This window comes from Acipenser ruthenus, chromosome 28, assembly GCF_902713425.1.
Source record: "Acipenser ruthenus chromosome 28, fAciRut3.2 maternal haplotype, whole genome shotgun sequence".
Classification (NCBI taxonomy): Eukaryota; Metazoa; Chordata; class Actinopteri; order Acipenseriformes; family Acipenseridae; genus Acipenser; species Acipenser ruthenus.
The window spans coordinates 1480861-1551703 of NC_081216.1; the positions used below are offsets into that span (position 1 = coordinate 1480861).

At 39.1% G+C, this 70843-nt stretch overlaps 6 protein-coding genes across 9 annotated transcripts in view; all 6 read left to right on the forward strand.

The window, feature by feature from the left end:
* The first annotated feature begins 8527 nt into the window (after nt 1–8527).
* On the forward strand, nt 8528–15002 carry LOC117435072 (keratin, type I cytoskeletal 19-like). The gene is made up of 8 exons (XM_034057988.2): nt 8528–9018; nt 11152–11234; nt 11401–11557; nt 12412–12573; nt 13253–13378; nt 13953–14170; nt 14489–14505; nt 14748–15002. Exons 1-8 carry the CDS (start codon nt 8590–8592, stop codon nt 14855–14857), a joined length of 1302 nt encoding a protein of 433 aa, XP_033913879.1. The 5' UTR covers nt 8528–8589; the 3' UTR covers nt 14858–15002.
* A 1405-nt stretch (nt 15003–16407) lies between these two features.
* LOC117434466 (keratin, type I cytoskeletal 13-like) lies at nt 16408–23454 on the forward strand. The gene is made up of 9 exons (XM_034906797.2): nt 16408–16548; nt 17960–18179; nt 18929–19011; nt 19582–19738; nt 20459–20626; nt 21258–21383; nt 21935–22155; nt 22664–22707; nt 22835–23454. Exons 2-9 carry the CDS (start codon nt 17964–17966, stop codon nt 22963–22965), a joined length of 1146 nt encoding a protein of 381 aa, XP_034762688.2. The 5' UTR covers nt 16408–16548; nt 17960–17963; the 3' UTR covers nt 22966–23454.
* Nucleotides 23455–31631: 8177 nt separating this feature from the next.
* LOC117434503 (keratin, type I cytoskeletal 19-like) lies at nt 31632–38966 on the forward strand. 2 transcript variants are annotated; one of them, XM_034057072.3, is made up of 8 exons: nt 31632–32392; nt 33682–33764; nt 34398–34554; nt 35131–35295; nt 36031–36156; nt 37135–37355; nt 37761–37864; nt 38132–38966. In XM_034057072.3, exons 1-8 carry the CDS (start codon nt 31952–31954, stop codon nt 38332–38334), a joined length of 1500 nt encoding a protein of 499 aa, XP_033912963.3. In that variant the 5' UTR covers nt 31632–31951; the 3' UTR covers nt 38335–38966. The 2 variants fall into 2 exon arrangements, with proteins under 2 accessions (XP_033912963.3, XP_033912962.3); XM_034057071.3 differs by having other exon boundaries at nt 31633–32392; nt 37758–37864.
* Nucleotides 38967–40953: 1987 nt separating this feature from the next.
* On the forward strand, nt 40954–45648 carry LOC117435030 (keratin, type I cytoskeletal 13-like). The gene is made up of 8 exons (XM_034057890.3): nt 40954–41496; nt 42107–42189; nt 42702–42858; nt 43080–43241; nt 43863–43988; nt 44323–44543; nt 44650–44717; nt 45326–45648. Exons 1-8 carry the CDS (start codon nt 41032–41034, stop codon nt 45409–45411), a joined length of 1368 nt encoding a protein of 455 aa, XP_033913781.3. The 5' UTR covers nt 40954–41031; the 3' UTR covers nt 45412–45648.
* A 1782-nt stretch (nt 45649–47430) lies between these two features.
* On the forward strand, nt 47431–64290 carry krt222 (keratin 222). Of its 3 annotated transcripts, XM_059003212.1 has the most exons (12): nt 47460–47554; nt 50026–50115; nt 50505–50639; nt 51549–51789; nt 53029–53111; nt 54002–54158; nt 55370–55558; nt 56895–57020; nt 57640–57860; nt 60410–60711; nt 61232–61334; nt 62987–64290. In XM_059003212.1, exons 4-12 carry the CDS (start codon nt 51562–51564, stop codon nt 63198–63200), a joined length of 1623 nt encoding a protein of 540 aa, XP_058859195.1. In that variant the 5' UTR covers nt 47460–47554; nt 50026–50115; nt 50505–50639; nt 51549–51561; the 3' UTR covers nt 63201–64290. The 3 variants fall into 3 exon arrangements, with proteins under 3 accessions (XP_033913780.3, XP_058859195.1, XP_033913779.3); XM_034057889.3 differs by lacking the exon at nt 50026–50115 and having other exon boundaries at nt 47431–47554; XM_034057888.3 differs by lacking the exons at nt 47460–47554; nt 50026–50115 and adding an exon at nt 48409–48862.
* Nucleotides 64291–69139: 4849 nt separating this feature from the next.
* Nucleotides 69140–70843, forward strand: part of smarce1 (SWI/SNF related, matrix associated, actin dependent regulator of chromatin, subfamily e, member 1) — a 13363-nt gene continuing 11659 nt past the window's right edge. The window contains exons 1-2 of the mRNA XM_034057098.3: nt 69140–69342; nt 70276–70330. Of these exons, the coding sequence (XP_033912989.1) occupies nt 70324–70330 (7 nt within the window). The 5' untranslated portion in view covers nt 69140–69342; nt 70276–70323. The remainder of the gene's footprint in view (nt 69343–70275; nt 70331–70843) is intronic.

The following is a 70843-nucleotide window of genomic DNA, read 5'->3' on the forward strand; positions in this document are numbered from 1 at the left end:
TGTTGGGTAATCATTTAGAATGTCTAATATAAGCAAGGTACTCTAAAACAATAATGCAGGTTCTCATACTGTCTACCCTTGTGTGTTTCAGAGCAGTGTCTAGTCTGTGTTATTAATACACTTGTCAGCACCTGTTACTTTAAGTATTTGTTCTGCATCGGCTGAAAACCAGAGAACTGTTCCCATTACAAAGATGCCAAATAATGCCGAGCAATGTGTATTACTCTTAATTATGGGTTATTTTGTCAGGAACAGAATGGTCCATCAGCCTGTGCCTTTCCTTGCACGATCCCGAATAGGGATACCAAAGTGAAGATGTTGCAACTTTAAACAATTAAAATAAGTATATAGCAACACAACCCTCATCTAAAACTTGCACATAGGGCGTATCTGCATTGCACGCCCAATGTTTAACTTTGAAATGATGATTGTATTATAGTTAACTTGTTTTAACAGCGACAGTGTGCCCCGGGGTGCAGTGTAAATAACCGGGCTGGATTTGTAGTTTTTAAACAAAGCGTGTTGTTTTATTATCCTCACGCTGCGGTCGGGAAACAACCGCTAACAAACCAAAACAAACAAATCTAGCTGTCAGTTAGAGTACTGACTAAATCTCCTGTGTTTCTATCGCTGCCCTCGTTATAAGATAGAGGATTTATTGGCCTATTTAATTTTTCTATTGCCCTCGACACATAGCGGGTTTGTATTGGTCACCGACACCCGCGATGAATCGAGTGAGCGGTGTTCTATAACAGAATCTTGAAACTTGTAATATCACATTTTCCCCAGAAGAGGGCAGCACGTACCAGAGCAATGGCAACTTCAAAGTGAATTTACAGCAGAGACTATGCCTCAGAGAAAGTGGCCCCGAGGTTAGTTATTTGCAGAGTTAATGATCAAAGCAACATAAAGCTGCAGCCTGAAATGTATACTTCAATCAATCAATCAATTTTTAATTTATATAGCGCCTTTCATGGCGGACCACCATCACGAAGCGCTTAATGACAGAATAGCATTTACCATTGATGACAGAATACCAAAGCAAAGTACAGCTGTTGTCAAAAGTTCTGCATCACATCGAATTTTTGGATTGAGACACCATTTCAAACTATATGAGCACAATTTAGACATGTTATCCAACCACCATGTAATCAAAGAAACTACAAAATGATATCGCAAAAGTCTACAGGAAGCCATACTAGTAGTACTGTGGTATTTCACGTTAGATTTCGAAATGTCATATTTAAGTTAAGTATATGGAAAAGAATGATGCAATTCAATATGTTAACGTAACATTATGCAGCAGGTTTCATTCGACTTTATGAAGCAAAATGTGTTCATTCTATAGGGGGATGCAAAACGTTTGGCCAGAGCTGTATATGGAAGGACTGGTAAAGCAGAGGTATATACTGGTAATGTACTAAGAGGTATGGCATGCCTGGTATACTGTATGTAAATACTATATTAAAATAAAAAATGGCAATTTAGAGAGTGTTATTACAGTTTCAGACTCTGTACCGGCTTGTTACATCTTTTTGGTATAGGAGACAGGATGCAAACCAGATGCAGAAACGACTCGTACGGTATTCAGGCACATGTTTTAAGACTAATATCCAAAATGATTGTCACTGAAATATATAAGGTACAAACAACATTCTATAAGGACTGTGTTCTCAATTAAAACATGCTTGTCATTGAATTTTGATGTAAAACTACAGTGTAGGCTACTACTTAATCAGAAATAATTAGTACACTGAAGAAGACTCTAGTTAAAACGTTTGTCTACTTATAAATATAGTTTTACCTTAGAGTTCAAAGTTACGGGATGTATTGAATTTCTACGTTTATTTTTAGTATGACAGGATAGGCCAATATCGTTTTACAGCTTTGCTGTTTTCTGTGTATGAGGTGTTTTTTTATCTGTGTGGTTAACTCCCTTTGTTGGACCTTAGCAGCATTTTGTTTACATAGCAGGACAGTTATCACCACAAACAGGACCACAACCACACCCAAAACAGGAGATAGGCTGGTTGAAATACCAGTTAAGCCAGATACCAGCTTTGCTTAGCACACAATAGACCTCCAGCAGTGTCATTTATTTACTGAATCATCACAAGGCTATGCACCATCAAAATTTTAATGACTTCAGAGGTTTGCTGCGGCCCTTTTAGTTTTTATAAATTTTGCCCGACTGCTGTCTAAAGCTGGCGTTGGCCTTCTTATTTGTCCGTGGTAACGGATTTGTGAATTAACAAGTAATAAGCATTTTAGATTCTCTTTCTCCTGTTTGTGGTCTCAAAGTATCGCGTTTAACTCGTTTTTGCAATAACGACTTCAGAATGCAACGACAGGAATGACAACGGAAACACACAGGGCTCAAAGTTCTTTATCTGATCTCTCCAATCTTAGTAATGCCACACTAGTTTTTTTTTGTTTGTTTGCGCTTATCTGCATGTTGGGTTGGGTTCACATTTGATCTACAGAATACTGTATTTATAACTGACATTATTACAGTAATTACTTCCCCAGTTTTGTTGTAAGTATAAAATTATAGCAGTGTGCTCAGCAAGTTGACAGCACAGTCATTTATTATACCAAACGAAAATGAAGAAACGTATGGATTAGTGGTTTAACAGTTCTGTTTAATAATTCATATTCTGTTTGACTTCCTGGACCAATGTTCAATATTTTAATAATGATTGTGTTATTATGTACTTCAGAGTTGCTACAGCTTCACTCTGGAAATCTGATAATACTTACTGTAGAATATGATCATATGTACTGTAGTACCCTGTGGTGTATTGTAGTAAACACTATAGTGTTATATACAGTACTACACTAATACTATAATACTCTGTACAAAAGTATGATTGTATAATAGTTTTTGTAGTCTATACTAAAATATAGCCGTACAGTGTATACTATTGTAAAGTATTACATTAGGTACAGTTGTGGTTACTATTATACAACCTTGCAATATACAGCTATGGCCAAACACATTTTGCTACATAAAGTCGATTGAAACCTGCTGAATACTGTTACGGTAACATATTTGTGGTTTTTCCATATGCTTAACGAGAAAAAACTGACAACAAATTGAAAAAATTTGACGTTTCGAAATCTAACATGAAATACTACTGTACTACGATTATGGTTTCCGGTAGACCTTTTTGCGATATCATTTTGTAGTTTCTTTGATTACATGATGTTAAATAAAAGATCTAAATCATGTTCATATAGTTTTAATAATGTCTCACTCCTAAAATTGTAGGTGATGCTAAACTTTTGGCCACAGCTGTACGTCTCTTTTGACAGTTTAACAAGCTCAGGTGTGACACAATGTTATACTCTTGCTCATTTCCAGGTGTCCCCACAATTAGGACTCTCTTAATTGGCTAAATAATTGGCATTCCTTCCTCTTTAAAGATGAAAGCTACACTTCAGGCATGACCCTTCAAACAAGGCTAACACAAAGAATGAAAAAGGCTTAACGGTTAAGTATGATAGTAAATCGAGGCTGTCATTAAAATGCCAGTCCCAGGCACTGTGAAATGACTACACTTTGAACCCTAACAAGCAGCTAATAAAAATGCAATTTCATGTAACTTCCCATTGCTTGCGTTTTGAAATCCAAACAAAGGCAATTAGCTAGACCTGACCTACAGCAGCTGAAGTGCAACATGTTTACAGGTTGCCATGGTTTTCTAAAAAATAAACACAGAGTTAGTCAGCAACTAAAAGCCCTATATGTTAAACACGGCAAGCATTGGGGTTGTTTTTTTTTAACAAGCAACAATATTTTCACAAGCATTATTAAAATATGGAATTTTTTGTATTCATTATTCTTAAAGCTGAAGGAACACAAAGCCAATAACTAACAGCGGCTTGAAACCTGGTTCTGGGAGACCTAGTTTGAGGTTCCTGTATCGAACTCCAAGTCTCCCCTGGTGTGCCGTGCAAACCTAGTCTCCCGAAACCAAGTTCCAAGCCACAGTGTGGATTCGTGTTCCCTCAGCTTAAAAGCAAAGCTATGAAGTATTTGCTTCAAATACCTTCTAATTATCCACACGTTTCACTAAGACGATGCTATACCAAGAATGTGCTTACTGACTTTTATGAGACAGATACTGTGTATGGACCTTCTGTCTTGAGAAATCACATATCCTCCTCAAGACTCACCTCTTCAGACAGCACCTGTAGAACTCCTCTTTTTTTCCCTCTGGACACTATCACTCTTCCTTAAATGCGCTTTACTTGCTCTTATCTGCTCCCTATTTTACTGCATTTAATCCTGTACTTTAGAGTACTGTAATCTGTCAAGTGTTATTTAATCTGTAGTATTTTGTATTCAATTATATCCTGATGTAACTATCACTGACACTGTTATCTGCTCCGTTATTGAATCGTATTTTGTCATACTTGTACTTGCTAGAACCAAAGTCATTGTATTTATCTTGCTCTTAATTGTATTATTTGTACTGTGATTCTTGAAATGTATTTTTGTTTACGACTGTAAGTCGCCCTGGATAAGGGGGTCTGCTAAGAAAGAAATAATAATAATAATAATAATAATAATAATAATAATAATAATAATAACAAGAAATGGAGTGATGGAAACACCCAAATGATTGGCTTATGCAATATTTCATATCTGTGGCCCCACTGTTCCTGATCATTGATAAAAGTTGTCCATATGAGTCAATGTTGTTCATACTCAGCTTATTATTATTAACTATTTGTATTGAATGTTCGATAGTGGTCCAGTTTTGCTTGTTATTTTAAAACCTTAATAAAACTCTAATTTTGCTTATATTTGGCAAAATATAGTATCTGATCATTTCATTTAAGTGCAAGTCACTGTGCAATTTTCAGCCTTTCAAACATAAACAGCAACATCAGTCGACCCGGTTGTTTCTACCATACTGTCGGAAGAAGGCAGAAGCAGAAACGTTGTGGCTAATTATTCAAATCGGGAGTTTTCAGTTTATCAGTGACCTCTTCATTGTATAATTCATTTTAAACAGTATGCTCGCAAACTATATCTGTGGCTTCGCAATAGGGCACAACCGTCTATTCCATTAGTGGGGGCTTGGTGGTCCAGTGGTTAAAGAAAGGGGCTTGTAACCAGGAGGTTCCGGGTTCAATCCCAGCTCAGCCACTGACTCACTGGTGTGTGACTTGAGCAAATTATATAACCTCCTTGTGCTCCGTCCTTCGGATGAGACATAAAACAAACAAGGTCCTGTTGTAAGTGACTCTGCGGTAGCAGCAGCATTTGTTGATGATGCATAGTTCAACCCCTAGTCTCTGTTAAGTTACTTTGGATAAAAACGTCTGCTAAATGATAAGTGAAAGTTCCCTATGCAGGTGATGTATTTTTTAATGCAAATAATAGGACCTTTGATTTCTCTAAAACTCTGTACTGTGTTATGGACACATTGCCAGCTGTTGACAGCCACTACCCTCCTTGCACATAATTGCTACTTTTTTCCTTTATACAGTATATAGTGCATGGTGGCAGGTGCAAGAGCAGGCTTTGAAATGGGGAACAATGCACACGTTATATTTAGGCACAAAGGCAGTTGACTTGCGAGACAGAAGAAAGGAGAGAGCGCAGGCCAGTTCTTTACCAGCTTGTTTGAAAAGTCACTCTCCATGCTTCAGCTACCACTCTTTAAACAGGCATTAAAAGAAAAGTCCACATCACTCATCTCCCATTGGATAAGAGCAGACACCACTCCCTGTGTTTGTGTGCTTAACGCTAAAACGAACCAGCTTCTCTCTCTCTCTGTCATTTCCAAAGGGTTACAACTTCCCTATTTAGCATATCCACTGACAGTTTATAAACATCAAACTGATATCATATGCAGCCCTTATTAGTCAGTCAATTCATTCTTGCTGTTGTTTCTTCTTCTTCCTAGCTTTCATAATACATTTGTGGATTTTTTTCCCCCATTAGATACACAGAGGGGATCATTTTGCATTTACTTTGCCAGTCAAATGATGTGCAAATTTGTGCCGGCTGTAGCAGCAATATAGGTATCAAATATTTGGTAGACTTACGGGAACTTCTCCCTACCTGTTACCACCTTAACAGAGTGCTCACAAGTAACCCGTTGTTTTGTTGGTGATATTTTAGCAATAAAGACTTTCGCTTATGCCCAATTCTCAAAGCTAAGCAAGGCACCATCAACAGACTTTATAATCACCCCTTAGAAAAGTTTACCACTGTATTTGTACATGTTATTTGACCATGGTTCTACTGTGCATTGACCATACTTTACCCTGGTTTGCCATGTTTATTAATATGCTTTACCATACCGTGTTGTTCTTTACAATGCTGACCCATGCTTTAGCATTCTTTTGCTATGCTTTTGCTTTTAGTTTGGGAAACGTTTATAAGGGAAGTGTTTGGCATTCACTTAATTCACAATCACATTTTCAACAGTTTATGATCATGCAAAAAGTTAGGAAGATAGACAAGGTGTTTGACACAATAATCTGACATCATCTGAGAGGGCGTTTTTTTTTTTTAAGCTTTGGTTAACTACGCCTTTAAAACAATCCAGGGCCACTAGACAAATACATATTGACTTATAGTACAGTGCTCCAGCCCTGCCTGTTTTCTGTAACTCTGTAACTAGATTTTTCCTGGTGCAAGGCTGTAAATGCATCTTGTTTTGTTATTAGCAATTTCTGTTTATATATATATATATATATATATATATATATATATATATATATAATTATTTCAAAGACAATGCTACATAATGGCCAGCATACTTTGTTTTTTTTAGTTTAACTTTTAAAACCCCTTGTCCAAAGGTGTATCTATGTATTACATAGATGTTCTCCAGTGATCTTTGGAATCACGCATGATTTTTTTATTGTGTTGTTTGTACATTGTAATTGCGTTTATATATATATATATATATATATATATATATATATATATATATATATATATATATATATATATATATATATATATATATTTATATATAGTCTTTTTTCATTGTTTTCCAGGCCTCCCTTGTAAACGAGACATCTGCCTCAATGGGTAAATCTAAAATAAAAAAGGTAGCTGTTGTGTGCCTGCTTCAGTAGGGCAGGAAGGATTTGCAAGCAATGGGAAGGCATATTGTATTAACTGCTTATTAAGTTAAAAGTGTAGTCATTTCACAGTGCCTGGAATTTTAATGACAGCCTCGATTTACTATCATACTTAACCGTTAAGCCTTTTTCATTCTTTGTGTTAGCCTTGTTTGAAGAGTCATGCCTGAAGTGTAGCTTTCAGCTTTAAAGAGGAAGGAATGCTAATTATTTAGCCAATTAAGAGAGTCCTAATTGTGGGGACACCTGGAAATGAGCAAGATCATAACATTGTGTCACACCTGAGCTTGTTAAACTGTCAAAAGAGACGTACAGCTGTGGCCAAAAGTTTAGCATCACCTACAATTTTGTGAGTGAGACATTATTAAAACTATATGAACATGATTTAGATCTTTTATTTAACATCATGTAATCAAAGAAACTACAAAATGATATCGCAAAAAGATATCTACTGGAAGCCCTATTAGCAGTACAGTATTTTGTTAGATTTCTGAATTTTTCAATTTTTTGTCAGTTTTGGAAAACTACAAAGTGGTTTGTAATTCAAGGCTGTGTGGTCCAGTGGTTAAAGAACATGGCTTGTAACCAGGCGGTCCCTGGTTCAAATCCCACCTCAGCCACTGACTCATTGTGTGACCTTGAGCAAGTTACTTAACCTCCTTGTGCTCCGTCTTTTGGGTGAGACGTAGTTGTAAATGACTAAGCAGCTGATGCATAGTTCACACACCCTAGTCTCTGTAAGTCGCCTTGGATAAAGGCGTCTGCTAAATAAACAAATAATAAAATAATAATATGTTAACGTAACATTATTCAGCAGGTTTCATTCGACTTTATGAGGCAAGATTAGATAGAATTCTCTATGGTGATGCAAAACTTTTGGCCATAACTGTATGTTAGTACTGCCTTGCAAGCATTTTAAATAATAGTTGCAGTTTATACAATGCTAATGTTTTGTAATATTGAGGATGTTCTAAGAATTTTTTCGGGATCCCTCACAGATATGTATTAAACAGTCATCAAATTTGCTCTAAACATTGGCATGTGTGCTTTTAAATATTTTTTAGCACTTTTTGAGATGTGCACTAGAAAATACTTTTGAGCAAAACTGTCAATAACCATCAATTTGTGAAGTTTCTAAGCAAACATGTCCAAGTTTACATTATTTATACAGTAATTATTTTTGCAACGCCTGCACTGTTATGGTTACACATGCCTAGCTATCCTTGTATCACCTATCAGGCTGACGAGAAGTCTGATAAGAGACACAGAGCTTTTTGCAATGAGGTTATACAACCCCACCCATACATCACCTGCTTTGAAACCCAGACCTCCCAATAGGAAATAAGCTGACCTGGACCAATCGCAAACAGTGGGCTGCAGGGGATACACCCACTAGGACTTATATATCAGGGCTATTGCCACGACACATGTACTAGCTCTCTCGGACAGAACCTGCCAAGCAAGTGAAAAGGCACGATGTCAAAATATTCCACTCGCAGTTTCAGCAACAGCTCCTCAGATGGTCTGCTCAGCATGCCTTCTGCAACTCTGATGAGCTCATCCCGACTCTATTCTAGCACAGCCCCCCGTAGAGCCATGAGCATCTACGGGGGTGCTGGGGGGCAAGGCACCCGCATCTCCAGTGCCAGCTACTCCATGCCCCTTTCCAGCGCAGGCGGAGGAGACGGCTTTTCCTTCAGCAGTGACAGCTCCTTGGCCTCTAACGGCAAGCAGACCATGATAAACCTCAACGACCGTTTGGCCATCTACCTGGAGAAGGTGCGCACCCTGGAGGCCTCCAATGCCACCCTGGAGAAGCAGATCCGTGAGTGGTATGAGAAGAAAGGGCCAGCTGTCCGTGACTACAGTGGCTACGAGAACACCATTGCTGGACTGCGCGCACAGGTAAAAGGAGAAGAGATGGAGCTCTTAAAGCAGGCTTTCAGAGGGTTGTACAGGTGTTTTACCTATTAAATAGTTCATTAAAGACTGGAGTAAACACTTTGAAAATACATTATGTGCTTTAAACTTTTAATATAGTTTTTATATAATATTACAATTTAGTAAAAATGTGTTGAAAAATGTAAAAGTTGCTTATGGTACTGCCTGTGACACGGGAGAAAAACACACATACTTTGAATAAAGCTATCTTGAGGGTAGTTAAACAAAGGAGAACGTGAACAAGGTCTGTCTTCTGATGAGCGCTAAACAATAGAATGAGTGGAAAAGCAATAAACCATGGAATGTAGCAAACAGACTGTAGCTCACACTTTGCATAGATATTCAAAGCTCTCTTTGCATACGCCATGAAAAACATGTTAGTTAACTCTGAGTGTTATTGTCTACTACTACACATTCGTGTTTAAAAAGAATATAAAAACAATAGACAGTGCATTCGTTTTTTGATAGATGTACAGTAGTGTGCTCATTTATTAGAGCACCCCATTGCTTCTGTAGTTTTGATTTGTTGTGCATATGAAATCAATCCATTGGAACTGAAAATCCTGGAAAATTAGTGATTGTCAAATTTAATTTATGACTTACGTGCAATTAAAAACAGTAAGAAGAAAGGAACACATAGCCACACATGGTAAAATGCAGGAGACTTTTTTTAGAAGTTGTTTAAGATGCCTAATTAAAGCACAAAGCAACCTAACATTTTCACACAAGGCCCTATTGTTTTACTGATTAATATATTTGCAGACGACTGTATGGATCCCAACTGAAATCTTTAGAGAACTATAGAGGAAATACTATTTAGAAAACACAGCATCTGGAAGACCATGCTCTTCAAAAAGTTGCCTGAAGGAAAGCTTGCTGTCATAGAAATGCGTGCTGTAATTTGAGATCCTGTGCCGAAACCTGTTATGAAAGTCAATGGCAATAGATATGCAGAGGTATTCCAGTAACCTTGCTTTACAGTACCAGCAGCATTCATTGGAGTGTGAAATTAGTTTTGTTAAGCCACGAACTGGGGCTTGAGAGATTTGAATATCCTCATTCCCATCTAACGGGTTGTCAGGTGCAGGCTAACTCCACCCCTGCAGGATATAGGGTGCGGCTTTCTGTTTGCATAGAGAGGCACGCAGATCCGCTATAGGGCTGGGAAGCATTAGCAAACAACAAGTAATAAGCTAGGCTTTGAAAACCACAGATTGCCTTTCTCACTGTTTTGCTGATTTGTCAAGTACATTGCTACAGATTCCAGGGTCCAGTTTCACAAAGTATATATATATACTGTTATATATATATATATATATATGAGTTGAGTGGGGGACGGAGGGGGGTGATGCTGGGACGCCAGAATCACCGTCGAGTCCTCTTGAGGTGTCGTGGGCTAGTCGACGAAACACTGAGGATGGAAGGTGCCCACTTGAAAACCCCAGAGATGTACCCTACTTAGCTCAATCCAGACGGTTGTCATGCTGATGCGCTGGGGAGGCCGCACTTTGGTTGATCCCCGGAGCCAGCATCGCAGCCGTTGTGTGTGCTGATGCGCCAGGGAGGCAAAATAAGCTGATCCCTGGAGCCAGCATTACACTTCAGCCATTAACACCAGACAGAAGGATATCTACATCATCATATGGAAGGAAACGTAAATGGATGGAGACACATATGGATCACATTAGTTTACTGTAAAGCTACGTCTTAGTTGGTGCTTATCTTGGCGAGAGCCAAGTTTAAATCAGCATGAAGTTTTAACATCTACTCTCGTGTAATGGAAATCATTCTAGATAGCTAGATAGATAGATAGTACAGAGAATTCACAAACAGCAAACAGCTCTCTATCCAAGGAGAATCAGGATCCAACAGGATACTCATCAATCACCTAGAAATACTTCATGAAGAAGAAAAGTCATTGTTAAACAAAATTTTTTTAATAATTAGCTACAATGTTTCAGCTCCTGCCTTCTTCAGATAGCTTGGTAGAAATAGCTAGATAATTGGGGATGTGGAGGTACATATATATATGCACAAAAGACCTGTCCTTTTTTAGGGGAAATGTGCCGCAATAATTTTGCTTTATTTGTCTGACAGATCAGCGCAACTTCCCACGAAAATGCCAAGATCCTCCTACAGATTGACAACGCCAAACTGGCTGCCGACGACTTCAGAATGAAGTGAGTTGTGCCACTGATTCCAGCATTTGTCTCCTTAACTAACCCATTCAGACAGCCAGGTGACTCTCAACTGACCGTCAGGGAACCAAGACCTAAGAGATAAAGGCTAGTGAATATGGTAGCAGCCGGTACACAGTCCAACTCCTTCTCTCTGCGTTGGGTGCAGGTACGAGGCTGAGCTGGCAATGAGGCAGTCCGTCGAGGCTGACATCGCCGGACTGAGGAGGGTCCTGGATGAGCTAAGTCTGGCCAGATCCTCCCTGGAGACGGAGATCGAGGGGCTGAAGGAGGAGCTGGTCTATCTCAAGAAGAACCACGAGGAGGTGGGTACCTGCCACAAGTCGGGTTGTTGTAATCCCTACAGGACGAATAAAAGGTTGAATAAAGCATTGCAAAAGCAATGGCATATTTTAAATGAGAGAAGACCCTGCAGAAATGCAGTGCAGAACTACCAGTTTGCACAGAAGCATATTATAAGTTGAGACAATGGTTGGGGTCAGTGATGGTTAAATACTGTGAGCGCACTTGAGAAGAGAACTCGGTGCTGAGCACAGCTCTAAGGTGTGCTGTTATCAACAGAGAGAGCTTTCTCTCCTCAAGACAAGGAATTGAAAAACTGGGGTACATCTGACCTTGTGTTGGTATGTTCTGTGTCTCGAGCAACATTGCAACTCACACCAAGACATTGATAGTGTTTAGATATTGTCAGGTAAACAGAGTTCACAGCGTTCAGCTGCACACAGACACACACGTTTAGGTAAGATACATAAGACAGGCACTTGAGAGTGCGAGTGAGACAAGCTACCTGAATCCTCTCCCGACGACAGACCATCTCCGTACCTGAGCTGTCTCCCAGAACATTAGCTAACTGCTCATTATCCGAGTTCTGTTTATAACTAGGTGCCACATTTGTTGTGTCTAATGATAAATGTTTCAGCTATATGTGTGTAACTTTTGAATACTAGAATCAGTAAATGGAAACTTACTAACATAGCGATGGGTGTCGTGCACACTCATTTGCGGAGATCAAATTAGTTTCCTTACATCTGTTACAGTACAGTTCTGGGATCTTAGGAAATGGGACTGCATTGGTTGTTAGCATATCTCAAGAGTCAGTTTGCTAACTATTCCCTTCATCACCTGAATCAATCCCTCCTTTTTTTAAAATCCTCTGTAGGACCTCCATGCTCTGCGTGCTCAGATGGGTGGGGATGTCAATGTGGAGGTGGACTCTGCCCCTGGGGTCGATCTGGCCAAGGTCATAGCTGAGATCCGATCCCAGTACGAGGGCATCGCCGACAAGAACCGCCTGGACATGGAGGCGTGGTACAAGAACAAGGTGAGGAAAATGGAACAGAGTGGCAGGCGTCTTTTTATTTTGATTGGTTATCATGTAAATACAGTAGTGTGCATATGTATTCAAACACCCCATTGCTTCTGTAGTTTGGATTTGATGTGCATATAAAATCAAACCACTGCAACTGAAAATCATGGGGAAAGCGTCAAAATAGACCAAAAATTAGTGACTGTCTAATGTAATTGATGACTTTAATAGGCCACGCATGGAAGTGATTTAAAAATGACTTTTTAGAAGTTGTTTAAGATGCCTAATTAAAGCACAAAAGCACAAAGTGGTTAAACATTTTTCACACGCGTGCCTATTGTTTCTCTGATTACGGCCCGAAAAAAGAAATTCTCACACCCAGAGGTTTACATGCAGGTACAGTAGGTATATAAAGGATATAAATGACAAATCTTGACGTGTTTGAATACATCTGCTCTCAGGTTCACCTGTAAAACAGGCTAGTATTGTAAACTTCTGTTGTCAGTTTAACATGGAAATACCCACAAGAATGGTCCTTTTTTTGTTTTTCACCAACAGTCCTTTTTATGGGAAAAATACAGAATAAAGGAAAATGTAATTATTTGGAGGAATTAACCAGCCTTCCACAGTTCTCCTTTCTGTAAGCGATGAATTGCTTGCTCAACCCTGTGCAATTTGATCTCTGTTTCTCCAGTTTGATGCCCTCAACCAGCAAGTCTCCTCCAGCACAGAAGCCCTGCAGTCCAGCAAGACTGAGGTCTCCGAGCTGAAACGCACCATCCAGAGCCTGCAGATCGAGCTGCAGTCCCTCCTCAGCTTGGTAAGATTGAACGTGCGTGGCAGAGATTGGCGCCACCCAGTGGTCAACTGGTTTAACTGCAGGGGCACCGAGTTTGACTGGAACAAACACAGCTGGTTTGACAGACCATGGTTAATATTATTCTTGGTGTTTTCTCAAGTTAAGGCGGTCCAAATTTAGCACTAACCGGGGACTGTGAAACTAGCCATAGTTATTTGAAAGTGTTCTTCTCACAGTCGACATTTTCATGACACAATCCAAACTCTAAATCCAATGTGACCTAATACGGGATGATGGAGCCCCCTAGTGCGTATTAAATGCAACTACAGATAACTGTTTTACTACAAAAAGTCGACAGATTTTTTAAAATGTTTTATTTGATTTAAACTTTCAAATTAAATGTTACCTAAACATAGAATGAAGACTGTATAGAGATGGGAGATACGACAAGCGTCCCTTGAAGTATTGGCCGAGAAAACAACGTAAAGGCGAAAAACATTGGGAAAGATTTCTAGTCGAAACATTTCAATTGCATTATTTATAAAATATTTAACATGAAATTGGTAAGCTAAATGTATAACGAATTCCTCGACAGAAACAAGCGCTGGAAGGAACGCTGAGTGAGACAGAACAACGCTACGGAGCTGAACTTCAGCAGCTACAGTCCATCATCTTCAGGCTGGAAAATGAACTGAACCAGGTGAGAGAGGACATGAGGCGGCAGAGCGAAGACTACAAGGCCCTGCTGGATATCAAGACCCGTCTGGAGATGGAGATCGCGGAGTACAGGCGCCTGCTGGACGGGGAAGAACGGTACGCTTCGATAACTAAGTAACGGAGCCGCTTTAGACTAGCATCGGTTTCAGTGAAACAACCCACCGAATGTCATGTTCAGTTCCGCTCTCTCCCAGCAGCGCAGACAGAGCGCTTCGGTTTCATCGATGATACAGAAAAATGGAACGTGCGTCACTTTAGATGCCTCAATATAAGCCCCTATGTGCCAGTGAAAAAGGGTTAAGTGTCATTGCTACTGCTAACAACAGCGCAGCACGTCACTTATTTTCTAATTTGTGAAATGCAGAAAACGACTTGGTAATTAACTGTTTGTTTGTTCTCTTTGCTTCCCCACAGGGCCCCCGTTCCAAAAGGTAAGTGTCCATCTTCTTATTTTAGACATACCACAGTATTATGTATAATACCCTACTGGAAGTCGGTTTAATATAATCCTCACTTTCTGATAGCAAAAATACTATTTTGGAGATCAATAATTCTATTATATATATATATATATATATATATATATATATATATATATATATATATATATATATATATATATATATATATATATATATATATATATTTATTTATTTATTTATTTTTTTTACAGCACCTGTAGTGACCAGTACCACCACCAGAAAAGTGAAGACCATTGTGGAAGAGGTGGTTGACGGGAAGGTTGTGTCCACCCACGTGGAGGAAGTTGAACAGAAGATCTAGACCAAGGCATTTTTGCCCTTGCAGACCCTAAGCTAAGATGTCACACAAAAAAAAAAAAAAAGTCTCAAAAATGTCTCAAAGTGAAGTAAAATTAAATAAAGTAAAATTAAATAAAGTAATAACTGGCTTTGGAAAACAAAAAACCAACGTGTTTTTATTTATTTATTTATTTATTTATTTAAATGGAGTGTAAGAATTGCTTTGTTCCCTGGCTCCCTCTAGTGGCGATGCAAAAGACTGCATGTGCATACTTTTGTTTCAATAACATATTCTCATTTGTTGATACAGACACGCACAAGTCAATGTTTTGTCCTCTCATCCCAACCCTTGTTTATATGAACTGTCACCAAGTCTACAGCATGACTGATTTACTTTGTCTATATCCACATGCTTAACCCAGCACATACATTAATTAACTAGACATATATTAATTAACTAGTCAATTAACGAGTCATTAAAAGCGACTTACAAAGACTAGGGGGTGAACTACGCATCAACAACTGATGCTGCAGAGTCACTTCCAATAGGACCTCGTTTGTTTTACGTCTCATCCGAAGGACGGAGCACAAGGAGGACCAGTGACTTGCTCAGGGTCACATTAGAACCGGGGACCTACTGCTATCAAGATTTTTTCTTTAAGCACTGGACTAGCAAAACCAAATACACCGATAGGTGGCATACTGCCAATGCCAATGTGCAAAACAAAGTTTCCGATATTATGCAACGACACATAGGCAAGAACTCACCATTAAGGGAATATGTCCCAAATAAATACATTGGAAATAGAATGCCTTGTAAAGACTATTCGGAAACCTGATTACAATTAAATACAACTGAGCACCAAAAAAAAGAGACATCAGATCGAATACGTTTTATTACGCAATTACAGAATAGAATATGAGTCGTACGCAGCCGTATATTAATATGAGCTGTCCTGAAGTTAGCAGTTAATGATAGTAAACGTCCAGTCAAAACAGAACATTATTCGAGTCGAGATATCATTTTCTTTGATAAATAGTGAATACAGCCAAGGACTAATATCCTTCAATAACGATTCTAATACAGTACAGAATATAGCGCTACTTCCGTGTAAATTACACAAAATAACACAAAGGTTAGTGTCGTTATTAATTAGAATAGCCGATAGAAAACACTTGTAAACCTATTCCTGGGTTCGAATCCAGCCCTGGGTACTGTCTGTGTGGAGTTTGCATGTTCTCCCCGTGTTCGCATTGTGGGTTTTCTCCGTGTACTCCAGTTTCCTCCCACAGTCCAAAGACATGCTGTCCAGGTTGATTGGTCACTCTAAATTGCCCTCTGTGTGAGTGAGTGTGTGTGGTGCCCTGCGATGGGACTGGCGTCCCGTCCAGGGTGTAGTCTCTCCTTGCGCCCTGTGTATGCCGGGTTAGGCTCCGGCTCACCGCGACCCTGTAAAGGAGTAAGCGGTTATGGATGGATGGATAAAATAATATGTAAAAGCTTTCTAGGGACCGCGAATTAAGTCTGCCTGTCTGGTCGAAAATGTTTCTTTAAGTACAGGTGCTTAAGGGGCGGAGATTAAGATGCGGTACATTCCTACAGCGACCCGTCAGTCAAAATCACTACAGAACGCCTGTGGTCGTCATAGCAACCACGGCTTGGGCAACAGACTCACCTTTGCTAAACAAAATCCAAACCAACGTGAAGGCCAGGTAAGTAAAACAAACACGCTTAAATAAACACACAGCTATATTCGATACAGCTGTTTACACTGCGATCGATTTGTAGTGAAGAGTAATTATTAAAATGAAGCATGGAAGCCAAACAGCAATGAACAATCTTGAGAGCACCGTGTTTGTTGCAAAAGTCTGCCAGTCGTGTATTGTTGTTCCTTTAAGAATGTGATCACTGGTACAGTCACTTAAAACCTATTCATTCATGCCTAATGTGTTTGGAATAACTTTGGCAGTTAATGTTCAGTCTCTTGTCTGCTTGTTTTTGGCACTTGTAACAGTGTTCTTTCTCTCTTGCAAACAAATTGCCCCCCCCCAACACTTTTGGCATGCTAGATGTCTAGGAAATAATGACATGTCGATGACAGATGGGATTTCCTGTTGATGAACAAGCAGGTTGCAAGCGGTAGAGAATTGCCTCTCTCTCCCTATTCCTCTCATTGCGTTTCCCATACCTGCCAAAGTTGGAGCCTGAGTTGGGTTTAGAATCACGAATCCCACTGGAAGTGCCAGGCTAAATGGCGATCTGATGCGCAGGGCAATCAGTGCTTGAAATGATTCAAAGCTGTGTTATTGCCACATATATCTCTAGACGGAACATACAAATCTATGATTAGCGATGGATAACCGCACAGTGTGATCAATAGTACCTGGGATATTGGGAGTCCTCTTTCAGGTCAGGATGGAGATGACCGTCAAATGCTGATTGTGACTTTGTCTTACTTCCTAGGTAGTCTTTTATAGTCCCTTTGTTAAGCTTACAGCCTATGCATGTTCGAAGCTAATTGGTTACATTGTGTCAGGGCCTATGACGGACCCTGTTTCCTTACAGATAATCAGATCTCTAAAATCACTACATATAGTAAAGCATGCTTTTCCCATTTATTCTTGGCATAGTCTTGGCTTTATCCAGCTATTTTTGGTTGCAGGACACTCATTATTATTATTATTATTATTTTTTATTTGTTTTTACAGAAACTAGGGTGTGTGAACTATGCATCAGCTGCAGAGTCACTTACAATTACGTCTCACCCAAAAGACACAAGGAGGTGAATTGACTTGCTCAGGGTCACACAATGAGTCAGTGGCTGAGGTGGGATTTGAACCGGGGACCTCCTGGTTATAAGCCCTTTTCTTTAACCACTGGACCACACAGCCTCCTACTCATTCGTTACATTTCCCACAGCAGTAAAACAAAGCCTGTTATTACGCAGCTAGGCACAAAGACATTCTTGGCCTTGAGTCTTTATCTAGCATATACAGAGTAACAGAAACCAAAAGGCTCTTTCTTAATAGCATCTCTCTTTGGTCTGTACTACCACTTGTTCCCAGCCATCTCCAGCTTGCACAAATGTTCTTATCTAAGCTTCTCCTTTCTTGCCACCTTCAGTAAAATGAACGTTTTCAGAGACAGCTTTTCCATGAGCAGCTCCAAGGAGACCATGCAGGACCTCAACGCGCGCCTGGCCGCTTACCTGGACAAGGTGCGCAGCCTGGAGAGCGCCAACGGCAAGCTGGAGAAGCAGATCGGAGGGTGGGGAAAGAAACAGGGAGAGAGCGTCCGGGACGCGAGTGGCTATGAGAACGTCATCGCTGGATTGCGCGCTCGGGTAAGCGGGAGACAAGCATTCTTCTTCAGTGTAGCTAGGAGTGTGAGTTGTAACGCACGTTGAAGGAGCTGTAAGGTAGTTTAGGTAATGTCACAGCAGCACAAACTGTGACTAATGCAGGAATTCTCCAGAAAACTTAAAAAAAAAAAATATATATATATATTTCTTGTCTGTATATTTCAATATATAGTTTACAATACTGTGCAATAAAAGTAACATACTATGATACATCTTCTGTGACTTTTGTTGTATATTATATTTAATTAGCAGATGCCCTTATCCAGGGCAACTTACAATTGTCACAAGATATCACATTATTTTTACATACAATTACCCATTTATACAGTTGGGTTTTTACTGGAGCAATCTAGGTAAAGTACCTTGCTCAAGGGTACAGCAGCAGCGTCCCCCACCTGGGATTGAACCCACGACCCTCTGGTCAAGAGTCCAGAGCCCTAACCACTACTCCACACTGCTGTGCAAATCTTTCGTAAAATGAACTCGGAAACATAAAAATGTATGTTGTGTAACAATAAACAAAAACGACAATTTGAAAATCATTAAATCTCAAGTGACCAGCTATTTTACGGAAGTAATTCATTCTTAAAGGGAAAGTGCTTAATTTTTACTCTATCGTTATATCACTGACAGGCGTAATCGAAGATCTCTTAATCAGGGCTTGTTTATTTCCATTACACAGATGCACAAATCAATACAAAGTAACCATTTGTAAATGCATTCATTGACAGATCAGTGCTGCTTCCCTGGACAATAAAAAGGTTGCCTTGCAGATAGATAATGAAAGACTGGCTGCCAAAGAATTTAAACTCAAGTGAGTTTTATGTGTATTCTTATATATATATATATATATATATATATATATATATATATATATATATATACATCCATATATATATATATATATATATATATATATATATATATATATATATATGGAAATATTTGCTTGTCAGATTTGTTTAACCCTTTACAGCTATGGTCCAAAGTTTAGGATCACCTAGAATTTTAGGAAAAAAAAAAACTATATGAACATAATTTAGATATTTTATTTAGCATCATGTAATCAAAGAAACTACAACTCATTTTTGTCAGTTTTTCGTTATGTGGAAAACTACAAAGCGGTATGTAATTCAGTATGTTAACCTAACATTATTCAGGAGGTTTCGTTCGACTCTATGAAGCAACATTTGATATAATTCTATAGTGTGATGCAAAACATTTGGCACTGGTTAACCCCTGTGCCAAATTATTCCAAATTGAAGTACGACGAACAATCAAAGAACCATCGTCAGCTGAAGAAACAGGAGGAACCAGTGATAATATTTGTAGGTTTAATGACTACAGGAGGTTAGCTCAGCTTTGTCTCTCTGTGTTTGTTAAGGTACAAGGCTGAGCTGGCAGTGAGGAACTTCTTTGATTTCCACACTGCTGGTATGCAGAAGGTCCTGAGGGAGCTGACTCTGTCCAAATCGAGGCTGGAGCTGGAGCTAGAGGGACTGAAGGAGGAACTGGTCTACCTACAGATGAACCACAAAGAGGTGAGGTATAGAATTGACCCTTCAAATATGGAGGGCCACTAACACACACAAAGAATCCACTAATCAGTCTTTGCCTATATGCTGGAACTCTCAGGAATGCTCAACTCACACCCCAATGCATTCTGGTACATGTAGTCCTGCTTCTCTTAAAGAAGTGAAACAAGGAAAAGGTACCTGAGACAGGTAAAAAAAGTACTGCGGTGTGAGTTGACAATCCTGAACTCTCCAATACTGTCCCGGTGAACATGGAGTCATATGGGAACCCAAGTCAAAATTCTTCTGCTTACCTTATTGAACCTGTTTTGGGAAGGTAAGTATTATAATATAGAGCAGGGTCAAAAATATTACACTGAACGAGGTACTAGCTGGAACATTTGTCTACTTGACTGCTCATGTTCTTCATTCGTTTTCATCAGAACTCCCCTTGTTTTTGGTATATTACAGAAATGACCCAGAAATGGGTTAATTTTCGAAGGGCTGTTCGTGTTGCTGTTTCAGAGGGACAGTTTATTTAACGGGGGTCTGATTCGCTGAGACACCCTGTTTTTTTCATCATTGATCATCAAAATAATAAAATCGAGGGTAGTTCTGAAAACCAGGATTGGGTGCAGGGTTAGTGTGAAGCTTCTGGCGCTGACGCTGAATCAAGATTGATCACTTCAGATGTATTAGCTACAACAGTTCATTGCAATCAGCTAGTTCCCTTCTCTCTCTAAGCAGGAGCTCCTGGCCTTGCATGGTCAGATGCAGAGGGGCGGGTCGGTCAATGTGGAGGTGAACGCTGCCTCACAGCAGGACCTGTCCAGAGTCCTGGCTAAGATAAGAGCGCAGTACGAGGGCATCGCCAACAAAAACCACTGGGAGATGGAGGCCTGGTACAAAGGCAAGGTAGGGGGAGATGTTTGGAGCTGTACCCGTGCCGCCTTCTCAATATCCATACGACTGACATTCATAAAGCACCCCTGAGGGACTCGAATTCCCTCCAGCTACAAAGACATGACGGTGACGTCACAATCGGCCATCTATCCCTCTTCTCTTCATCAACCTTTTCCTGCTTTTCAATAAGGATCACAATAGACTGGGTTTTTGAACTGGGTTTTTTGTTAGTATGCAGAGTTACTTAGCGTGTAAATCTTTTTGCATGATATATGTAAGTACACAGGAGACTGTGTGGTCCAGTGGTTAAAGAAAAGGTCTTGTAACCAGGAGATCCCTGATTTAAATCCCGGCTCACTCACTGACTCACTGTGTGTGATCCTGAGCAAGTCACTTAACCTTGGATAAAGGCGTCTGCTAAACAAACACAATAATAATAATAATAATAATAATACACAATTATATCAGAAAAGAGTTAGGGTTATAGCGTGTAAAAAATTGACACATTAAGTACATTGTAATAATGCATAATAACATTGTAATTATGTGTAAGTACACATGTTATATAGGCAGTAATTAGAGACACAATGCAAGATATAACAGAGTTTTCTACTGTGCACTTAAACAGCCTCTGTTTTTTCAGTTTGGTTCCCTGTACCAGCAAGAGCCCTACAAAGCAGAAAGCCTTCAGCCCAGCAAGAATGAGATCTCTGAGCTGAAACACACCATGAAGAGCCTGCAGACTGAGCTGCAATACCAGCACACCATGGTGAGTCCGGACAGAATCCAGCATTTGCAATGAGAGCACTCCCTGTGGGACACTGCTGGGGTCGTTTTAAGATGATTATTATTATTTAAAAATCATATTAGATCTGATTCTGATTACCCTTTTGAATTATTTATTTATTTATTTATTTTTTGAGGAAGTTACGTCAACATCCTTATTCTAATACAGAGCAGGACAACCCCCCCCCCCCCCCCAAAAAAAAAAAACAATACACCTAAGCACACTTTTCTTGCACCCCTGTAATTGGTAAACTAAAATATAGAGATATCAAAAATAAATAAATAAATAAATAAATCAATGACAAACATCTTGAAAAAAAGAATTACAAAAACTTCCAGTCGAAACGTTTTTCCTTGAATTAATTACCATATTCCTTCAAATTGAACTATATTCGAGTATAGCAGTGCCTGCATTAAAATCGCCAACACAAGATGTGACAACAAGCATTGTTTTTACTTTTCAAGAACACACACAGTAGCACATTCCTCGTCACTGAATAACATGCTGCTGTGTTGTTTGGTCTTGCGTTCTAGAAATCCGCGCTGGAGGTCACTGTGGCAGAGACAGAGGGCAGCTATGGCGCACAGCTGAGCCAGCTGCAGGTGTTCATCGACAGGCTGGAGGCTGAACTGGTGCAGCTTCGAATGGACATGGAACGCCAGGGCAACGAGTACAAGATGCTGCTGGACATCAAGACCCGTCTGGAGATGGAGATTGCAGAGTACAGGCGCCTGCTGGATGGAGAGGATAGCAGGTAACATTATATAGCTAGGTGCGTCTGTCAGTTCCAGAACTAGCATGAGCTTTGACGTAACGAACAGTTTGTTTGTTAAACGCAGTGTAATTAAAGACTAAGTAATTTTAAATTGCTGTTTAATTCGCTCTGGCGGGTTAGGGAAGCAAAACCGGAAGGGACTGTTTCTCCCAATCGGACCGCAGCGGACCCTACTGGCCATGCGTCCAGCGAGCTCAGAGCGGACACCTGCAGGGCTGGCCTTTGTCCTCCAGAGGCTGGTAGCTCGCTGACATCCGCTCTCAAACTCCTGGGTGTAGAAGAGGAAGCTGGCTCGGTCGAGGGATCGGAGGACACCCACTGAACCTTTAGGTCTTCTGAGCAGCTGTGTCAGGGAATTGGACATTCTAAATTGGGGAGAAAATCAGGGTGGGGGTGGGGGTAAAATAGTTGGGCAATGATAGCTATAATTAAACTTTAAAACCCTTAATTAGATGATAGAAACATGATCATATTTTTCTTCTTTCAGAGTATTTGCCATCACTTCGGAAATCTCCCAAACATCATGGAGTGGTAGGTGTTTATACTTAAATTATTATTATTATTTTTTACACAATGCTGGCTGAAATCCACATGGCACTCCTCTTGAATGAGACAAGAGGTTGTATTCTAATTAATTCGACTGCAATGTGTTTTTCAGAAAATCATCCCATCGGCCCCACCACCAGAAAAGTGAAGACCATCGTGGAAGAGGTGGTTGCTGGGAAGGTTGTGTCGTCACACACAGTGTCGAAGAAGTCGAGCAAAGATTTTGTCTCTGAAATGATCTGAGTGCGTGTCAGATTGATAACTGAAATTACAGAGATAACATTAAACAAAATAATTTTAAAATGTCAAAAAGCAGGAAACAGGTAACAAAAATGTCTACCGAAGAAATTTGGGTTGCAAAGTCGAATGATGATCATGATAGACTTGGTTTCCTTAAATTGGTCATGTCAAATGTAATTGTTTCGTCTCCTTCTATAGACAGGGTGGGGGAATTTCATGTGCAAAAAGTCCCTTGCATGTTTTTGTTCCAGTAAAGTTTCCTTGCATTTCTTTGTATTGTTCACCCACAAGCATTTAGCACAGTAGTATTTCATACCAAACTTGTTTAACAATAAAATATATACTATAATACTGTAGAAAGTTCCATCAGATTTATGAAATATAGGCATATAAGTTAGTTTACTTTTTTCCTTTTGCACGAACACCTATTAAAAAGGGGGGTGGGAATCAAATACCACAATGTGAAATCCACAATGCCTCCGGGTGTGTGGACCACTTTACTACAATTAAAAAGTATATTTTAAAACATGCCAGACCATGGAAAACCCTGCCTAATCCACAATTGTAAAAGTAAAAAAAAACAATAGATAAATAAATAAAGATAAAAACAATAGCAAAAATCAGCATAAAGATAAATGCCAAAAATAAAACCTAGATGTCGCCAGAGCCATATTTCTTTAATACCATGCAGAATTCGCAGTGTAATGAACTCTTTACAGTATTCTTTTTGTACACCAGGCGGCAGTATTTGAGTATTGTGTTAGCATGCCTATTTCAACTCATTTTAGTCAGTCAAGGCTGTTTTGCAAGCTATTTGTCACCACTGTTTTAAGCCACACACTTCTGTTGTCGTACAGTGTGCCATGTACAGTATAGTAAACAGTACAGCAAAACGTTAACTGAGTAATGTTTTGGAGCCTCGGCAAGACGTTACTGTGTTAACGTTTTCCCAGTGAGACCTGAGTGAGTTCAATAGGAGAGCGTGTTACGTGGCTTTTCCTATTGAACGATGTACACTTTGTGAGCGCTTCATAATGCTAGCAAGTCAAGCTTCAATAGATCGATTCATCGATCAATAGAAGATGTCAAGATTAAAACCCACTATAAAGTAATTAACCTCCTTGTGCTCCGTCCTTCAGATGAGATGTAAAACAAACGAGGTCCTATTGGAAGTGACTCTGCAGCAGCAGCAGTTGTTGATGATGCATAGTTCACCCCCTAGTCTCTGGAAGTCGCTTTGGGATCAAAGTGTCTGCTAAATGACTAATTAATAATAATAATAATAATAATAATAATAATAATAATAATAATAATAATAATAATAATGCCATTGTCCTCATTGAAGAACAGGCTGCTTTGTAATTTTTCTGAGCATTTGTAACTGGAATGTCCCAGTTAGTTTAATGTTCTAATACAGCTTGTTTTCTAATCAAAGAAACATGTATTTGGTTCTTAATGGCTTACACTTTTAAGTGACTTGCTCAGGGTCACCAAGAACCTCCTGGTATCAAGCCCTTTACTTTAACCACTGAACCACCAAGCCAACAACTTACTGTAATGGGTTAAGGGGAAAACTAAGGGGATATAACATGTTTAAGCAACTGGCCCTTGATTTCCCTTGGAAGATAGTCCACCAAGTGTTAGTTCAGCTTAGATCTAAAAAGATGGAAGAGCCTGCTCAAAGACATGCAGAGGGAATATCATACAGTATTTAGTCCTGGGCAGGTCGAAGGGTTTAAATATTGGGGTTCCATTGAAGAAGTTTCAGTTGCCAGCTTGGAGGGGTAATAATGATGTCTAATAAAGACATGGACAGAGATTTGGGAGGCTTACCCACCTCGCATTGCCGGCGGGGGTGTGTTTTCTTAAGTCTTTTATGACAGAGCACGAACCCAGCAAAAACAATCAGAGCAGTTTTACAGGTCACTCAAGAACTAAAATCATTTGGCGGAGGAGTGGGTTGTCAAATGTCAATTTCATGGTAAAATGACAATGAAGCGTGTCATATAAAACAAACCTGCTGGGACTTTCCAGGTGTAAGACATTACACTACAACGTCCAGGTGTTGAAATGACCAGGTGTTGACAAAAAGTCGCTTTGCTGCTGCCTGCCAAATTAACACTGTTGCACCTCAAGTATTTGGGTTTGGCTTCTTGTTATTGTGTAATGGTGTTCAGTAGGGTTTTGCTTTCTTTGTAATGGCAAAGTGTTAAACCCAATCCAAGTGTGCTGTAAACCTACTTCCCAAAAGAAAAAAAAGCTGTCATCATTTGGCATTTGGCTTCTCTTATAAACAAAGGAAAAATAACATCAGGTTACCATGACGATCATGTTCTGTGTTATATGTAAACTAAACAGTACTACTCGGTCCCAGTGAACAACATTTCAGAAAAAGAAAAATAATTCTCACCTTTTCCTCATGCCATTTTGGCAGTCGGGTAGTGTAGTTTTTTTTTTTTTTTTAGCCAGAGAAATTCTCCTATGCTGATCTGATTCAAGCATTCAAAATCCTAAAAGGTATAGACAATGTCAACCCAGAGGTCTTTTTTGACCTGAAAAATGAAACAAGGACCAGGGGTCACAAATGGAGATTAGATAAAGGGGCATTCAGAACAGAAAATAAGAGGCACTTTTTTACACAGAGAATTGTGAGGGTCTGGAACCAACTCCCCAGTAATGTTGTTGAAGCTGACACCCTGGGATCCTTCAAGAAGCTGCTTGATGAGATTCTGGGATCAATAAGCTACAACCAAACGAGCAAGATGGGCTGAATGGCCTCCTCTCGCTTGTGAACTTTCTTATGTTCTTATGTTCTTATAAACAGAGGTAAAATACCAGCACTTTAGGTTAATGATATAAAAAATTATCCAGTCCAAATGTTTAGAACATTTTTTAAATACTAGTAGTAAATCTACACTAGACTGCCCTAGCCCACAATTCCCACTATATAATATTCTTATAATAATGACGTAACGTGAGGTTACGTCACAAACGGGATTTAAACAGCTTTTTAGCGTGAGAAGGCGATTTACGCACCCTTTAAAGTCGTACAATGTTTTAGACACGCACTTCCTATAACGTGAGGAATGTGTGTGGTATGTGAGTGCGTCCTTTCATAAGTCATTACAGTGGAGAGACAATTTGAAGTTTCTAAACTCCGTATGTGACTATTACAAATGATTACTCAACTAAGAGCATGTGTAGAACCCATTTCTATTAAGAACTTTAGTGCCAATTGAGAACACAGGCTGTTTGTTAAGTGTTCTAATTGTTTTCTCTTTGTAGGCAAAAAGTATTTAAACTGAGTCAACCCCCCCATCCCAAGTGAGAAGTTTTGAGTGTGTGTGAGTTACAATTATTATTATTATTTATTTCTTAGCAGACGCCCTTATCCATGGCGACTTACAATTGTTACAAGATATCACATTATTTTTTACATACAATTACCCATTTATACAGTTGGGTTTTTACTGGAGCAATGTAGGTAAAGTACCTTGCTCAAGGGTACAGCAGTAGTGTCCCCTACCAGGGATTGAACCGACGACCCTCCGGTTAAGAGTCCAGAGCCCTAACCACTACTCCACACTGCTGCTCTGCAATTAAGAGCAAGATAAAATACAATCACTTCGATTCTAGCAAGTACAAGTATATGACAAAATACGATTCAATAACGGAGCAGATAACAGTGTCAGTGATAGCTACATCAGGATATAATTAAATACAAAATACTACAGATTAAATAACACTTGACAGATTACAGTACTCTAAAGTACAGGATTAAATGCAGTAAAATAGGGAGCAGATAAAAGCAAGTGATTGAAAACCGGCTTCTGTTTAACTGCATTGAGACTTTCTTTTTGCTTGAGCCGGTCGCGCTATTTTGTAACCTCGGAGATCCACAGCTGAAGTATTCTATATAGAAAAGTACTAAATTCAAATTATTACCTAACAGCTTTACCCTCCACGCTCCGCGTTAGGCCAATGTGTATTGTAGATGTTTTTTTTTTTTTTTACTTCTGGTGTGTCATTTTAAGGTTGTCGTAACAAGGAATTGCTTCTTTTAAACTTATAGTTTTACTGCGATTGTATCACTGCTGTACACTGATTGTGATACAGTTTGTAACGTGATAGTCTGACCAGTCTAAAGTGCCAGTTGCTTGGTGTTAGTTAATTATTTTCAGTATTGGTACACTTCACATTGTTGGCTTGTGATTTATGTGTGAATATATATGAGATCTGTTTGTTGTTTTATTAGTTTATTTATTTCTGTGTTCTCACTGATAATTGATTTGTGTTTTTCACCTTTGATTGTGGTTTGCTGTACACGCTGCTAAGGGCTGAGCCCTTTTACATGATAATTGTAGATGAATTGAAACAAGTGTTGCTACATTTAAATTGCTGCTGCATTGAAACTATTGCTGTCAAATTGAGCAATTGCGCTTTGTGCGAATACACTTTTTTAAATTGGTTTCGATCATGTGCTTGGGAGTGGTGCTGGTAATGTAAATGTCCTTGCTCAATAAGAACATAACCTAAGCGATTTCTTTTCTCCCCATTACCATCTTGGGAGCGGCGTAGCGGCTACAATGAAGTAATTTTTTAATAAGTGTTAAAACTTGTTACACATGTGTCCGAGGCAGGAAATTGTCACTTTTTAATCTTGCATCAAACCTCTGTTTGTCCTTCGTTAAGCAATACGTCCAATGACTGGCAAGCAAGGTATTTTTTATCTTCCCTCAATACATTACATTCCTGCTGTGCTCGGAGCACACCCTTGGCTATTGCATAGATTGCTGCCCCACCTGTGCGTGACTTAATCATAGTAACCCACACCTTCCTGTAAGTTAGGCTGACGTAATGGCCTTGGTAACATGACAATGGTTTAGAGGTCAGTGAGTGAATAGTTGAGAATTCTGTACAAGGAACTCAAAGTTGATACTTTGAGTAAGTAGCATGTTCTGAAAAATCTAGCTTTCCACGTGTTGCTACAACTGTTTAAATAACGAACCTGTCATTTCTTTTCATTGTTAACATCCTGACAACATTTTACACTTAACCTTAAAGTCTGTTTCAAAGCTTTTTTCAAAATGTCTGTTCTAGTGCACTGCTAGCGTAAGGATTATTGCCCACATTGTCAAGCAGGCAACACAGCGATAAAGCCAGAGGACTTATGTGTTTGTTTGTGTTTTAATTTTTTTTTTATCGTTTTTCCTACAGTGATTTAGAGCAGTGCTTCCCAACCCTGGTCCTGGAGGACCACCTACCCTCCTGGTTTTTGTTCCAACGAGCTCTCAATTACTTAATTGAACCCTTAATTTAAGTAATAATTTGTTTAAATTTGACTTTTTTAAATCATGTAACTTACAAAAAGTTGGAGAATTCAAGTTCCTTATACAATTTCATGCTTAACTTGGAACCCCAACTAAAATAATTAAAAGGCTCTGATTAGGCAAATTATTAGTTCAATTAAGTAATTGCAAGCTCGGTTGGAACAAAAACCAGCAGGGCAGGGGGTCCTCCAGGACCAGGGTTGGGAACCACTGATTTAGAGGACAGATCTCAAACCCCAGTGCACTAGTAAGTGTAAATATTTGTTAGGGTGTTAACAATGAAAAGAAAAAATTACAGGTACGTTATTTAAACAGTTGTAGCAACACGATGGGGAATGCTCTGTTTTCCGTAACCCTGCTATTTACTCCCAGCACTGTTTTATTACAGTATGTATTTTTTGTTACACCACTTGATTTTTTTTACTGACATACCTTTACTATAAGTTAATACGCCCTGTGATGCCTTTTGTTGTTATAAAGGTTTTGTCTTGTGCTAACATGACAAATCCTATAACAACACTAACAAAATATTTCCTATTACTAAACGCCAAAAAGAAGTCATTCCCATGGTATAGAGATGAAAAACATGCTGTCTATGCTCTGCCGTTCATCGTCTTCTTTGCCAAATACATCGTCTTCTTTGCCAGGCAATATAGAGAATGCCTTACAGTATGTCATGTGACAATTCTGGAAAATACACAGTAGAGTGTAGGTGCAACTGAATCGCACAACCCTGTACACTCAGCCTTTGCTTAAAGATGGTGTTTTTTTGTTGGTTTTTCCATTGTTCACTTGTTTAAGAACAATCTGATGTTTCTCACAGGACAGTCGCTGTCATTTACTTCATGCTAATATTGAATTCAGCTTTGGCCTATATACGAGAGAGCAGTGGTGGGGACCAACCGCACTATAGCTTCACTGTAATATATCAGCCTTCAGTGCTTTTCCTCCACCAGGTAACGTGACTTTCCTATTGGCCCGGTGTTGACTGATATTTTGTTTACCATAACAGAATTTAAAAAATGTACAGAAGCAGTCGGAGGAATCAATAATCAATGTACTGTTGAAATTTTTGTGTGGACTTAAAGCAAAGAAAGAAATGCTGAAAAACAATAACACTATGGAATATTTATGTTAGGAGGCTTGGTAGTCCTTTGGTTAAAGAAAAGGGCTTGATACCAGGAGGTCCCCGGTTCAAATCCCAGCTCAGCCACTGTGTGACCCTGAGCAAGTCACTTAACCTCCTTGTGCTCCGTCCTTCGGATGAGACGTAAAACTGAGGTCCTATTGTAAGTGACTCTGCAGCAGCAGTTGTTGATGAAGCATAGTTTACCCCACAGTCTCTGGAAGTCGCTTTGGGAGAAAAAATGCATCTGCTAAATGAACTAATTAATAATAGGAAAGGTTACAAATGCATTTAAAGTGGTGAATATGGTCAAAGCCTTTTAATATCACTTGAAAGGAACTAATCGAAAAATGTGATGATACGCAGAGTTCACTAATAATCTGGTGAAATTTTGTTAAGCGCAAGGGTTAACTCTAAATGTATCTGTTAGTTCTGCAAATAAAGCCCTTAAGATTTTTTTTTTATGACGCCTCAATATAAAATAAGAGATTGATGTCTAAACATGACACATCTTCGTGTTTTTCTCACCACAGTGATGATAAAGCTCAGTTTTCTATGTGTTGAGCTTCAGCCAGTGTGACACGTCACTGGTCTGATTACTGGCACATCTAACTTAGGCCTACTGTCCTCAAAATAGGACGCAGCAGTTTGTAGCCAAAAAGCTAGATCTACATTTTTTTCTGTGAAGAAATACTGATTTTTTAATGCATCAAATTAAATAAATACACCTTGTATTCTGATTTTTTTCAAAGAAAAATGAATTTAGTACTTAAATGGGCTACGTGATATCAGCTATGTGATAATCCATGAACAACATGATATTATAAGGAGCTTGTCTTCATTCACTCCCATTATATTGTGGTCTGTATATTTTAATGACAATAAGTGTAGGAAGATATTTTATAAGAACTCGTTACACCCGATCAATTCAACATTTTATTTGCAACAAATAATCCATGGGCGTTTTTTCTTAAATACTGTTTTCAATTCCAAATATTTGAACATTTAAATTTTTTTAATGACTTCACTGGAAACAGGTCTTCAAAATGATCCTCTAAAAAGCTGTCATGCAAAGGTTAAGAAATGATTGCACCCAGTTACTTGTTGCAGTCTAACCCTCCAGGCCTTTTGCATTGTGAGACTTTTTGTCACTGTGTTTCCAATTGACTGTACCTCCCACTTCACAAGACAGCATTGCATTGCATTCCGCTGTCACACGGCATCTAAACAGTTTAGCTTAAAGAATGTTTGTGAACTCTCTAAGTATTTTACTCCACCATTTATATGAGAGTCTTGCAATACAGTAGATCTTTTTAAAAAAGAACTAATGATTCTGTAAATAAAACTGTACATAAAAAGTCTAAAGAGCCAAACTAACCTGATATGTGGAGTCCTGGTAGGTTTTAAGAGGTGAGTAGTTAATCTCCATAACTGTCTCCTGTCCTGTCCTGTCCTGGAGGGGCAACCCTAAATATATCCCCAAATATAATGCACATTTATAGCATTTGATTATAATTCAGCTATACCTAATTTAATATGTATCGTGGAGCTCTGCTACAAAGAAAATATTATTCAAAGACATCCACGACATATTATGTTTGTTTAGAGCATTAGAACTTTCTCTTTCTATATATATATATATATATATATATATAGAATTAGAGAGTATAATGATTTTGATGGAAGTTGGAAGTTATAAATGATAAAAAAATAAAAACATTTTTCAGGAAGTTCAAATGATAAAAGAAAAACATTTTTCAGGATGTTTCAGGAAAAAAAGCTTTTCTTTAGCTGTGTGTGTGTGCATATATATATATATATATATATATATATATATATATATATATATATATATATATATATATAATATCCTAAATTATACATTAGTTAAGGTTCTTAATTTACTCTAGTATATTTCATATTCAAGCTGTTGATTTTTCTCAGTCGCTTTAGACGACTGTGAGAAACTCAGGTATTACTAATATTATCATTCTAGATAAGATTTGTTCAAGACTAAACAAATTATCGATAACATCACCCCGATGTGTAGGTGTGTTATTGGGCATGGCTGGAAGAGTAATGGCATTTTTCTCTCTGATTGTTTACTGTCACGGCACCTGCCCCACCTTTTTATGAGAAATGTTTCTCAAATGTTTATTGATTTAAAAAAAAAAAATCCTGTAACCTACAATCCAACAGGCTTTTCGAATCCTCATTGACGAAGGGCAGTCATACAGAGCTTTAGCATTCTGCTGAGCTCAAGACTGCAAAAGTTACTTCTAACTCCACCCACACTAAGCATCTAAACACCTGGGGCACTACAACCTTGAAATTACCTACATTTGAAAACAATTACTCAGGGATGGATTCCGATGTCTTTGTTTCCTACCAAAAAAAGAGGATGGGTCAATGACAAAGTAGCTCACACGAAAACCCACTCAAACCTCTATATAAAAGGAGACTGGGACATATACCCTGCAGTTCAGTGCACCTCTTGCAGTGAAGCTTCTGGATCTCTTAGCAGTGACCGACCATGATGTCATACTCCAGCCAAGGCTCATTCAGTTCCGGGGGCACCTTCAAGACGTCCCAAGCGGGGTCTGGAAGTTCATCCTTCATGGCCTCCGGGGGTTCTTCCATGCGGAGAGCTCCTAGCGTTTATGGGGGCGCTGGAGGATTCGGCACCAAAGTCTCGAGCCAGTCCAGTTTCGGAGGGTATGGTGGAGGCTTTGGCATGGGAGGAGGAGCAGGGGGCTCTGCTGCCGGTGGAGACCTTGGTCTCTCCATCAATGAGAAGGCCACCATGCAGAACCTCAACGATCGTCTGGCTGCCTACCTGGAGAAGGTACACTCCCTGGAGACCGCCAATTCCAAGCTGGAGATCCAGATCCAGGAATTCCTGAAGTTGAAGATGCCACAGAGTGGACGGGATTATAGCGCCTACGAGAAGATCATCCATGACTTCCAACAACAGGTAATAATTACTTTTTTTTTTAATACCTATATTAATTCAGGACCACGGGGTTGGTCAATTCTTTGAAAAAGGTTTCACAGTGTCTTCTTATGAAGATCTGAAGCACCCATTTATTTGGTACACTTATCACATAAAGTGACCATACATTTGAGCTTATATTGTTTATATGTACTGTTATATACAAACACTGGCTTTCAAGACCACAAAAGTCTCTTCTTTTGGTAGCAAAGGAAATTTTAAAGAAGCAGGTGTTATTGAAAAAGAATGGTCAGATTTTTTGGAATTGGGAATGTACAATACTGCTTGATAAAAGTAACTTCGGCATAGCAACTTCCATCAGTTTTGAGCCATTTGCATTGACTGCTCATACAAATCCTAAGATACAATCATTTAAAATTAGCTGAGTTTGTGCGTGAAGGTGCATGCTTTTTTCCGTGGGGTGATTGCAATAAAACTCCAACATATTTTAGTCAAATTTTATATACATGGAAAATAATGTTTATCCTTCAGGAGGTGTTTATTGGTTGCTAGGCAGCTGACTCGAGCTGACATAAATCATTCTGACAGTCTAGTCTTCTAATCTCCACAGTAACAGTTTTTAAACAATAATTTGTAACTGTTACTTTTCACATATTTGCTGTCGGTGCTGATTTAGGTTACAGGCATCTGAATTATGGGTTGTGCTCCTGTTTCGAGATTATATTTGAGCTTATTATGTGAAATATATATTTTTTGAGATAAGGATGGTTGTGGTGATTTTTTTTTACAGGTTTCCTTGTGTTTGTGTACTTTATCTAATTTTAATTTGGGCATATAATTGATTTACAAACAATTTAATTGATCAAAGTGAAATCGTTTTTTGACGTAAAAATCTACTTTGTTTGTACAACTACAAAAGCATTATGAAATTAATTATTATTATTTATTTATTAGACACTCTTGTCCAGGGTGACTTACAATTGTTCCAAGATATCACATTATACACATTATTTCACATTATACAGATAGCACATTATTATTTTTACGTACAATTACCCATTTATACAGTTGGGTTTTTACTGGAGCAATCTAGGTAAAGTACCTTGCTCAAGGGTACAGCAGCAGTGTCCCCCACCTGGGACTGAACCCACGACCCTCTGGTCAAGAGTCCAGAGTCCTAACCACAACTGCTGCCCCCACTACTCCACACTGCTGTTTATGTTATATATATATATATATATATATATATATATATATATATATATATATATATATATATATATATATATATTGTTATGTTTATTTTCCAGATCAATGCTGCTCATCTTACAAATTCCAAGATTATCCTTCAAGTTGATAACGCAAAACTGGCTGCTGACGACTTCCGAATGAAGTGAGTTTCCCTGATAACAGTCTATACCGTGCCACCGAAAATTATTCACTCCTTTTTTGTTTTGTTTTTACGGTATTAGTACATTTCAGTATCCATAGTTTCATATATTTTCGTTTGGTCAATTTCCATGATCTGCTCAGAAAATTGCTTACATCTGTCTTTACATTTTAATTCCGAATCTGTTATAAATCTATTATAAACAATCAATACATTATCTATAGATTAATTATTGAATAAGGCTGTATTTTTTTTTTTTTTTAAGTATTTCACGATATCCGTGCTTGATAATTCACTGATGGTGAAACTAGAATTAAAAGGTGTACATGTACAACAAAATGGTCTACAGTTTAGCATTTATTGTTTTTCAGGGAAGCATTTAAATATTTAGGAACATTTTGTTTTATAATAACTCTGGACAAAATTATCAATTTTGAAAGTGACAACATTAATCATTACGTTTAATACCTATTTTAATACTTTTTTGGGGGGCTGCGAAATAAGACGTAGTGTGGTCTGTGATTTCTGAAGTAGCATGCATGGACTGTTCATGAATTTATCAAAACCAAGGAATTCTTCTCTTGAAAGAAACATTGTTGTGTCCTACAACCTGATTTAGAGTATATCCCTGTGCAGGTATGAGAACGAGCTTGCAATGAGGCAATCCATCGAGGGTGACATCGCTAGACTGAGGAAGGTCCTGGATGAGCTGACTCTGACAAGGTCCAACCTGGAGATGGAGATCGAGGGACTGGCGGAGGAGCTGATCTTTCTCAAGAAGAACCACCAGGAGGTATGAGAAACACAAGCACAGGAGAATCTGCTGGTTCAGTTAGGAAACTCAAGCCATATTTTATTTATTAAAGCTTAGACTGGACAACACTACCGCATTATACATATTTTTACACTAAATTCTCGCCTTTCGAGGTAGCCCATAAATTAGCTCGCAGATAAAGGGAGAGACTGACCGTAGGGAAGCCATGGGCAGGGGGGGCAGGATAGCTGCCCTCCTTCTTTAGCCAAAAAGCAGGTGGAGGCTGGGGAGGAGGAGGCGAACTCTGGCGCACAACAAGGGACGTAACGGATTGAGGCAAGATATAAATCCCTTTCTTGACGATCATTGGGCGTATTGCTTATCGAAGGACAAATAAAATACCAGCTATTCGACTGACGATTTGATCTGGTATTGGAAGCACCTTAAATATGCCTGATGTTTACGTGCTTTGATCCAAGGTTAAAAGCGAGTTCCCTGCCTGAACCAACCCCCTGAGCAATTTCTCTGGACACTAGTTGAACTTGACCTGAATGTCAAATCCGCACGATTGGCTCATGATAATCAACCTCTTGCTTTGATGGCTGTCTTGTGCAGGAGCTGGCATCTCTCCGGGCTCAGACTAGTTCTGGATCGGTCAACGTGGAGGTGGACGCTGCCCCACAGCAGGACCTGTCCAGAGTCCTGGATGAAATCAGAACGCAGTACGAGGGCATCGCTGCCAAGAATAACCGCGAGGTTGAGGCCTGGTACAAGGACAAGGTGAGGAGCCCCTTTTGGTTGTTCTTAGAATGCAGTTTATCCAATGCCCTCTAGGGGCACTGTAGAGCATTGAATCAGGGCTGTTTATAGTCAAAGAGGCCATTATGAAATTATGAAAGGCAAAATGTATTTATTCATTCATTAACCAGGAAGTTAACATTTTATGACTTTATGCCTACTACCTATCATAAAAATAAAATAAAAAAAACATCAAATGATGTTTTGATACATTTGCATTGCTTTGTATGCACAGTAAAAAAAAAAATATTCATAGATTTGGTAGATGACTTTCTTAATATCTTCATCAATACTGTTTGTCAATTAATTGAAGTTTAACTCACTAACATTAACTCGCTGATTGTTCACTCGCTGCATAACATGAGCAAACTACCACAAGCCACTCGCTTTCTTCTCGAGGGCGGAACTGCGCTACAGTCAAAACATTCCCTCTGGGAAATACTGGGAATGTTACTGATTTTACTTTTAAACATTGTACCTGGTTTCACTTTCAGTTAACAATAAATGTTACTTAAACTTTCTAATTAGTGTAACTTCTACCCCTTGATAACCATTTACATATAACCTACATGTGTAAACTTCTTAGAGTTTTGCATTGCTGTGTTTTACAGTTAGCAATGCTGTATTGTATGCAGGTGGTTTACCATACAGCTCTTACTCCGAACACTACCTACCCTGCTAACTTCATGTGTTTCTTTCCACCCTGCTGTCTTGCAGTTTGACGCTCTTAACCAGCAGGTCACCTCCAGCACCACCGAGATCCAGACCAGCAAGACTGAGGTCAACGACCTGAAACGAACGCTGCAGGGCCTGGAGATCGAGCTGCAGTCTCAGCTCAGCATGGTGAGAGAGAAATACACTATATGACAGCTGCATCTCCCTGTTCCGCACTGTTTTAAAAGTCGATTGGAAGCTAATTTTCCTCTCATGCTGTGCCGAGGCTGTAAACTCTAAAAACAGTCAGGGGCGGAAGTTAATTGCTGTCGATTGGTACATTAGTTGTAAAGGTGAGGGAAGGACAGCTTTTCTTGTTTTGAAATCAATGCGTTAATACATGTATTTAATAACTGCTGATTAAATACTCTATAAAGGCAATTATGAGTATGAGTACCAGTATCACTACACTCCTAGCGGTCAGTGTTTTTTTTTTTCGCTGTGAATGTACTTTTAGTCACTTCACTACCAAAAAGACACAAATTGTGCTCGAGAAGGTACAGAGAACTAGGCTAATCCCAGGACTTAATGACACAAGCTACAAGGACAGGTTAAAATAAATAAATCTCTTCAGCTTAGAAAAAACAAGGGAAAGAGGGGGCTTGATTAAAGTCTTTAAAATCATAAATGGTCCAGATGAAGTTAACTCAAGACACGACTTCAAATTTAACACAGAGAGAAGAACAAGAGGGCATAAATGGAAGTTTGTAAAGTTTAGAACAGAAGGTAGGAAGCACTTTTTTACACAGAGAGTTAGAAATGCATGGAACAGCCTTCCAGGTGAAGCAGTAGGATCTAAAACACTGGGAACATTAAAGCTAGACTAGACTAGATTCTGTGCCCCCCACCCAATAAGGGAGAATAGCGCGCTAACAAGGGACGAGTCTTGATGGGCCAAATAGCCTTTTCTCATTCTCAAACTTTTCTTGTGTTTTATGTTCTTATAAGACCTAGGACTGTTAGTTAACTATAAGTGATAAGCAGAAAATAAGATTAAAATGTTAGAGTGCCCTATTAATGGCAAACATCCCAAATGACCTTTTTTTTGGTTCCCAAACTTTTCTTCTGTTCTTATGATTTGTTTTACCTTCCTCCCACGCCTTCCAGAAAGGGGCTCTGGAGGGCACACTAGGGGAGGTGGAAGCCAACTACTCCAACCAGCTCAACAGACTGCAGGCGATGGTGAGCAGCCTGGAGGCAGAGCTCATGCAGGTGCGCGCCGACACTGAACGCCAATCCCAGGAATACCGGATGCTGCTGGACATCAAGACCCGTCTGGAGATGGAGATCGCGGAGTACAGGCGCCTGCTGGACGGAGAGGGTGGCAGGTGAGGACAGCACAGGCTTGTCTACTCGCTTTTAACTTCAAGTCTGCAAGCAGAACAATCAGTTCATGCACAAGGGTAGAGTAGCACATGATAATTACATTCAGAGATCCATTAGTAATTAAAATTTTTGTTTAAGTGAATTATTATTATTATGAATCAGTCATTTAGCAGACGATTTTATCCAAAGCTACTTCCAGGGATTAGGGGGTGAACTATGCATCACAACTGCCAGTAGGACATCCGAAGGTCAGTGAACAAGGAGCTTAAGTGATGTTCTCAGGGTCACACATACAGTGGCCGAGCTGGGATTTGAACCAGGGGCCTCTTGGTATCAAGCCTCTTTCTTTAACCATCGGACCACCAAGCCTCCATGAGAAATAACATGTCTCCTTTGTAATTTAGCAGCAGCAACAGCAGCAGCAAAAGCAGCAGCAACAGCAGCAGCAACTACAGTGTTACAGTCAACAAGAGCACTGAAATAACGAAAGTGAGCCAAACTCAGCAATCAGGTGAGCCAAACGTTTTATTTTATTTTAATGCATTCCTTACAGCCTCACAGCGTAACCCTTCCTCATCCTTGCATCATCTTTGCACAGTTTTTGCGTTTTAAACCTGCTTTTATGGTCCTTTGTGTCTGTGGGTATTCGCATACCTGACAATCTCACCTGATACCCACTTTGTATTGAATTGGCATTAGAGGAATGCTATGCGTTATGCCAACAGGATTTGGTGTTGGGGGGGATTTATAACACTTTCTGAAAATCTCTTACTTTTAGGAGGCACTTCTTCATTGTCGTCTTCATTCACCAAACCCCTGGTGGACTCAAAACCAGCACCAGCAAAAGTACCAGCACCAGCACCAGCACCAGCACCAGCACCACAGGTCCTGAAAACCAGAAAGGTGAAGACCATTGTGGAAGAGCGAATCAACGGAAAGGTTGTTTCCACTCAAGTGCAGGAGGTGGAAGAGAAGATGTAAAACAACCAACACTTTCTATCTTCTATCTACAGCTTCCTAATACTAAATATCACCCCTGTTAAAAACCCTATCGTGCATCTATATATATATATATATCATTCACAATTGCAATTTCTGCTAAGATGATTTTTATGAACTATCCCAGCATGCCTTTTTAACCACTGGGTGTAATTCCAAAGGCTTATTTTCTAAGAAACACCACCATCATTGTGCAGCTGTTATTGCTATCCCCTTTGAAACTAATTGAGTATTGAGATTGTTAATTTACTAACTCGTCATGGTTATTGTTGCAGAGGGGGCAAAAAAATATAGTTGCACCCCCCCGCCCCCCCTCCCCCCCCCCCTCCGGGGTCAGTTCTAAAACCACATGACTTTAGAATTCAGCATTGGGAGTCTTTTCAGAAGCAGTCCCCCTGGTTAAGAAAATGAATTAGTTAGTAACCCTTTGTATACCGTGATTTTAGGCAGAAACAGCAACATGTGAAGGTGGTCAGTCTTATTTTAGAATCTGGGGTGTATGGCAACTACCTTTCTCTGTTTTTAAGTAATGTGTTTTACAAGGTCAGAGGGTTTAAACCTGTATGCAAAACTTTGAAAATGAACTCAAACAAAATAAAAATAATTTCAAGCAATGTTTTGTCCTTTTGGTTATTCTTATTGTTTGATTGATATATATATATATATATATATATATATATATATATATATATATATATATATATATATATATATATTTTACAAAATATTTCCTTTTGAGCTACAGATTTAACATAATTCCTTGTTTTAATATTCAATATATCATGTACACAGTGTAGTTCCATACATACATAATCCGTTTTATGAAAGTTTACAGTAAGTAGGAAGCAGTGTGGTCCAGTGGTTAAAGTCCAGGGCTTGTAACCAGGAGGTCCCCGGTTCAAATCCCACCTCTGCCACTGACTGACTCACTGTGTGTGACCCTGAGCAAGTCATTTAACCTCATTGTGCTCCATCCTGCGGATGAGGTGTTCAATCAATGTCCTATTGTAAGTGACTCTAGTTCACAGCCTGCCTCTGTAAAGCACTTTGTGATGGTGTTCCACTATGAAAGGCTATATGTAATATACGCCATATACATCCAATCAGAGTAGTCTCATTTCTAGAAGCACCCCTTGATTTCATTTTTAGTTTCAGTAAAGATAGGAAAGACAGAAGATCTGGAATTATAGTCGATCACATATCCCTCCAGATGATTCAATATTCTTTGGTCTAGACTCTTATTATGTGAAATTAACACGTGTTTGAAAAGGGGAATGCAATACTTCAGTTATTTATCTTTCCAAGTAATTAAACTGCATTTAACAAGAAAAAACTGATTTCAACACCAGCTGTCAAATTCCATTTGAACTAAACTAACACGTCAATAGCACGGACACACACATGCATTCCTGTTCATGAGAACTAAATGTGAATGCTTTCAATCAGCTAGAACGCATTAATGTCTGTGTACAGTCTTGACATCCGCCCACCTGCAAATTTCGAAAGCACATTTAGCTATTTGCATTAATGATCCTATTTGGGTGTCTTTTCAACCGGGAACCCTTTACAGATCACGCAGCTATGCATTGCATTATATACTACCCACCAGCAGAGGGCTTTTCAAGATAAACCCATTCACCAGACCTGGATGTGTGAAATATGACCTTGTTATACACAAAATCAGCAATCCAACCGAGAACCGGTCTGCAACATAAACAAAAATGTTGCAGAAGTGGTGATATTCAGCAGGCTTGGCTGCATGTTAGTGCTTTCATACTTACTCACAATAACAATGAAAGCTTAACAAACCCATGAAAACATGTGGTAACTTAAGCTTTTAAAGCTGATTTATAGTCATCTTAAACCATCAGAAAGTTTATAATAAGCGGTTTAAAATGATACTGAAGCTGAAAAAGCCCAAGGAAATGGATTTTGTAAACTTACGGGGCAATGTGTGCGATATATGTGAACTGTGTATTGCTCAGCATAATTTGGGGGTGTGGAGGTGTGAACAGAAAATAAAATCTAAATAGTTATCAATACATTTTCAAGTCTTTGTGTTAACTAGTTATCGATTCCCAACTAATATGATTGAAAGAAGTTATTATCAAGTTGTTTCGTTATTAGTTCATTTTATTATCCTAATTCTTGTCTCAACCCTTAAGCTAAAAGTGACAAATTATGGCGTGTAATTACTGTTCGTTATTGCAATAAGACAGTGGTTTGTTTTTTACTGCCCTGGGCTGGAGGAACCACTCTTTCTCTCAGGAGGTGAAGGAGCAGCAATGTACAATACTGGGCCCTTTTCCAGCTTCCAGGTGTTTAGAACAATTTCAGAGACACTTCTTTCATTTTATCAGCGACCATAAAAACAGATGGGAGAGTAGTCGAAAATATTGGAAGACACTCCTTGATGTGATCATATTTTCTGTGGAGAGCTGCCAGAACAAAAAGTCCTGCAACCAGTGACCTAAAAGGAGACACGCCCCCCCCCCCCTCAGCCAGAGGCACCAGCGACCCTGCACATTCTGACATGTATTTAATTTTTAATTGCTTAGTACCTCCCACTTATCGGAAACTATATATATATATATATATATGCATTCGCTGATGTGAGGATGAAAAGCCACCAAAGCACTGCTCTCTTTCTCTCTCTCACCCTGGAATAAGAAAACCAGCATGTCAACGCTCTCCCTCAGAAACTACTCCTCGAAGCAGGTTGCCAGTTTGACCCGCTCCTCGTGTGGAATGAGCAGCCAGGTGTTTGCCCGGCATGCGCCAAGCGTATACGCAGGTGCCGGTGGCTACGGTGCCCGCATCTCCTACTCTGTGTTCTCTAGCGGTGGTGGTGATGGTGGTGGCTTTGGCTATTTAAGTGGCCTGTCTCTGGGGGGTGGTAGCGGTGGTGGTTTTTGTGGTGATGCTGGTGGTGGTGCTGGTGGAGAGCTTGGTTGCTCCATCAACGAGAAGACCACCATGATAAACCTCAACGACCGCCTGGCCATCTACCTGGAGAAGGTGCGCACCCTGGAGGCCTCCAACACCACCCTGGAGAAGCAGATTCTCGAGTGGAGCCAGAATCGTGTCATTGTCACCCAGGACTACAGTGCCTACTGGAAGACCATCGCTGAGCTCCAGGGCAAGGTAAGTCCACATCCTCAATTCTGTATGCATCGGATTTGTAAATAAATCAGGCAGATTAGTGATTGTCTAACTTAATTGATTACTTTAATAGGCCACACATGCAATTCATTTTAAATAGTAAGAGAAAAGCAACACATAGCCACACATGGTAAAATGCATGAGACTTTTTAGAAGTTGTTTAAGATGCCTGATTAAAACACAAAGAAGTCTAACATTTTCACACACAAGTGCCTATTGTTTCTATAGCACTGATTACTGAGCAAAAATGTAAATTCTCACCCCCAGAGGTTTTCCTGCAGGTAGGTATATAAAGGTAAATAAATGACAAATCTTCAGGGGTTCCAATACATTTCCTCATGATTGTACATGGTGTGGAAAAATGAAAGAAGGGGGCTTTGGGAAAAGCAACACCTCTGACAGCGATAGTCTCTTAAGCATTCATGTCTTTCAAAGTTGCGCTTTCGATTGCATGCTTTGGCAGCTGCAGTGTTAAATTTATTTTTTTCGTATTTCGTAGTTAAGTTACAAGGATGTTAAAATCCAGAGGAACTCTGAATAAAGGTTCTCTTCCTGGTGTTACGCGATGCTCCTTATTGCTCTCTCTTTACAGATCGCTGTAGCAAACATGGACAATGCCAGCATTATTCTCCAGATTGACAATGCCAAACTAGCAGCGGATGACTTCAGTGCCAAGTGAGTTTTCCATTCTGGTGTGCCTGTTACTGCAACAAATAATTCTGTAGAATAAATATGTACTATAAATGATGCATGTTGGAGGAGTTGCCCTGCCAAGAAAAAAAACTAAACTTATGCATTATAAAATAAATACATAGATTAAAATTAACATGGTAGACTTGTGCATGCAGTGACTGAACAAATACAGAATATAGAAACTGTTATTAGTGTGAGATCCCACAGTAAATCAGCAAAAAACAAAAAGAGGTTGACAAACCACCACAGTAAATTATTGAACCCGGGTTCAAATCGGGTATTTTTGCAAAGCATGTGTAAATGTTGTTCCAGCTTGCTCTGTGACATATTTATGAATCTACTATGCATCTATAAAGCATTAATTAAACAGAATGGTGGTGGGCTACAAACCTCGCTGTTTTAACAGTTATAGAGTCTCTAGTTCGGACATCAAACAACGGTTGGTTGTGCGAGGAATGTTAGCCTTGGAACTGAGCTTTTATCTTGGGGTGCAGGTACGAGGCTGAGCTGGCAATGAGGCAGTCCGTCGAGGCTGACATCGCCGGACTGAGGAGGCTCCTGGATGAGCTGACTCTGGTCAGATCCTCCCTGGAGACGGAGATCGAGGCGCTGAAGGAGGAGCTGGTCTATCTCAAGAAGAACCACGAGGAGGTGGGTACCTGCCACAAGTCGGGTTGTTGTAATCCCTACAGGACGAATAAAAGGTTGAATAAATCATTGCAAAAGCAATGCCATCTTTTAAATGAGAGAAGACCCTGCAGAAATGCAGTGCAGAACTACCAGTTTGCACAGAAGCATATTATAAGTTGAGCATATCACAGTGTCAGTTTGCTAACTAGTCCCTTATCTCTTTGCTTGGCTTTTTGTTTTAGGAGCTCCTGGCTTTGCGTTCTCAGGTGGGCGGGACGGTCAATGTGGAGGTGGACGCTGCCCCACAGCAGGACACGTCCAGAGTCCTGGAGGAGATGCGCATGCAGTACGAGGGCATCGCCGACAAGAACCGCCGGGAAGTGGAGGCCTGGTACAAAGACAAGGTAAGGGTCCATGTCTGGGGGACAGTCAGGGTCAGATACAATCAATTTCCCAGACACGAGAAAGCTATGGCAACACTTTCCATCTAAAATACACACATATATATATATATATATATATATATATATATATATATATATATATATATATATATATATATTGAAAAAAAAAACATATCATAAATAGGAATCTTAATGTGGTACAATTGTGCACACTGTGACTGAAGGGGATATATCTATATCTATCTATATATATATATATATATATATATATATATATATATATATATATATATATATATATATATATATATATAGATAGATAGATAGATAGATAGATTTTTTTTTTTATTTGAACAATTGCTCCAAAAGTAGTAAAATCCCAAATAAACAGGTAATATAGGAAGATAATTGATTAAAAAAAATGATATCAGGAAGTTTCGGACTACAAGTGCTTCTTCAGCTGGACGGAAAAAGGAAGGACTTGTAGTCCAAAACGTTCTGCTATAATAGATTTTTGAAACGTCAATTATTCACATTTCTATGTGGATTGAATGTCATCATGGAATACAGGAATTCGAACCATGAATGCTAATTGAATATGTTTTTATTTCCCTCTCACAGTTTGAGGAGCTGAACAAGCAAGTGACCACCAGCACAGAAGTTCTCCAGACGTCCAAGAGTGAGATCTCAGAACTGAAGAGGACGCTCCAGGGACTGGAGATCGAACTGCAGTCTCAACTCAGCATGGTAAGCAGGAGAGGGGGTCCTGGGGAGATGCCAACATCAGATAGTAACTTATTATTATTAATTAGTCATTTAGCTGATGCTTTTATACAAAGCGACTTACAGAGCCTAGGGGGTGAACTATGCATCACAACTGCTGCTGCAGAGTCACTTCCAATAGGACCTTGTTTGTTTTACGTCTCATCCGAAGGACGGAGCATAAGGAGGTTAAGTGACTTGCTCAGGGTCACACACACACACAGTGATCCAGTCACTGAGTGGGGATTGAACCTGGAACCTCCTGATAACAACAAGCCTCTTACGACATGCTGCTGTGCCGTTTGATCTTGCGTTCTAGAAATCCGCGCTGGAGGTCACTGTGGCAGAGACAGAGGGCAGCTACGGGGCACAGCTGAGCCAGCTGCAGGTGTTCATCGACAGGCTGGAGGCTGAACTGGTGCAGCTCCGAATGGACATGGAGCGCCAGGGCAACGAGTACAAGATGCTGCTGGACATCAAGACCCGTCTGGAGATGGAGATTGCAGAGTACAGGCGCCTGCTGGATGGAGAGGATGAAGGGTGAGACTGAATGGGACGTCGATAAGCTGTTTAGTACAAGAACATCATATTGCTCCCATCCTCTGAATATCATTTCTAATGCTTTTCTTTTTTGTCTTGCTTGCAGCAAGTTTTCCAGCTCAACTTCAACTGCTTCTACAGCTCCAGCAGTAGTGAATGCAGTGGAGGCGTCAGGTATATGTTCTTCATAGCTTTTACCGTGCCCGTGTGCATTTATTAGAACAACCCATTGCTTCTGTTTCTGAAAATGATCAAAATGGGCAAATTAGTGATTGTCTAATTTAATTGATGACTGTAATAGACCACACACATGCTGTTCATTTAAAATAGTAAGAAAAACACAGAGCCACAAATGGTAAAATGCATGAGACTTTTTAGAAGTTGTTTAGGAGGCCTAATTAAAGCACAAAGTGGTCTGACACTTTCACACAGGAGTGCCTATTGTTTCTATATCACTGATTACTGATTGATAAATTGAAATTCTCACCCCCAGAGGTTTTCACGCAGGTAGGTATATAAAGGATATAAATGACAAATCTTGAGGTGTTTGAATAAATTGGTAACTTAAAAAAATTGTTATTATTATTATTATTTTCATGTTCTGCACTACAAATGAAAACATCTCAATAATACACTATTAACATAAGAACACAATTAATAAGGCACCCAAAGTAATGTTTTGTGATCAGATTAATTCTTCGGTTTAGAGAAATACCAATGGATAACATGGCACTTGTATGCAATGTCTTGGGTATTTAACTGTAGTTCTCTGACGTTCTCAGAGCCTCCAGTCACCCAGGCCATGAAGGTAATTATCGTGGAGGAGGTTGATGGTGTGGTGGTCGATACCAGAGAGGAGATGATTTAAGCAGCCCATGTGAACAGCACCACCCCAGGGAAGAAAAAGGACAACGACTTCCAACGCTCGTGGAAAAAAAAAAAAAAATCAACAGCTTTCTCTTTTCTGTTAACTTGATAAGCTAAAATAAATAGAACAGTCCAGGAGTCATCTTGAGAATTGTACTGGATATAGTGCTTGCCCATATTTTTGGTTGTCCTCTTCTGCAAATAAATAAACAAATAAAGGGCTCTTTCTTGCATTGCAAAATCACTTGTGTACAGAATCTTCTTTTTTTTTTAATTAGCAACTTATCAGCAGTAGAAGCATGGTGTTGTGTGACATGCACTGACGTTCCGGAATCTGATCCCGGTCAAAATCACAAAATAATTCTAAGGCAATGATTGACCCCCCCCCCCCCCCCTCCTGTCCTTTGTAGATTAGTGTGATTCTCCTACCATAGATCACACAGTGATAAGGATTGTATTGGTACCCTGTCTCCAGCTGTACTGGTATAGTCGACTACAAAATTAGTATCATACAAAGTTTTAAAAGGGGAGTTTTGCTATAATATGATTCCTGGGTGACTGGTGATCTTACCATCATATCTCTATATAATACGTGATGTCAATAAATCACAGAGTTTATAGAGAGTGGTATTAATACTCAACTTCATTATACAGCAGACCACAAATGCATCCTTACAGTCAAATGTCTCTTTTCATTTAGTTGAAGAACATGAATATGAAAACGAATGTGTTTAAACTTTATCTTTAGGCGTTGATGTATATTGGTGTATATATACTTCACCTAAGTTTTTCTAAGAGGGTGTCAGCGTGGTTTCTGTAGCAAAGGTGTGCCATGCTGAGCCGGTCAGAAGTGGAGCAGAGACAGATTGTTCTTCACAAAGGAGCAATGCTGAAAGGCCCCTCTCTTTCTCTAAATGGGTTATTTGCGTAGGTGCTATGCAGATCAACGCCTTTCCTTAGGGTGTTCCCAAGTGACAGTAATTATTCGAAGCATGCAGGTGGAACAATCTGCTTTCTAATTGTTTGTTAAAATGCACCATGGTGTACTTGAGAGGTGCATTTTTTACTGTGGTGGGAATATCACTCCTTCGCATTGTGCAGCAGTTTGAGTCATATTACAGGCCTAACTGTCAATATTAATTGCCATTTACGCCTAAGACAGGTTTAAAGTGTAGTTGCCTTTAGAGGAGCCACCCCAGGTTAAACATGCTCCACACAGCCCTTTACCTCACGGTACTCAACCGCTCTAATGATTATACAGTGTGGTTGACAATTACATTGCTGCCAATCAAGTAAAGTAATTACAGACTCCCACACCTTTGCTGTTTCCTCTAGCCCTGTCTTGCCTGAAGATTGGCAAGGTCTTGTTGAATGAGAGTGGTCTTTGGGTGATGCGGTAAATTGTCAGCAGTCAGCACATCTTGATCAACGTACAGCAGGCTAGTGCCCAAATATTAAATAGGAAGAGACACAACCAGAGAATGAAGGATTGACGTGTATACTGTACAGTAAATGCTATTTTTTTTGGTTGTTGTTTTTAAATACGCTTTTCCGAGATTACCTTGTGTATTGGAAACAAAACCACCTCTCGTTCTCTATTTTATTTTGGGATAACCCAAAAAAGCCGAGCTGATCAAGGCATCAAAACAATTTTATTAGCATCGGGAACATAATTACAATGCTATTGTGCATAGTTACAATGTAGTTAATGTGTAAATCCTTTTTGCACGATCTAACCCTAACCCTTATATGTATTTACTATGCAACTACTATATAACTACTATGTAACTACTATGTAAATGCACAGTAATTAGAGACCCCTAATGTAAAGTGTTACCAATATCCCTCACAAATAAAGTACGGTAATTTGAAATTACAAATGCACATAGTATCGTGAAAACAATTTTTCAGTGCCTCTAATGCTAAGCTTTGCACATTTTGATGGTTTATGGTTACTGACAGTGTAATGAGGGTTAGGGATGTTTCAAACTGGAAGAACAGGGTTCCTAATTTGGTAAAGTGTCAGTTCACATCAACACAACCTTTGGGAATATTCAAAACCAAAGGATGTGAAAGGCAACAACTTTTTGAGTTTTAAACAGAAAATGCTTTTTTATAGCTGACTGTCCGTCTCTCTGCTTGCTGTAAGTACAGTACGATGTTTACTTCTTCTTGTGTGTCTGTCGTGTGTTTATCTGTTTGCCAAACAGGTTTTAAGTTTTCTTAAATATAAAAACAGGGGTGTGTGCTTTGTTTCCTTGGCCGGCTGCAGTGCTGAGAGGAAACTTAAGCTTGAAAAGAAATCTACAAGATGGGTCATCGGCTACTTTTAAATAGTCAATACAGAATACATTTTAATAATTTTAGTCTATTATTTTTCTTTCTTTCTTTCTTTCTTTCTTTCTTTCTTTCTTTCTTTCTTTCTTTCTGTTATAAGGGAGGAACAATTTAGAACATATATATGTGTGTGTGTGTGTGTGTGTGTGTGTGTGTGTATTAAACGATCTATGCATCTATCTATATGAATATAGACTGAACAAGTAGGTTAATGCACTTTCTGAGTGATCCGAGGAATGTTTGTAAAATAAATTGCAGACACTCCTCAATCAACAACAATGGCTTTTCTTTATTTTATGGTCTAGCACAGCTGTTGCAGGGATACAGATAGTAAAACATGAGATATATTTGTTGATTTTACGCAAGTGTGTTTGTAATCCAATATTAACCAAAAATGTTGTTTTTTTCCTGATTGACTCCCTACTTGCTACTTGGTTATTGTCCAGATTGATTCAAGTCTTGCAGATGTCATAATCCTCTGCAGCCGCGGTCTTCCCATATAAGTCACTAAGTGGGCCAATCAGTAGTTTTCTCAGATGTTGGCCATTAATGTTCTAGGTCTTATATGCCTAACTGACCTGGGTCTTATATGCTGCGTTCTCATAAGAACATTTGAGAATGAGAAGAGGCCATACTGGGGTAGGGGGGGATCTAATTTAAAAGCACAGTGTCTTTTTTTTAAATGTTTCCAGTGTTTTAGATCCTACTGCTTCACCTGGTAGTCTATTCCATACATTTATAACTCTCTGTGTAAAAAATGTGCTTCCTACCTTCTGTTCTAAACTTAATGCTACTTAGCTCATAGACTTTGTTTGTGTGTTTATTTTCCTCTCCTGACTCTAATATTGCCTATGACTCTACAGAAAAAGAAATAAATCATCTGTTTGCTATTGATTGCACAATGGTGGGACTGTTTATCCTGTCCACTTGCCAATTAAGCCAGACGTTTAAAATAATAAAAAGTGCACTGAGCAATGAAGCAATCCCAGGCAAACAAACCCCAGGAGCCTGTGTGTATTTTGCAATGTCTGTACCCAGCAGTCATTTGACTCTTTCTTTGTTGAGCTGCTTAAAATTCCTTCACTAGTTGACATACATTCCTTGAAGACAAACAGGTAAAGTAGAATGCCTAACTTCATTTGCTGTACCGTGCCATCTGGCTTTGCTTTATGTGTAAAGCGATAGTTTCAAAGTGTTATTTGGCAGATTATAAGGTGAAAGGTGCTGTCTCTCTATTTTAGCACAAGAAACATGGTTCCTGTAGGAATACCCATTAAAGTTTCCAACAGCATTTTTGCAGTTTTTGTCATGTTTTTCCATGGTTATGCCATGCATTTCCCATTGGTTACCATGTTATTTTAATAAAGTTTATCCCACCTTGCTAGGCTTTGCAATGCTTACCTATGCATTACCATGCTTTTATTGGGCTTTATGACATTTTTTATGCTTTTCTTAGGTTTTTTTTTTTTCTTGGCTGCTAACTCAGTACTGTAGTCAACAGGGTTTTGTTTAGCTTGGGCAAGACAAGTTTAAGGCACGTCAAATATTTAACTAGGTGGGACACTGAATGCATTTTTCAAATTCCACGAGTACTCCACTGTGGTTCTCTGAACTTTTACAAAGGTGATACGGATCAATGACTTTCAAATCTTTGATCGGGATCCAAAACCATGGAATTATTTAAGCAAGTCGCCCATTGTTTTATTGAAAGGTCTTTTGAATTATACATTCCAGGTGTGTTTCAGTGTAACTATCTGGTATTTGTATGACAAGTACTATGCTACAAACTGTATTCTATTCAAATAGACAGAACATCCTCTAAATAGCTTGTAAGTTAAAAGCTGTATATTTTGTCATTTGTAATTATTATACCCGCGATACTAAACCATTTGTTGAAAAATACACAAAGTTAGCGCTGGGACAAATATATTCAAAATATAACAAGCATTGCTTGAAATGTATTCAGTGGCAAGACTAAACCTGGCTTCTGCTGTTTTTGGCTTGTCGTGCAAATTAAATCAAACCATTGTTACTGAAAATCTTGAAAATAGGCAAATTAGTGATTGTTTAATTTAATTCATAACTTTAACAGGCCACGCAATTCATTTAAAATAGTAAAGAGAAAAGGCACACGGAGCCACAAATGAGAAAAATGAAAGAGACTTTTTAGAAGTGGTTTAAGATGTCTAATTAAAGCACAAAGAGGTCTAACGTTTTCACTCACAAGTGTTTCTATATCACTGATTACTGCCTGAACAATTGAAATTCTCACCCCCAGAGGTTTTCATGCAAGTACGTCTACAAGGGAAATAAATGAGGTCTTGAGGTGTTTTATTTGGACACTGCTACTGTATCCTTTCTCGAACAGGTAATAATGGGGTATTGGGTTCCATTTTCTCTAGGGAGATGTGAAAACCAATGTTAAAAAAAACATGTTTATCACAATAGTGCACACAATAAGAGAATGCATTTTGTGTTATTGTTGGTGAGCCCTAGGACTGAACTCCACCACTATTCAGATAGGATACTGCTGTGAGTCTGAATGGAGGCCTCTAATCCGGGATCAAGCACACCACACAATGGCCATAATAGCGACAGTGATGTGGACTGCAGGATGTTTTTGCCAAAGGTTTGACTCTGGCCTTTGTTCCACACCCAGGACAACAACTAGAAAGAATAGTTATAGGTTCACAATTTTGGGAGACACAGAAATGGACCTAACGGCTTAGATTGTTTAACCTACCCTTCTTTCCTAAGGTGACCTTACGAGAAGTTGCTTTCTTTGGGCGTTACACAACTGACAGTCAGCAATGGTCAGAGTCTGTGAGGCTTGAGCCAGTGACTGCCCTGTAGCAACACCAAGGCAGCTGGATTCTGATCCTGGACTGCACGGTGAGTTAGGATGTCTTCAGTAGAGGGGGCAGGGAGGGTTGTGGTTATAGTGGGGTTGTGAAAGGGGAGCTCCTTCAGAGTCCAGTGATGAGGCCCCAGGGTGATTGTTGATCAAAGCTCTGATGCATGTTTATTTTCACATTAAATGGGAGGTTCCCTTGTTATTTGGCTGTTACATTCAGGCTGGCACAAAATGATTATTATTAATAATAGATAATATTGAGGTTAGTGATTTAATGAAGGGTCTGTAAAGTATGGTATACTGTATATACAATCATGATCCACTGTACTGGATTGATGCTTCGTGATGCTTGTGATTGATTGATAAGAAACTTATTTTGTATCAAAGTTTCACTCCAGTCTTTAATTCAATGCTATTACCCTTACTGTTCCATTGTGTTTGGATTCATTCTGAGCGGATCTGGGTTCTGTTGCTCTTATATTGACTTAGTATACATTTTCTCTAAATCTGACTTTACCTGAGGTGCTTTGACCTTGTCTGGGGAATCCTAAATGCCAGGAGTGAACACTCTTCCTTATCCATTCAAATCACGTGACAATGTGGTTTTTCAGTTCCGCCAGCCCCTTCCAAAGCTCTCTGTCTTTATGTATGTAGAGAGCAGGCTGGGGCCGGCAGAGAGGACATGATTTCAATGGAACAAGGAAGGCTATCAATACTGGCAACTAGGATTCCCCAGACAAGCTCAAAGCATATTCAAAGCCAGGTAAAGACAGAGAAAAATACAATAACCCAGAACAGCCTCGAAATGATGACAAAGACAATAAAATAATAAAGAAAATGTAAAACAAATGAAATGGAGTTCATTACTCTTGAGTTAATTAAATACTGGAGTGAGAGCAGTGAGCTTATTCATTCACTGCTGCTTTCTAAACTCCTGGTCTGCGCAGCAAGCCTGCGGCGATGATGAGGAAGGTGTTCGTTTTCCCTGGCCAGCCCATGCCCTCGGAACCTCAGGAGACCATGAGGAACCTGAACTGGCGGCTAGCCGGCTTCCTGGAGCAGGTCCGCAGCCTAGAGGAGATCAACCAGGGGCTGGAGGGGCAGATCTGCAGCTGGATGAAGAGCCACACGCCCCAGCAGAGGGAGTGGAGCCAGGCAGAGGGAGCGTTGACCCAGCTCAGGGAGGAAGTAGGCTGGCTTTTCAATGCACAATCATTCTGCGCCTGATTATTATTCTGGTTGAAATCGTGTTGTTTCAGTGGGGGCGAGTTTCAAAGTTTAATTTTTTTTTCTTCAGGAAAATGCTTGGTCAAACCTTAGGTCTCATATTCGAATCCATTTCAGCAGTGATAGATAGAATGGTCTCTTATTATACAGTGTTGCATGATACATTTTAGATAAACTGCAGTGTTTATATATATAGAGAAAAAAATGTGCATATTGTTTTTATGATCTATGCACTGGATGGCATCTGTACCCACAGGATAAGATGTACTGGAATTTTGACGCCATGCTTTACGATGCTTTCCATTCCTTCTGGAACATTCCGACTCCCATAATCCTCCGTTCAAACCCATCTTGTAAATCACGGCTCAGAGCACTGACAAACATAACTGAAATGAACACATTCGACAAGCGACGGAAACTCTTCAGTGACCGTTGTGCCTCAACATGCTGACATTAACGCTAATGAGTTTCCAGTTCAGATCCGACGGTGGATATAATGCGAGGAGCTGGCAAGGTGCGCTGCTTGAAAGAATCAAATAAATATGCATCCACCACACGCCATTGAAGATGATTTAGAACAAATTAGCCCTACAGTGATCTCGGTGATGATTGAAAAAGACTTTGATTGATTGTCGTTGGGTTGCGGTTGAGTCTGAAGTACTTGTTGAGACTTAACAGCGTTTAAGTTTTTGAGAGAACGCAACCCTGCTCTGGGGCACTAAGCATGACTTAGAGAAAACTTTCGGTATGGTAACAATTTACATTGTGTCTCTAATTACAGTGTAGTTACTTACTAATTACATGTGTACCGAAACATAATTACAATGTACTTAAGTTGTAAACAGAATATAATTGATTAAACACACAATCAGAATTATTAAACAAGTAATCCATACGTTTTTTCATTTTAGTATTTTTTTTAATATGCTGAGCACACTGCTGCAGTTTGGTGAATACAAAACAGCAAAACAGAGACGATTTAACAATTTTACTGTTTCTGACTGGGACAAACAATTAAGGCTGAAAACTGGGATAAAACGTCCCGGGACATCTTGTGACCCTCTACAGTACAAACTTGAAACTTGGTACAAACTTCAGATTTACTCATTAAGGTTGATTACCTGGTAACTATACTATTTAAAAGTTAAAAACAAGTTCATGAGCTGGCAAGTGAAGCCCTGTTTCAAATCCCCCTTGCAGGTACGCAGTCTGTTGGTAGAGAACGCAAACCTGACCCTTCAGTTTGACACCACCCACATGGAACTGACACATCTCAAAACCAGGTCAGCTAAACTTTAACAGATCTAACTTTCCCCCTGTATTTATCAATTTGGGGTAATTTACAGATACTTTATTAGCACTGTATATATATATATATATATATATATATATATATATATATATATATACTTAACCAATTAAGTACCATTGTCCTCATTTGAGGACAGGCTACTTTGTAAGTTTTTGTTGAGCATATTTAACTGGCATTTTCTACCTGTTGTTTTAATTTTCTCTTTGTTGTTATGATAACTTACTCTAATTTTTGTTCACCGCAAAAGTCTAAATGTAATGTATGAAATGACACGAATACAGCTTGGTACTTTGATACTAAAGAGGTTAAAGAACAAGTTTATATAGGTGTAAAATATCACAGGTGTTTAAGCTTGTGTATTCATATGTTTTTTTAAGGTTCACTTTGTATATCACTTTCCGTTTGACTTTTCCATCGCATCCTGGGGGCTTTTTAAAACTCAGAAGCTTAAATGCCCTCTTGTGGCTTTAATACAGCATGTCTGATCTCAAAGGACAGCTGGTACATCAGAGTGTAACCATTAAACGACCCCCCCCCCCCCCCCCCCCCCACCGCAACACTGCCCCTAGTGGATGGAAGAAATACTACACTCATTCTACATGCTGCTTTTACTGATGGATTTCCTCCATCCATGAGGGGTAGAATGTTGCAGGGGGGACCGTTTCACAGCTACACTCTGGTGTACCAGCTGTGACCCCACTTGGTTTATTATCCCATAACTGCAAATGCTTCAATCGAAATGGGTTAAAGTAAAACTTACAAAGAACAAAAAAAAAGTTTCGGCTAGTGCCTTCTTCAGTATAAGTTTTCCCTGAATTCCAGTCGATTCTATGCTGGTAGATCACAATTTTTTTGCCGCAGGTGTGCCGCTGAAGAGTCCCGAACAAGACTGCTGGAAGACAAGGTGTCGTCCCTGCGAGAGGTGCAGCGCAGCTTGGATCAGCAGAGCTCTGAGCTGCAGGCAGAGCTGGAGAGGAGGAGGCGGGAGATCAGAGACTTACAGCTGGATCACAATGAGGTACACAGGCCTGCTGTAAAACAGGGATGATGTACCCTGCCTAATTCCCTTTGTATGGAAATTTAAGTTATTTATGTACAGAACTTGAATAAGTAAAATTAGTAAAAGTAACACTTTCCATTAAGTGTCTCTAATTACTGTGTATTTACATAGTAGTTGCTTAGTAAATGCATGTGTACTTACACATAATGACAATGTTATTATGCATACTTACAATGTACTTAATGTGTAAATCTTTTTGCATGATATAATCCAAACCCTAAGCATAACCCTAACCCCTTTTTGATACAATTGTGTACTTACATATATCGTGCAAAAAGACTTACTCATTAAGTACATTGTAACTATGCATAATAACATTGTCATTATGTGTAAGTTCAGATGCATTTACTAAGCAACTAGTATGTAAATACACAGTAATTAGAGACACTCAATGCAATGTAAAGTGTTTCCAAAGTGAAACTAACATTTCAACAAGAATACTTTATTCTATATACCTGTACTGTATTAAATACATTTGCCACATTGTTTGTGTACAGTATTATCCCCTCAATGTATGCATGGTATCATATAGTTACATATTGCACAAGCAGAGCCAGACACCAATATATATTGCACCCATAGAGACGTATATATATGTGAGTCTGGAAATACTTATTCTAAACTATGTTATTAATACATGTGCAATAGGTATACCAACACAAAATGAATACTAATCTTCTGTAAAAATCTAAAAATCTGTAACTATAAAAAATATCATAAGAGATATAGAAATACCAAAGACTGTTACTACAGTAGTTACAGTTTAATATTTTAACGAAAAGAATAAAAAGAAAAAATGCTGCATCATTTTCCCTATCTGGCTTGACCTACAGAAGGCTTGTAGCAATTTTAAACGCTTCAATACCTCTCTACCTTCTCTCTCTCTCTCTCTCTCTCTCTCTCTCTCTCTCTCTCTCTCTCTCTCTCTACCCCCTCTCTCTCCTCTCTCCCTGCTTTCTCTCTATCTGCTCTCTCCCTGCTCCCTCTCTTTCTCTCTACCCCCTCTCTCTCTTTCTCTCTCTCTCTGCTCTCTCCTTCTCTCCCTGCTCTCTCTTCCTACTCTCTCTATCTGCTCTCTCCCTGGTCTCTCTCTCCCCCCCCTCCCTGCACTCTCTCTCTCTCTACCCCTCGCTCTCTGTCTCTCTCTCTCCCTCCCCCCATCTCTGCAGGCAGTGCAGGCTCTGCAGCAGTCTTGTCTCCTTGCTCCTGATGTTCTGCTAGTGCTGTCAGAGGACGATGGGAGTGGAATGGAACTCTCCCGACTCTTCAGTGAGATCAGGACCCACTACGAGAAGCTCGTCAGCAGCAGCAGCAATGGGACGGGGGCAGAGGTCCCGGGAAGCACAGCCATCACCCAGGTAACGAACCTGCCTTCCTCTCCCCGGCAACACCCTCCCTGTCCCTCCCCTCTCCCTCCCTCGGCAAGCAGGGAATCCCAATTGAAATGGCAGCAATGGAATTGAAACTATTAGTATAGTACCGTCGTGTGTATGTCTGGGCCCAATACCCATATACTGTAAGCAGGACACATTGTACATTGTCCTCTGTGTCATTGGCATTGGCTGTTCATCTGCCTTAAAATAAAAGTGTGTTTTTTTTTTGGCTCTGTGCTCCTCTCTCTCTCTCTCTCTCTCTCTCTCTCTCTCTCTCTCTCTCTCTCTCTCTCTCTCTCTCTCTCTCTCTCTCTCCTGCCCATTTTCAAGTGCCAGCAAACCGCTCTGCTTAATCAGTAAGAGAGAATATGATGTCATCCTAAATATAGCCATGTTATATAAGGTATGATGACATCACAGTAGCAGGAAGTAGAGCTCAAACGTGATACAGTGAGCTTGTTTTCTGCCAGCGACAACTTACTGTACGCTGTGGGCTAATGGTAACACTTTACATTGAGCGGCGTAAATAAGCATTTAATAAATATGAGACTAACTGTTTGCTGAAGTTTAGTTCTGTGTTAATAACCAGTCAAAATCTGCCATGCACGTGCGTATCTATCATCAGACTGCTGTTTTGAGCTTGCATTTTTTTTTTGAGCAACAAACTGCCAAGTCTCAAAAAACACACTCAGCATGCATATGCAATACGAGCTCAAATGGCCGTCTAATGATAGATACACACATGCATGGCATATCTATTGACTGGTAATTCACATAAAACATTGCCGAATGATTTGATTGCTTCCTCTGCTTTTGCTAATGGACAGTGCTGTGTGATTCAGCGCTGTTACGGATTGGGATCCCTGTGATGAGGTCAGCCTGCATGCTCACTCTTTGCAGCCAGCCTCCTCAGGAAAAATGTAGTCTTTGGGTGTAAAATAGGATACAGGACTACATCCCCCAAAATGCACTAGGTTGGAATTAGAGCCAGAATTGGAATTGCCTGACATAACGAGGGACACCTGCCTGTAATTAGGAAGTCAGATATAAGCAAGTCTGACACGTATGGGGGAGGAAAGAGAGATTTAAGACCTATATACCTGTACTGTATTAAATACATTTGATTTTGTACAGTATTATCCCATCAATTCATGCATGGTATCACATAGAGAGACTGCAATATAAAATGTATCCTATTTTACAGCCAAGGATTACATGTTTCTTCTTTCCTCCCCCCGTCACATGTTGCTGTGTCACTGAGGTTTAAGAAGGACCATTATTCTCTGATCCTCTGCCTCGTTGTGTGTGTGTGTGTGTACAGCTTGAGGAAGCCCAGGAGAGTATGAATAGAGATGAGGATGCGTTGAAGGCTGCGAGGGCAGAGCTAAATGAGGCCCGGAGGCAGTGGCAGAGTCTGGAGGTGGAGATCGAATCCCTCCACGCACAGGTGAGAATACTGTACAAGAACAGGGTCAACCCTAGATAATCCACATTCGAGTTTCCAGACCACAAACTGAATACTGAATTTGTTGTACCTGCAGTTCAATCAGTTTGTGAATCCATTTGCATACAGTGGTGTTGTGCTTATTCATACTGGAACGCTGCTAAAATATTAATTTTCATAAACGAGAAGTGTTATACGAATTCACATTTTATCTGTGTACTGAACTTCTAGTAACACATATAAGTTCATCTCATTTCTACAAGTATTTCCACAAGTGTCTTTTGCCAGTTTCGTTGGCGTTTGTGTCCGCAGTCAGAGTCGATGCACTGTCTGATTCCAGTCCTCATTTTTAAACTTCATTAAAAAGTAGTGCGTAATAGAAGAAGAATAGTCTTTTCATTGCATCAAGACGACTGCTGACTGAATCAGACAGGTGTGCGGGAGATGGGAGTCATGTGACATAACTGAGTCCCTGCTCGACCACACCACTGGTCAGGAGCGCTGGAACTAGGGGTGCTGTGGGTGCTGGGGGGTCAGCTGTAAGATTGTACATCCAATGGCAATATCCAATGGCAATATCCAATGGCGCTGACCCTCATCCCCCCTCTCTCCCCTCCAAAAGGAGAAGGGTCTGGAGAACTCTCTGCTGGCTTCAGAGCAGCAGTACAAGAGTCAGATCCATAGCCTGGCCGCCGTGATCCAGGGGCTGGAGGCTGAGCTGCGGGAGATGAGGAAGGGCATTGAGAGCCAGCGGCACCAGCACGAGAAGCTGTTCAACACCAAGGAGCGTCTGGAGAGGGAGATCGCCACCTACCGCAGCCTGCTGGAGAGAGAGGAGAACAGGTGAGTGGAACCACGAGATTCTGTGGATGAGGTTAAAAACTCTAAAACCACGAATGCAGACCAACCCGGCTCTTTTGCTGTTATATAATATAGAAAACTATGCTGGTGTTATGTATTTAGATCTTGAGAGAAATTTTCACCTATACTAATAATGAAAAGGACCTCCAGAGAGAAGTTTGTGTTTATTTTGGTTGAGACGCACCCAGACCCAGCTCTCAGACAGTTGGCTCCCGTTCAGCAGGGAGGGGTCCCAGACATGTAGTGTCCTGTAATTACCTGCCAATCAACTGTCACGCCTTTTGAGATAAGCAATAATTTATCACTAAAGACACAAGGGGTGTCGAAATAAGGGAGGGTGCCATCAATGCCAAGCGGGGCTCAGAATAGTTTTTTGAAGAATGCCGAAGAACCAAAAGAAGAAAGAAAAAAAAATGATTTGTTCGTGCTACTGGTATATTTGCAAAGCTATTGTTCATTTGAAAAATATTTTTACTTGATTTGATTGTGGATTATTGTGAAAATAATTTGATGACTGATTGATCGATTGCTTTTTTTAGTGTTTGGTAAAACCTGGTGGAACGCATGCATAATAAATAGTAGCAGGTTGGTTGAGTTCACAGGCTGAGCTGGCTTTAAAGGGAGGAAACCCTTGTATGAAGGAATCTGCAGTGTAAAGCATATGAAGTTACAGAACTTCAGTTAAAAGTCCAATCCTTCAGAACATCTGTAAATGACCCAGTGTTGTTGTTTTTTTCTTTTATTGATTCAAAATGTCATTTTAATTTAGATCAGATTAATCATTGTTCAAAATGTTCTTCAAGGAGGGGGGTACCCTGAACCCCCCATCCTCATCGCTCATCCGCACAAATAGGATGGACCAGCATTGCAGTTGATGAAACTCGGGAACTATGCTGTGTGTATCTTCTGACAAAGGCCAGAATCGTACTAGGCCTGTTTATGTTCTTAAGGATAATTAGTCTCCTTTAGTGCTCTGCAAAGATTTCTTTCAGAGATCAAAAGCGCTTTTTTTCTGAGTTCTGAAGCTCATAAACGTTTACTTTTAGATTTCTCCAGAAACTTCACACACACACACACACACACACACACACACACACGTTTGCATTCCTATATATGTGGGGACTTCTCTTTGACTCGCACTATATTTTCGACAACAAACTAAATATATTGGCACTTTTTTGTTGTTGTTTTGAAGGCATGTTTAGTTCTTAAAAACGTGTTTTACAAAGTGGGGACTTCCCCACAACATCGTTACTATCTTTGTGGAGACATTTTCGCAAATTTTGTCTGCACATTGATAGTAATATTGACAATATCTTCTGACAACACAGACCGATGTCTTTTATCCTTTCCGGAATGTAACAGCAAGGCTTATCCCCATTCCGGAATGTAACAGCAAGACTTATCCCCATTCCGGAATGTAACAGCAAGGCTTATCCCCATTCCGGAATGTAACAGCAAGACTTATCCCCATTCCGGAATCTAACAGCAAGACTTATCCCCATTCCGGAATGTAACATCAAGGCTGATCCGCATTCCAGAATACAACAGCAATAAAAATAAAGCAGTAAATATAATTACCGGTTCACACCACGCTTTTTCAATTCACTAATCTTTTAACAATAAGCCTGCAGTCCCAGTCCCCTGGAACCAGGTTTCAAGCCACTGTTCCTGAATAATAATAATAATAATAATAATAATAATAATAATAATAATAATAATAATAATAATAAAGATGCATTTCTTGCCTGTTAAGGTCATCAGAATAGGGCTGTAGCTAGTTTTTCTAGGATGACATCACTGCCCATGTTACCATGGGACTAAGTTTTAGTTTTATTTAAGAAGGAAAAATAAACGGCAAGACTACAAATGATTCATGCACAGCAGTTTAAAGACAACAACATCAAATCATTACTCTGTAAGTCATTATTCACAGAGCAATCACCCGCACAGCATTTCCTTAAAAGCAATTAAAAATAATGGCAGCCTAAGTGGGAATCTGAAAAGAATGGGGCATCAGAATCACAACCCTTGAAACAAGGTCATTTAAAAACACTTTCATGCACATGACCTCATATGGGGAGGATACAAAAATATATATATATATATATATATATATATATATATATATATATATATATATATATATATATGGGGATATATGGCAGATGCAATTTCAAGATGACCTCATATGAGCTGGATGTCATTCCCACCCCCCATATAAAGCCCCCCCAAAAAATTAAAAATATATTTATTATCAACATTTCATGTATGAAAGGGTTAATCTAACAGTATAATTTGATTTTGTTCTTACTAGAAATGTGAGGAGGCATTGAGAAGGGTTACCATTACACACAGTGGAAAACCTTTTGCTTTCCCAAACTCAATGGTCTTCAGTGGTCACTATGAGTTTTTGAACATCCACACTCTGCTCTGCGGCCCCCAGAGATGTCTAGAATTATACATGTCCATCTCTCTCTCTCTCTCTCTCTCTCTCTCTCTTCTCTCTCTCTCTGTCTGTCTTGAAAAAGGCTCCATGGATCAAATGCCTCCAGGAATACCTTGGAATCAGACATCTCCGGGAATTCCCTGAAATCAAGGACCTCAATGAACGGCATGGAGTCTCGTCCTTCCTGCCACGTAATAAAATCAGATCCCTCCGGGAATGTAATGAAAGGGAACACCTCCAGGAATGAGGGGGACTGCCCAGCCTTGAGGAATGGTGTGGAACCAAGCAGCTTCAAGAAGCATGTGATGTCAAAGGCTTTTGAGAATGACATGATGAAGAAATCAAAACCACTGCGGAGACAGAAAAGCCTAGTGTTACTTCCAGGTAATTTCAAACAGCCACATTAAATTCTACTTTGATTGTTTGGATACAATACATGCCTTTAGTATTAACAGATTGCCTGAACTCTGGAGACAGCCCTCAAACGCTACACCGATGGTCCACGATGATTCTGGAGGTATTCAGAGCTTCTGTGCATGCTTCTATGCCTGGTATTTATAGTATAGTAGGCGCAGAACATATGTGACTACAGTTTGTTTCTGCTATCTTCCTAATTCTCAATAGAAATTAGTTAAATCAGCTGTTACTCCTTTTACAAGGTTACTGTGGGTTATCAGGCCTTTTTAATTGTTTTCAGCTCTCAAACAGAGATTTCAAGTTAACTATACAATCGTATAAATAAATAAAGAGCTGAGAACAATTAAAAAGGTCTAATTAAGCAAATTACTGGTTAAATTAAGGGTTCAGGTAAGTGAGGTACCAGCAACTACTGTTAAAATTACAACCAGCTTCTAACATGCCTCGTTTAAAGAGAGTTGCTCCTAACCAGGTTTTGGTTTTCCAGCCTTGGATATTGAGAAGGATACAAGGATCGAGACCGTGACCACCCATGAGATCTTGCAGGGAAACGTGGTGAGGGAGAGTGCAGAAGCCCACGGCACCATAGAGTAAGTATGGCACAATGTGGATGACACTGCAGGGAATCAGTGGACTTATCCAGCATTCTAGCACGGGGAAGCATTCTTGACCCTCTTCTAGAGTCATTGCCCCTCCTGGAGTTTTATTACATTCAGCGATATGGTACCCATTCATAAGTATAATACTCTCGATTTGTAAGTTATGTAGAAATACTCTATTGTAGAGAATTTTTCTTTTAGTATTTGTAGATCATGGTATGGAAACAAAGAAATATACCTTGATTAACTGGATCAGCTCATTAATCATGCTGGAATGCTTGAGAGTGACCTCACTAGAGTCATCCAATCAGGTGCGGCCGGCTGTCTGCGAGATCACAATAGGGCTGTTTAAGAGTGAAGTAGCCCAGCATCACTTTTCATTCAGAGTCCATGGAAATTTGCGAGACAGTAACATAGTGTACGGATCCTTATCCCCCTTAGTGTTTTTTTTTTTTACTTAAAAAGTCGGAGTAAAAGAACAGTAGTTTTGGGATGAACATGTTGTCTTTTTTCCCCAAATATTAAAAAATGTAAACAAATATTTGAACGTTCTTTGATTTTGGATTAGCTGGAAAACAAAAGTAAAATTCTTACCATATTACAGTTAAAAAAAGGAGTAGCCCGTCAAATTAACCATTAAAAACAGGAGAGAAATTTCTAAACAGTAGAATGTGTTTTATTTATTATTACATATGCATTGGTTTCCAAAGCCTCGAGATACTCATTTTTTTTAATTATACTATACATGCATTTAGTTTATTTAATGTATTTATTATTTCATGACTTTGTTTTTGTTCTGCACCTCTGGTCATGAACACCCTGTGTGTGTTTTCATGTTTGAGGATGTTCAGCTCAAAGAAAATTAACCACAGACCTTGTTACTCATGCAAGCCAGGGCATGCTGATAGAGCTGCAGCATAACTTGGCTTTGATATGCTTCCATCTGCTCTTGTGTATAGGTGTGTCTGAGCGCAACAGGGAAACAGGAGCCAAACCCATCCAGGCAGGCTGGAACCGGGACACTGTTTAATATCCCTTTCATTGATTTTATTTGGGATTTGTGATAGGAATCTAAAGCCCTCTGCCCGCAGCGCAAGATCCAGACGTTTTGTGCTGCATGGTCCATTGTTAACCAGGCTTGCATTTGTACAAGCTATCCCTACCATGACATTCAGTAAGCACAGGCTTAGAGTACAATCAATCAATACTGAAGTAATAAAGCATTGCCATTGATTGCAGATTAGTTCTCTCCTCTGGCTCATTCAATAGAAACATCACTCAGACCTATTTTTTCTGCAGGTTTGGAGCCATGATAGTTAGCTGTGTGTGCAATCTCACAATGTGCTGTACCTAATAATTACCTAATGGGGATACAGTGGAGACATCTACATACACACATACATACAGTAGTGTGCAAATGTATTAGAACACCTCAGGATTTGTCATGTATATCCTTTATATACCTGCCTGCATGAAAACCTCTTGGTGTGAGAATTTCAATTTTCGGTCAGTAATCGGTGATATAGAAACAATGGGTTTAATTAGGCATCTTAACAACTTCTTGCATGTGTGGCCTACTGAAGTCGTCAATTGAATTAGACAATCACTAATTTGGCAATGATGTTTCTCTCTCCCTCCCAAAGAAAAGAGAAGATTGACGAGGTGATAAAGGAGTGGGAGGGCTCGTTCTTCAAGGGGAACCCCCGTCTGCGGAAGAAGTCTGTGTCACTGCGCTTCGATCTCCACCTGGCCGTGGCCAACGAGAGCTGTGTTGAGACCACGGAGGACAGTGTGGCCGACGTGGAGGTCAGGCTGGTCATGAAGAGGTCTCGAAGCATCGCCACCATCACCCCCTAACATCCAGGGATGGCCTCCCCCAAAAGCACCCCCCCCCCCCAACAGCACACCCCCAACAACCACAGCAGCACAGGATCCAACACAACAGGCTTACAAAGCTTACAATGACATTTTATCACCTATCATCAGCATAACAACTGATCTTATAAGTCACATGTTATTGGTTTAGGAGATGTTGGGATGTTGAGATCCATACACAAGATAGGTGATTGGTTGATTACTCGAAAGTGATTTTTTTTTTTTATTATACCTTAGAATATGTGGTAACATTTAAATTAATCTGGACTAGATTTTTTGAAGCCATGGAAATTAGTTGCAACAACTTTGTTGACTTTTTATTTCATCCTTAACGAGAAACTTTTAAAATCTGCTTGAGTGAAGAACACATTTTGGTAATGTAGGATCAGGAGCCAGGAATGGGGACATGGAAGCAAAGTCTTCGATAATGAACTTTATATTGTTGTGTCAGGAAAAAATGGGCAGACATTAGTCAAAAGGGTCAACAGCAAAACAGTGATGTACTGGTTGAGAATGCTGTTATGCTTAGTGTGTTTTTTATGTTTTATTAATCCTGGGTTATTAAATATTTAAAGGTAGTACATCATAAACATGTGATGTTCAAAATTAGCAGGACACAAATTATCAATCCACAGTCTAAATGCACTTTGCAGCTAGTGGTTTAAATGTAATGCACGTTTACTGCATTTGAACTGTAATTGTTTTGGATGGGGGCAAATTGAAGGTAGCCCACAGTGCAAAGATAATGGTTTGCTCACATTGGATTATGGATGTACTGTTCTGTACAGGTGATCTAAAGTATACTGTACACTATCTAAATTGTAATTGTAAATTGCCATGACATCATAATAGTTAGAATTCAGTGTTGCCAAATCTGTGCCAAAATGACATCATATTACAGTAGCATGGCACCTGATTCCAGAATGCTGGTGGATTGTGGAATTAGTACTTTATCCTGGTAATGATGCAAAAGTAGTAAGAAGCCCTTTTTGTGAGCTCTTAAGATAAAGGAAGTCTACCAAAGATCATAAAAAAAACTGACATAGAAAAATGGCCTTATAAAAATGTCCCATACTATAAGCCTAGCAAAGTGCAATAAAGCATAGGTAAGAATAGTGAGGTACAGTAAAGTATATTAACAAACAAGGCAAACCTAACTAAACTATGGTATAACTGCTAAAACATTATGCAAAAATACAGTGGTAAACTTTTATAAGGGCTAACCATCAGATGTAATGCAAAGAATCCTTTCGATGTTTTTTTTTTCCTCTAAATATATTTCTATTAAAAATACACGTTAATATATTCAGAAAATATATCATTATTTGTTATATCAATTAGGAAATTACAGAGTTATTAATTGTATACTGATGCAAAATTTGCACCATTTGTGTGTATTATTATTATTATTATTATTATTATTATTATTATTATTATTATTATTATTATTATTATTATTATTTGTTTATTTAGCAGACACTTTTATCCAAGGCGACTTACAGAGACTGGGTGTGTGAACTATGCATCAGCTGCAGAGTCACTTACAATTACGTCTCACCCGAAAGACGGAGCACAAGGAGGTTAAGTGACTTGCTCAGGGTCACACAATGAGTCAGTGGCTGAAGTGGGATTTGAACCAGGAACCTCCTGGTTACAAGCCCTTTTCTTGAACCACAATAAATGAATCCATAGTACTATTTGCTTCAGAAAGATGGCACCGATGCACTACTGGAGTGAAATAAGACTAAACCTGGCTTTGAATTCTTATTTCCCAAACTTGTTTATTGACAGAATTAACTAGGGATCTTAGTAAACCAATATTTCTGTGCAGTAGCCTGTTCCTTGTTTATATCAAATGTAACATTGCTTTATAACAAATATAGGGCTACCACACCCTGACTTCCAGCAATAGTAGATTATTAAGATTACACCCAAAATATTATAATATACAGCATGACCACAGTATGCTAATGGAGTTCAGATGAGTGCAAAGCACATGCAGCAGATCAGTATATCGCCTATCCCGTCATTATAGTCCATTGACCTAGACTGAAGAAACCTATAAAAAAAACTATAAGATTATTACAGTGAGGGTCAGAAAACTATTCTAATGCAATTCCTTCTGGAGTTTCATCCTTACAATATATTATATGCAGGACTGGTTTAGCCTTCCAGCTAATGAGGGTCCTTCAAAAGAATATGGGACCCTCTGCAATCCAGCTTTCACCTGTATCTTTGAGCAATGTATATCTTTTCTAATGTATATAGCGATATAGGACAGTATATGCACTTTTTTGAGATGCAGGTCATATACAGTATATTCTACATGTTAATATAATTATAGTAGAATAAAGAGACAAACACTATCTAGCTTTTATTTGTAGGTGCCTAACCGTTTCTGATAAGATTAACGATATCAATGGTAATACTAATATTGTAAGGATAATATTACTAACTCTCATGATAATTGAGCTGATCGATGCTGCATCCTGAATGTACAATGCCTGTGCTCGTTAATATCTCGATTTACTATGCAGTTACTTGATGTGCTTGCTTGCTGAAGTGCAATATCTGAACTGGACATTTTTCGGTTGGGAATTATTTGTGGAATTTTACATTTAAATGGAGGTTTTTGCTTTTAAAACAAAGGCAAAGTTTGTTTCAATAAAACAGTGGGAAAAAAACCAAAAAAAACCCACAGCAGCTTTGGAACTGCTCTTTGTATGAGTTATTTTCCATAACTAATAAATCAACGTCACTTGTCTCTGCACATCATACATCACTAATTGGGGGGTTTTAAAACAAGGAATGCTCAATGTCAACAACAGTACAACAAACCTGTATACAGTGTAGTAATGTAAATGGTTATTGCCAGCTGTATGGCTGCCAGATCTGGGGGAGTCCTTGTTTTTTCAGACAGAGAATCTGTGAATTGCAGCTAGGGAGAGGCTGTATGATTGATGTAGTGAGTTCTGGTGCTTCTGTTTCCCAGAAGTGGCAAGTGAACCTGACAGCGCCGATTCGAAATGCGTGAGAAATAAACCATTAGAGCTTTTCTCCTGAGTCAGTCAGGGTGACCTTAGAGCAAGGTCTGGTAACTCCCCCAACGAGCAGGCGTACCGCTGGGAAACTGTGCCACTGAGTGACAGACCCATACCATAGCGATAGCATTAAATATCTGAACCATGCACAGAACCGAGAAGGACGCCTTAAGCAGACCACAGTATAGCCGGCAATCGCAAAACACAATGGGTTTGGAATGTCAAAATAGGAAAATGTTACCTCTACGAAATGGCTCAGAAAGTGCAGTCCTGGCAGTATTTTTTTTTTATTTATTTATTTTGCTTGAACTTGCCCAATTGCTCACGCATTCACATTCCACCAAGGTACAGGATAGTTTGATCTAAAAACTCTGGTCTGGACCAACTGGGGCAGCTCACCAGTGCCTTCTAGTGTTCAACCACTGCAATGACAAGCTTCATTCTGCATTCTGCATTCCACGTGGATTTGACTCAGTTGAAGTCAATCTATCTGACTAGTACACAGTATCGATTAATGTCTAGTGTGTTGACAGGACAAATGAGATTCACACAGGTCACTGTAACTATGTAATTTCTATAAAATGAAATGATATACAGTAAAAAAAAAAAAAGTTTTAAATGCTTGGTTAAATTAATATATATATATTCAAGCTGATTCAAGCCAGTGGTCAGACGCACTACAAAGACGGTATTCTATACAATTTATATAGAGTACCAGTGCTGCTGCAAAAAAAACAAAAAAAACAAAAAAAAAACATGGATTCAAGCAAGGATTTTTGGCACTACTACAATACTTTTGCAAAGGGGGATCTATCTATGTTTGTTAGAAAATGCAACTAAGTTAACAAGACTGAGTTCATGTATAATAGCAATCATGAGCATGTTTTTCTGTCTATTAAAGTTCATTTTCTGTTCATTCAGACTTCCCTATCACAGACTAACAGTGAAAGGATGCTTGCCAAGAAATCTGAAGTATTGCATTTCCATCTTTTATATACAGGGCAGAAATGCTACCAAACCCACACATGTAGCATCAATAGAATCCTTAGTAACAAACCCCTGCATCATTTTTTTTTGTGCATAACCATTTCAGTTTTCAAGGTTGCATGCATTCGTACTGAGTATGCTTCACATTTACAGAGACTGCTACTTTTGGAAGCAGCATGCATTTCTAATTTTGAAATCGATAAGCTCAAGGCAGTGGAGTTTTGTTAAATACACAGCATGCATGAGCAGTTGGCCTTAAAGGGGAACTGCATCCAACTGGGTGTTTTATGCAAAGCGGTTATAGGCATGTGAGTTACATTGGTGACGGTATTCGAATTGGGGTCAAATATAACGACATACAGCACAATTGTCTGCTAAAAATTGAATTACAATTACAATGCTATTTTGTTCAATTACAGTTCTAGGTACAAATATGCAGCAGTCATTACAATTAGACTAAAAACTAACATCTACACAAATTAGCATGTTAACTGTAATTTATTCTGAATAGCCAAACAAGAGTCACAGGTACAAATACAGAAACAGACTATGTTTCACTAAAAGTGGTTCAAAATACAAGAACAATGATCGTACGACAAATAAGCACGTAACCGAACTGTAATCGATCAATCATATGGTATAAACACAATTACAATTTAGCAGGTTTTGCCAAGGCTCAGCTACAATTACATTGTAATTGCAATCAAATAATTACACAATTACAATTGTAATCGACTCCAGTCTGCTCCAATTCCTGCTATCTAAATGCAATTATTATTATTATTATTATTTATTTATTTATTAGCAGACGCCCTTATCCAGGGCGACTTACAATTGTTACAAGATATTATATTATTTTTTTTACATACAATTACCCATTTATACAGTTGGATTTTTACTGAAGCAATCTAGGTAAAGTACCTTGCTCAAGGGTACAGCTGCAGTGTCCCCAACCGGGGATTGAACCCACGACCCTCCGGTCAAGAGTCCAGAGCCCTAACCACTACTCCACAATAAGCTAAAGTTATATTTACAGTAGCTTAATTTCACTGCGTTTTAATGATGTGAGGCTATACAGTAGTGGGTACACGTGCATTTGTAAGAATATCACACTACATATAGCATATAGAAGACATTCTTGAGGGTATTAGAATCTATTATTTTGCCCCTCTTTGAAAAATTATCAGGCTGTTAAGTGTCTCAAAAAATGTACAGCATCGTTGAACCGTTTGGCAAACACTAAATGGTAATTATAAAGGTTATATTATAAAAACATTTTGATGTCTTAATAAACCACCGCCAGTCTTGGCATCAAAACCCCTTTGGTTCTTAGGAAGTTTCGAGGTGGGACGGCTCTCACGATAAAGAAGATGATTTCTTGGGAAACGGTTTCGCAGTAATTGTTTTTTAAACAAACACTGCGGTCTATCCTTGCCTCAAGTCTGGGCTAGAGGCCTCGCCCTTCTGTTTTCATGTTAATGTCAAAGGGATTCCACAGTGCATCATTAATAATAACTAACACAACTGAAAATGTAACCCAGGCATGTTTGTAGCATATCATTTTTTTTTGCAAAGTTTTTGAAGGTAAACATATTCATATATATATATATATATATATATATATATATATATATATATATATATATATATATATATATATATTCAGTAAGGTAAAGTACATGTTATAAAATGAGGACTATGTAGTGTAAATAATGATACTGGCTCTTTAATTTCTATACACTGTTTTTTCTTTGTCTGCCTGTTTGCAGGCGCGCGCTAATCAGCTCCACGCAACTCGTGCAAGCTCGCCTCACTACTGTCTAGTTTAAGAACGCCTGCAACAGATTCGTCATCCATCGCGTGCACGCACCGTTGATAAACACAAAAATAAATAATAAAATATGTATGTGTGAACAATACAAACTTGCCGTGTATGTAGTATTATTATTTTGTTATTATTATTTCGTTTTACGTATTTATTTTTTTTCCCTGACGCTACTGTACCTTAATGGAGAATGTTACAAATTAAACGGAAGCTGCGTTTTTTTTTTTTGTTCGGTACAGAGTGACGGAGGAGCAGGCTTGCCTGTAGTGTGGTGAGTGAGTCTGTCGTTGTTAATATGTATGTATTTATATCTTGTCTTTAGCAATTGTATGTATTCACCAATAAGTGAGTGCTGTGTTATGTGGCGGTATCGGTTTATTGTGTATTTATGTGCTGTGTCTTCTAGTAGCTTGATATAATCACACCGGTAGATATGTCAACCATTCATTCACACAGCTAGGCTCGTGTCTGGCCTTTCTTTTCTATCACAATACATTTAGTCTGAGTAGCTAAGCGCTTTTACTTTAACACTTTGTTAATTACAACCGAATAAGAAAATTTTTTGAGAAGTACATAATTTCAAGTAAAATAGTTAGTAATATTTCTTTTAATATATTGGTGTAATGTGTGTTAGGCCTCGATCAAATACAATAACAAAGCGAGACCGAAATGGCGGATTTTCCTTTAATGAAGTCTGCGGCCTTTGTTTTAAAATACTCGTTTTTCCTACCGGGATAGATGCATTCCTGTTGTATTAATATCATCTGGTAATGATAAGTTGAGTTGTTAAATGAAATATGTATTTGCTGCGCACAAACACACACAAAGTTTAATTTATAAATTGATTGTTTTATTAGGAAATTAACAGCTTGAGAGTTACTACAGCTTAAACGAATTGAAGAAGAAAAACATATATATCATGGTTTTTCGCTCTGGAAATCTGGTAACCGTATTAGTAACAGTACACTACGAATTGTACATCTAGATGGAGGGTGGATTTCGTCATTAACATTTGTTGGTCCCCGTTTGTGTGTCTCCTAAGTATGTGTAACCTGGATCACGATGAGTTTTGCCAGTAAAACGATTTTAAATCCACTGATTCCTTAGCATCTAAATCTAAAGCTTTACAGTTTTACCCATTAAGTATTTTAACTCCACTACAATCTGGTTTTGTTTTTCTCTAAATATATTAATTTATTTACAGAACCCAATGACTGGAATAGCCTGATATCTTCCCTCCAGATCTGCCAAGATGTCAAGTAAGGAAACTCAGTTCATGTGATTTGAATGAAAATATATAGCAATGTGAAAGATTATAGACATATGGTTTGGCTGGTGGGTTTCATTGGCACATGAAAAAAAAACAACTTACAATTTATTGTTATTATTATTATTATTATTATTATTATTTATTTCTTAGCAGACGCTCTTAACCAGGGCGACTTACAATTGTTACAAGATATCACATTATTTTTACATACAATTACCCATTTATACAGTTGGGTTTTTACTGGAGCAATCTAGGTAAAGTACCTTGCTCAAGGGTACAGCAGCAGTGTCCCACACCTGGGATTGAACCCATGACCCTCTGGTCAAGAGTCTAGAGCCCTAACCACTACTCCACACTGCTGCCATATAGAGTTTAGATACAGCCTTCAGTTTTAATGTTTAACCATGAAGATACATTTTTACAGCAAATTATTTTTGAGATCTGAAAGTAGTATTTATTATTATTATTATTATTATTATTATTATTATTATTATTATTTACT

Excerpts from the sequence above, each read along its gene's own strand:
- LOC117435030 (XM_034057890.3), top strand. The coding sequence starts at position 41,032 with ATGTCAACGCTCTCCCTCAGAAACTACTCCTCGAAGCAGGTTGCCAGT. Across the intron at positions 43,242-43,862 it reads AGGCCTGGTACAAAGACAAG|TTTGAGGAGCTGAACAAGCA; the intron begins GTAAGGGTCCAT and ends TCCCTCTCACAG. Across the intron at positions 43,989-44,322 it reads TGCAGTCTCAACTCAGCATG|AAATCCGCGCTGGAGGTCAC; the intron begins GTAAGCAGGAGA and ends CTTGCGTTCTAG.
- LOC117435072 (XM_034057988.2), top strand. The coding sequence starts at position 8,590 with ATGTCAAAATATTCCACTCGCAGTTTCAGCAACAGCTCCTCAGATGGT. Across the intron at positions 11,558-12,411 it reads TCAAGAAGAACCACGAGGAG|GACCTCCATGCTCTGCGTGC; the intron begins GTGGGTACCTGC and ends AATCCTCTGTAG. Across the intron at positions 13,379-13,952 it reads TGCAGTCCCTCCTCAGCTTG|AAACAAGCGCTGGAAGGAAC; the intron begins GTAAGATTGAAC and ends ATTCCTCGACAG.
- LOC117434503 (XM_034057071.3), top strand. The coding sequence starts at position 31,952 with ATGATGTCATACTCCAGCCAAGGCTCATTCAGTTCCGGGGGCACCTTC. Across the intron at positions 33,765-34,397 it reads GCTGACGACTTCCGAATGAA|GTATGAGAACGAGCTTGCAA; the intron begins GTGAGTTTCCCT and ends ATCCCTGTGCAG. Across the intron at positions 37,356-37,757 it reads CTGGACGGAGAGGGTGGCAG|CAGCAGCAACAGCAGCAGCA; the intron begins GTGAGGACAGCA and ends TTTGTAATTTAG.
- krt222 (XM_034057889.3), top strand. The coding sequence starts at position 51,562 with ATGATGAGGAAGGTGTTCGTTTTCCCTGGCCAGCCCATGCCCTCGGAA. Across the intron at positions 54,159-55,369 it reads TACAGCTGGATCACAATGAG|GCAGTGCAGGCTCTGCAGCA; the intron begins GTACACAGGCCT and ends CCATCTCTGCAG. Across the intron at positions 57,021-57,639 it reads TCGAATCCCTCCACGCACAG|GAGAAGGGTCTGGAGAACTC; the intron begins GTGAGAATACTG and ends CCCCTCCAAAAG.
- LOC117434466 (XM_034906797.2), top strand. The coding sequence starts at position 17,964 with ATGAACGTTTTCAGAGACAGCTTTTCCATGAGCAGCTCCAAGGAGACC. Across the intron at positions 20,627-21,257 it reads AGGCCTGGTACAAAGGCAAG|TTTGGTTCCCTGTACCAGCA; the intron begins GTAGGGGGAGAT and ends CTGTTTTTTCAG. Across the intron at positions 22,156-22,663 it reads CTGGATGGAGAGGATAGCAG|AGTATTTGCCATCACTTCGG; the intron begins GTAACATTATAT and ends TTCTTCTTTCAG.